Source organism: Sceloporus occidentalis, unplaced genomic scaffold (genome assembly GCF_023333645.1).
Source record: "Sceloporus occidentalis isolate IW3139 unplaced genomic scaffold, rSceOcc1.0.p SCAF_105, whole genome shotgun sequence".
Taxonomy (NCBI): Eukaryota; Metazoa; Chordata; class Lepidosauria; order Squamata; family Phrynosomatidae; genus Sceloporus; species Sceloporus occidentalis.
Genome location: NW_028317085.1, coordinates 3,353,638 through 3,425,726, shown reverse-complemented (window position 1 = coordinate 3,425,726; position 72,089 = coordinate 3,353,638). Strand labels below are relative to the sequence as shown.

The 72,089-nt window shown below is 40.4% G+C and overlaps 1 protein-coding gene across 1 annotated transcript; it reads right to left on the bottom strand.

Annotated features, from left to right (window-relative positions):
• Positions 1–59,494: 59,494 nt before the first annotated feature.
• LOC149283418 (unhealthy ribosome biogenesis protein 2 homolog) lies at positions 59,495–71,813 on the bottom strand. The gene is made up of 9 exons (XM_089497636.1): positions 71,688–71,813; positions 71,108–71,284; positions 66,572–69,866; positions 65,858–66,018; positions 63,303–63,413; positions 62,420–62,662; positions 62,069–62,159; positions 61,428–61,567; positions 59,495–59,692 (listed from the first exon to the last, which is right to left on the bottom strand). Exons 1-9 carry the CDS (start codon positions 71,811–71,813, stop codon positions 59,495–59,497), a joined length of 4,542 nt encoding a protein of 1,513 aa, XP_089353762.1.
• Positions 71,814–72,089: the final 276 nt, after the last annotated feature.

Genomic DNA, 72,089 nt, shown 5'->3' with positions numbered 1-72,089 from the left:
GGCACATATTTTTTAAAAACAAAAATGTTAGGATCAAACTCTACTTGATGGGAAAAAGTCAACTGTGTTAGAAAAATTGAATTGAAATGGTGTTGTTAGGAAAACACACTATAGGAGGGAAAGATCAATGATTTGCTTTACTGTTCTTAGTATTTATTGGATGGCACATGCCACCATGGGAAGGAAATATTTATAGGTAGTGTTTGCCATTAAGATTTTATCTCCTTCACTGAAAAGAGCAATTAATGACAAGGAAATAACTATTCACCATTTTTCCTGGTTATGGTTAATGGGGTGTTTAGGGTTAATTTAGGGGCAGTTATGGTTAATGGGGTGTTTAGGGTTATTTTAGGGGCCGTTATGGTTGATGGGGTATTACGGGTTAATTTAAGGGCAGTTATGGTTAATGGGGCGTTTAGGGTTAATTTAGGGGCAGTTATGGTTGATGGGGTGTTTTAAGGGCAGTTATGGTTAATGAGGTGTTTAGGGTTAATTTAGGTGCCGTTATGGTTGATGGGGTCTTTAATGTTTATGTAGGGGCAGCTATGGTAAATGGGGTATTTAGGGTTAATTTAGGGGCAGTTATGGTTAATGGGGTCGTTAGGGTTAATTTAAAGTTTATGGGTTTGATAGGGTTAATTTAGGGACAGTATTGGTTGATGGGATCTTTTGGGTTAATTTAGGGGTATTTATGGTTAATGGGGTCTTTAGGGTTAATTTAGGGACAGTTATTGTTAATGAGGTGTTTAGGGTTATTTTAGGGGCAGTTATGGTTGATGGGGCATTTAGTTTTAATTTAGGGGCAGTTATGGTTGATGGGGTCGTTGGGGTTAATTTAAGGTTTATGGGTTTTGTAGGGTTAATTTAGGGGCAGTTATGGTTGATGGGGTCTTTTGGTTTAATTTAGGGGCAGTTATGGTTAATGGGGTATTTTGGGTTAATTTAGGGGCAGTTATGGTTAAGGGGATGTTTAGGGTTAATTTAGGGGCAGTTATGGTTTATGGGATGTTTAGGGTTAATTTAGGTGCACTTATGGTTGATGGGGTCTTTTGGGTTAATTTAGGGGCAGTTATGGTCAATGGGGTATTTTGGGTTAATTTAGGGGCAGTTATGGTTAAGGGGATGTTTAGGGTTAATTTAGGGGCAGTTATGGTTGATGGGGTGTTTTAAGGGCAGTTATGGTTAATGAGGTGTTTAGGGTTATTTTAGGGGCAGTTATGGTTGATGGGGTATTAAGGGTTAATTTAGGGACAGTTATGGTAAATGGGGTATTTAGGGTTAATTTAGGGGCAGTTATGGTTAATGGGGTCGTTAGGGTTAATTTAAAGTTTATGGGTTTGATAGGGCTAATTTAGGGACAGTTATGGTTGATGGGATCTTTTGGGTTAATTTAGGGGTATTTATGGTTAATGGGGTCTTTAGGGTTAATTTAATGACAGTTATTGTTAATGAGGTGTTTAGGGTTATTTTAGGGGCAGTTATGGTTGATGGGGCATTTAGGGTTATTTAGGCGCAGTTATGGTTGATGGGGTCGTTAGGATTAATTTAGGGTCAGCTATGGTTAATGTGGTCTTTAGGGTTAATTTAGGTGCAGTTATGGTTGATGGGGTCTTTAAGGTTTATTTAGGGGCAGCTATGGTTGATGGGGTGTTTTAAGGGCAGTTATGGTTAATGAGGTGTTTAGGGTTATTTTAGGGGCAGTTATGGTTGATGGGGTATTAAGGGTTAATTTAGGGACAGTTATGGTAAATGGGGTATTTAGGGTTAATTTAGGGGCAGTTATGGTTAATGGGGTCGTTAGGGTTAATTTAAAGTTTATGGGTTTGATAGGGTTAATTTAGGGACAGTTATGGTTGATGGGATCTTTTGGGTTAATTTAAGGACAGTTATTGTTAATGAGGTGTTTTGGGTTATTTTAGGGGCAGTTATGGTTAATGGGGTCGTTAGGGTTAATTTAAAGTTTATGGGTTTGATAGGGTTAATTTAGGGACAGTTATGGTTGATGGGATCTTTTGGGTTAATTTAAGGACAGTTATTGTTAATGAGGTGTTTAGGGTTATTTTAGGGGCAGTTATGGTTGATGGGGCATTTAGGGTTAATTTAGGGGCAGTTATGGTTGATGAGGTCGTTAGGATTAATTTAGGGGCAGCTATGGTTAATGTGGTCTTTAGGGTTAATTTAGGTGCAGTTATGGTTGATGGGGTCTTTAAGGTTTATTTAGGGGCAGCTATGGTTGATGGGGTGTTTAGGATTAATTTGGGGCAGTTATGGTTAATGGGGTCTTTAGGGTTAATTTAGGGGCAGTTATGGTAAATGGGGTGTTTAGGGTTAATTTAGGGACAGTTATGGTTAATGGGGTATTTTGGGTTAATTTAGGGGCAGTTATGGTTTATGGGATGTTTAGGGTTAATTTAGGGGCAGTTATGGTTGATGGGGTGTTTAGGGTTAGTTTAGGGGCAGTTATGGTTGATGGGGTGTTTAGGGTTAATTTAAGGGCAGTTATGGTTAATGAGGTGTTTAGGGTTATTTTAGGGGCAGTTATGGTTGATGGGGTATTAAGGGTTAATTTAAGGACAGTTATGGTAAATGGGGTATTTAGGGTTAATTTAGGGGCAGTTATGGTTAATGGGGTCTTTGGGGTTAATTTAAGGTTTATGGGTTTGATAGGGTTAATTTAGGGGCAGTTATGGTTGATGGGGTCCTTAGGGTTAATTTAGGGACAGTTTTGGTTGATGGGATCTTTTGGGTTAATTTAGGGGTATTTATGGTTAATGGGGTCTTTAGGGTTAAGTTAGGGACAGTTATGGTTAATGAGGTGTTTATGGTTATTTTAGGGGCAGTTATGGTTGATGGGGCATTAAGGGTTAATTTAGGGGCAGTTATGGTTGATGGGGTCGTTAGGATTAATTTAGGGGCAGCTATGGTTGATGGGGTGTTTAGGATTAATTTGGGGCAGTTATGGTTAATGGGGTCTTTAGGGTTAATTTAGGGGCAGTTATGGTAAATGGGGTGTTTAGGGTTAATTTAGGGACAGTTATGGTTAATGTGGTATTTTGGGTTAATTTAGGGGCAGCTATGGTTTATGGGATGTTTAGGGTTAATTTAGGGGCAGTTATGGTTGATGGGGTGTTTAGGGTTAGTTTAGGGGCAGTTATGGTTGATGGGGTGTTTAGGGTTAATTTAAGGGCAGTTATGGTTAATGAGGTGTTTAGGGTTATTTTAGGGGCAGTTATGTTGATGGGGTATTAAGGGTTAACTTAAGGACAGTTATGGTAAATGGGGTATTTAGGGTTAATTTAGGGGCAGTTATGGTTGATGGGGTCTTTTGGGTTAATTTAGGGGTATTTATGGTTAATGGGGTCTTTAGGGTTAATTTAGGGACAGTTATGGTTAATGGGGTCTTTAGAGTTCATTTAATGCTGAGGACAGAGTTAATTAAATTAATTTAATCAGGTTAACGTAAGGTGCAGTTAGAGGTAAAGGGGGGCAAACTAAGGGGAGTCTAAATGCTGTGAACGAGTCTGTGAATCTATGAGGGCACTATGGCAAATCGGGGGATATAAGGCATATAGGGTATATAAGGCATATCTGGGAGGCATGTGGCATATCTGGGGGTATGTGGCATATCTGGATATCTGGGAGGCAGCGTGGCAAGCCTGGGCTCAAATGTGCATACCTGGGGGGGCAGGTTGGGTAATAAAAACAACAAATGCATTTTTATCAAAGTTTTTTTTATTCTGCTGTTTGTTTTTAACATTGCGTTTGTTTATTAAATTATTTTAAATAAAGGAAAAATTAACTTTTTTTTTATCCGATTAATCGGAAAAATAATCGGCCAACTAATCAATTATGAAATGATCGTTAGTTGCACCCCTAATTGTTTCATGTGTTCTTTTTTCATATTTAGAAAGGATGAAATAGAGCTGATTTGATAAATAAAGGATGTATATACTTATAATCCTTACTATTATATTGCAGAATATAGTTTTAAAACTAGCACTTTAAAAAATGACCTTTTTTCAGAATTAAAAGGTTTAGAAACATTTTAGATACAGTCAAAAAAATTTAAATATTGCATTAAAAACATATACATAGAAAAACCTTTAGTAGTAGGTACAAGAGTACAATATACAAATAATAATACACATGACATTAAAAAAATTCTCCGAGATTAGTGAGCAGAAAGACGACGATAAATATTGTTATATTAAATGATATTCAGCTAGGTGAAGAGATGCCTTTCTAAATCTTTGTTCAGTCTCATAATTCCATAACATCTCCTTTTTCCAAACTTCTTTCATGTGGTCGCCACCCCTCCAGTTCCTTTGGCCCTCATAAATTTGAAGGAAGTAAATATATTTTGGATCTTATTGATGTTTTCCTAAGAAAAATCTGTGTGTTTCATGCAGCCTCTCCTAATGTTGCCAATATGTTCACCTATTCTCACTTTAAGTTCGCGCGTGGTTCTTCCCGCGTATTGTGGGCAACATTTCTTTGTTTGAGAAGAACTGAACTTGGTCAGTTTATGTTTCTGTCACGTGGTAGATTTGCATGTCACACAATTTTCACACCAGCAGAACTCTTTGCTGAGTCCAAAAAGTATTTTTGACTATGATTGCTGCTGAATTTGTTCCATAGGGACAATACAATTGGCAGCATACAAATTTTAACTTGCATTTATGACAATAATACAATTGATGATAAAACTGAGAAATTATGTGAAACTAATAAAGTTCGAAGAACAGGACATTTGTTTATGGAACCGGCCTTATTTAATAGCTGATGTCATAGCTCAACAGTAAAAGATTCGCTCCAGGTCACATTTGGAGAGACCTAACATCACGTTAGCAATTCCTGCTTGCGCTGAGGAATATGCACTAAGTTCTCGCATTACATCGGTGTGACGGGTTGCGACCATGACTTCCTCGCGCATCCAGAATTCTTGTTGGCAAACTTGGCGACTTCGTTGTTGGACTGAGAGCCTTCTTTTCAAGTTGATTCCACCAATATGAAGTCACCCCCACACAAGCCACAGACGAATCTTACTGTGTCTAGAGACTTTGAATGACGGTCAAGCCTGAAAAGTATAAGGTTAATAAGTTATTTATTAAGTAAATAAAAGAGTGACTTTGGTGCTTCTCAAGATAATTCTGGGCAACGTCACTGCAATGGCTTCCCTTCTCAACAAATGATTTGTGTTTTTTTAAAAATATATTTTAAAATAAAATGGGTCGTCACTAACGTTTTCTTGAATTGTACGTAAACGATTTCCTACTTTAAAACATTTCATTTAATCAACAAAACTAAAGGTGAATATTTTGTACTATATCATAGATTTCTCGGAAAAATGTCAAAACTTCAATTAAAAACAGCTTTGAATGCTTCTGAATGGTTTTTCTGAGTAGAATAAACGATTGAATATAACTCACCTGTTCCCGCAGCGGTTGCACACGTATGCGTACCTATAATTGATCACAAATGAGTGATATACAGTGACCGGCGGCATTTCTCGGTGAATATACCTGGCTAATCTTGCATAAGCTCTCCATAAACTCCCATGGTTGTCAGCAACGCCATGTATCAACCATGCAGCCGCATGGCACATTTCGTGAATAAGAGTGGTACTAACACGATCTGAGGAGGATAATAAGAGTCGTGTGATCACTAAGTATATACATACGGGGTAACAGAATGACATCCTTTGCATTTTCTTATTTCTGAAACAAATGAGATGGGGTCATAACACACAAGGGTCCACATCTCAAACGCCCCTGAGCACAAACAGTAACCGTTACTCTATGTATTTCAGGCTAGCCCCAGAACTATTTCATATAGTTGGACAAACACATTTATCTATATTCATATCTATATATATATATATCTTGATATCATTATCTCTACCTATTGTTACAACTCTCTAATATTTTGATCGTATTCCATTTTGTTACTGTTTGGATTGTGTTTCCATGGCAGAAATAGCAACATACCTGCAGAATCACAGACTTTGTCAGACAGCTCAATAGTGGCGTACCGCTGGCTCGGAGGATTGCTATTCCCCCCATATTCGCACCTACCAGCAGTTTTCCGGAACCGTTTATTCCATTTTATATCCATGGTTGGAGGGAGCTGAAACAAAATTTCAATTTTTTTTTATTAGACCGGAGAACTCCATGCAGCTTCCAACAAGTGTTTTTAGATTAAAGACATTGGACAGTGTTTGACATATTAGACATATAGATCACTGGGCAGTCTGTATACATGCCCATCCATAAAGGTTTCTCTATACACCTCATAGACAGTAAATAGACTTATATTCTGCAGATCACACACTAATAACCAACTGTCACCAGCAACCAAATAACCAGCCATGCATAACGCTAAACATTTTTAAAAAGAGTCATACCCTATGGCTAAAAACGGTCCGGTTAAACAGCTCGTACAGCCGGGTTACCAGCTCATCCTTCTTCTCCTGGAAATTCCTCACATAAGCTGAATGTGGAGAACGCAGTTCATTGAGGAAACAGCCTGATATCCTGCACCGACCATTTCTGAAAAAGAAAAAGGCAGTTTTAATGTGGGGATCATTTAAAATTCTGCTGTTGGGGCGAGTCTAGTAAGCAGAGCAGCCTCTTAATGGCCCCTCCTAAAGGACAGCTGAAACTTTGGAGTAAATACGTTTAAGAACGTGGAGGATACTCTCAAGCATGATTTTGTTTTAGATTGCCTTGAGTCACACCACCCCACAACTATATATCTGTTCACCTCTTGTCTATGAGGTGAACCATTATAAGTCATCCACTTTATTAATGCTAATATATTTAAACACATTTATTATACAATTGTATCATTACTATGTTGTAATGTTCTTCAAAGTACTATTATTCTCTTTATAATAAATAACTGTTTTAGAAGAATAAATGGAAGTGATACTTACACATTGTAAGGTGGTAGCCCTCCACCATATTTGACATGATCATGGACACAAGAAGTGGATCTTGATGTTCTCGACCCAAAGTCCAAAACCTTTAATAGCAGTATTAAAAGCACAGCATGCAACACAATCACATAAGTGAATGGAGTTAACAGCAAATCTATGAAGAGTTCAAACATCGCGGTAAACGACATTGTCAGCTCCGAGTATAACACAATACTGAAGTTAGAATGTCAAGGCTTGTTCTATGTGAGGACCACACTGCTATGACTTAACAATCACTTGATGATGTCACAATTAAGAAAGTAAACAACTCGAGTTAACCACGCCCATTTCTACAGGTTCATTTTAAACATCATCAAAGCATATTTTATAAAATCTCTGCCTCATAAACATCTATACAAAAAAATAAACCTTGGAAAAGTCAAATTAGGCACATATTTTTTAAAAACAAAAATGTTAGGATCAAACTCTACTTGATGGGAAAAAGTCAACTGTGTTAGAAAAATTGAATTGAAATGGTGTTGTTAGGAAAACACACTATAGGAGGAAAAGATCAATGATTTGCTTTACTGTTCTTAGTATTTATTGGATGGCACATGCCACCATGGGAAGGAAATATTTATAGGTAGTGTTTGCCATTAAGATTTTATCTCCTTCACTGAAAAGAGCAATTAATGACAAGGAAATAACTATTCACCATTTTTCCTGGTTATGGTTAATGGGGTGTTTAGGGTTAATTTAGGGGCAGTTATGGTTAATGGGGTGTTTAGGGTTATTTTAGGGGCCGTTATGGTTGATGGGGTATTACGGGTTAATTTAAGGGCAGTTATGGTTAATGGGGCGTTTAGGGTTAATTTAGGGGCAGTTATGGTTGATGGGGTGTTTTAAGGGCAGTTATGGTTAATGAGGTGTTTAGGGTTAATTTAGGTGCCGTTATGGTTGATGGGGTCTTTAATGTTTATGTAGGGGCAGCTATGGTAAATGGGGTATTTAGGGTTAATTTAGGGGCAGTTATGGTTAATGGGGTCGTTAGGGTTAATTTAAAGTTTATGGGTTTGATAGGGTTAATTTAGGGACAGTATTGGTTGATGGGATCTTTTGGGTTAATTTAGGGGTATTTATGGTTAATGGGGTCTTTAGGGTTAATTTAGGGACAGTTATTGTTAATGAGGTGTTTAGGGTTATTTTAGGGGCAGTTATGGTTGATGGGGCATTTAGTTTTAATTTAGGGGCAGTTATGGTTGATGGGGTCGTTGGGGTTAATTTAAGGTTTATGGGTTTTGTAGGGTTAATTTAGGGGCAGTTATGGTTGATGGGGTCTTTCGGTTTAATTTAGGGGCAGTTATGGTTAATGGGGTATTTTGGGTTAATTTAGGGGCAGTTATGGTTAAGGGGATGTTTAGGGTTAATTTAGGGGCAGTTATGGTTTATGGGATGTTTAGGGTTAATTTAGGTGCAGTTATGGTTGATGGGGTCTTTTGGGTTAATTTAGGGGCAGTTATGGTCAATGGGGTATTTTGGGTTAATTTAGGGGCAGTTATGGTTAAGGGGATGTTTAGGGTTAATTTAGGGGCAGTTATGGTTTATGGGATGTTTAGGGTTAATTTAGGTGCAGTTATGGTTGATGGGGTGTTTTAAGGGCAGTTATGGTTAATGAGGTGTTTAGGGTTATTTTAGGGGCAGTTATGGTTGATGGGGTATTAAGGGTTAATTTAGGGACAGTTATGGTAAATGGGGTATTTAGGGTTAATTTAGGGGCAGTTATGGTTAATGGGGTCGTTAGGGTTAATTTAAAGTTTATGGGTTTGATAGGGCTAATTTAGGGACAGTTATGGTTGATGGGATCTTTTGGGTTAATTTAGGGGTATTTATGGTTAATGGGGTCTTTAGGGTTAATTTAAGGACAGTTATTGTTAATGAGGTGTTTAGGGTTATTTTAGGGGCAGTTATGGTTGATGGGGCATTTAGGGTTATTTAGGCGCAGTTATGGTTGATGGGGTCGTTAGGATTAATTTAGGGGCAGCTATGGTTAATGTGGTCTTTAGGGTTAATTTAGGTGCAGTTATGGTTGATGGGGTCTTTAAGGTTTATTTAGGGGCAGCTATGGTTGATGGGGTGTTTTAAGGGCAGTTATGGTTAATAAGGTGTTTAGGGTTATTTTAGGGGCAGTTATGGTTGATGGGGTATTAAGGGTTAATTTAGGGACAGTTATGGTAAATGGGGTATTTAGGGTTAATTTAGGGGCAGTTATGGTTAATGGGGTCGTTAGGGTTAATTTAAAGTTTATGGGTTTGATAGGGTTAATTTAGGGACAGTTATGGTTGATGGGATCTTTTGGGTTAATTTAAGGACAGTTATTGTTAATGAGGTGTTTTGGGTTATTTTAGGGGCAGTTATGGTTAATGGGGTCGTTAGGGTTAATTTAAAGTTTATGGGTTTGATAGGGTTAATTTAGGGACAGTTATGGTTGATGGGATCTTTTGGGTTAATTTAAGGACAGTTATTGTTAATGAGGTGTTTAGGGTTATTTTAGGGGCAGTTATGGTTGATGGGGCATTTAGGGTTAATTTAGGGGCAGTTATGGTTGATGAGGTCGTTAGGATTAATTTAGGGGCAGCTATGGTTAATGTGGTCTTTAGGGTTAATTTAGGTGCAGTTATGGTTGATGGGGTCTTTAAGGTTTATTTAGGGGCAGCTATGGTTGATGGGGTGTTTAGGATTAATTTGGGGCAGTTATGGTTAATGGGGTCTTTAGGGTTAATTTAGGGGCAGTTATGGTAAATGGGGTGTTTAGGGTTAATTTAGGGACAGTTATGGTTAATGGGGTATTTTGGGTTAATTTAGGGGCAGTTATGGTTTATGGGATGTTTAGGGTTAATTTAGGGGCAGTTACGGTTGATGGGGTGTTTAGGGTTAGTTTAGGGGCAGTTATGGTTGATGGGGTGTTTAGGGTTAATTTAAGGGCAGTTATGGTTAATGAGGTGTTTAGGGTTATTTTAGGGGCAGTTATGGTTGATGGGGTATTAAGGGTTAATTTAAGGACAGTTATGGTAAATGGGGTATTTAGGGTTAATTTAGGGGCAGTTATGGTTAATGGGGTCTTTGGGGTTAATTTAAGGTTTATGGGTTTGATAGGGTTAATTTAGGGGCAGTTATGGTTGATGGGGTCCTTAGGGTTAATTTAGGGACAGTTTTGGTTGATGGGATCTTTTGGGTTAATTTAGGGGTATTTATGGTTAATGGGGTCTTTAGGGTTAAGTTAGGGACAGTTATGGTTAATGAGGTGTTTATGGTTATTTTAGGGGCAGTTATGGTTGATGGGGCATTAAGGGTTAATTTAGGGGCAGTTATGGTTGATGGGGTCGTTAGGATTAATTTAGGGGCAGCTATGGTTGATGGGGTGTTTAGGATTAATTTGGGGCAGTTATGGTTAATGGGGTCTTTAGGGTTAATTTAGGGGCAGTTATGGTTAATGGGGTGTTTAGGGTTAATTTAGGGACAGTTATGGTTAATGTGGTATTTTGGGTTAATTTAGGGGCAGCTATGGTTTATGGGATGTTTAGGGTTAATTTAGGGGCAGTTATGGTTGATGGGGTGTTTAGGGTTAGTTTAGGGGCAGTTATGGTTGATGGGGTGTTTAGGGTTAATTTAAGGGCAGTTGTGGTTAATGAGGTGTTTAGGGTTATTTTAGGGGCAGTTATGGTTGATGGGGTATTAAGGGTTAACTTAAGGACAGTTATGGTAAATGGGGTATTTAGGGTTAATTTAGGGGCAGTTATGGTTGATGGGGTCTTTTGGGTTAATTTAGGGGTATTTATGGTTAATGGGGTCTTTAGGGTTAATTTAGGGACAGTTATGGTTAATGGGGTCTTTAGAGTTCATTTAATGCTGAGGACAGAGTTAATTAAATTAATTTAATTAGGTTAACGTAAGGTGCAGTTAGAGGTAAAGGGGGGCAAACTAAGGGGAGTCTAAATGCTGTGAACGAGTCTGTGAATCTATGAGGGCACTATGGCAAATCGGGGGATATAAGGCATATAGGGTATATAAGGCATATCTGGGAGGCATGTGGCATATCTGGGGGTATGTGGCATATCTGGATATCTGGGAGGCAGCGTGGCAAGCCTGGGCTCAAATGTGCATACCTGGGGGGGCAGGTTGGGTAATAAAAACAACAAATGCATTTTTATCAAAGTTTTTTTTATTCTGCTGTTTGTTTTTAACATTGCGTTTGTTTATTAAATTATTTTAAATAAAGGAAAAATTAACTTTTTTTTTATCCGATTAATCGGAAAAATAATCGGCCAACTAATCAATTATGAAATGATCGTTAGTTGCACCCCTAATTGTTTCATGTGTTCTTTTTTCATATTTAGAAAGGATGAAATAGAGCTGATTTGATAAATAAAGGATGTATATACTTATAATCCTTACTATTATATTGCAGAATATAGTTTTAAAACTAGCACTTTAAAAAATGACCTTTTTTCAGAATTAAAAGGTTTAGAAACATTTTAGATACAGTCAAAAAAATTTAAATATTGCATTAAAAACATATACATAGAAAAACCTTTAGTAGTAGGTACAAGAGTACAATATACAAATAATAATACACATGACATTAAAAAAATTCTCCGAGATTAGTGAGCAGAAAGACGACGATAAATATTGTTATATTAAATGATATTCAGCTAGGTGAAGAGATGCCTTTCTAAATCTTTGTTCAGTCTCATAATTCCATAACATCTCCTTTTTCCAAACTTCTTTCATGTGGTCGCCACCCCTCCAGTTCCTTTGGCCCTCATAAATTTGAAGGAAGTAAATATATTTTGGATCTTATTGATGTTTTCCTAAGAAAAATCTGTGTGTTTCATGCAGCCTCTCCTAATGTTGCCAATATGTTCACCTATTCTCACTTTAAGTTTGCGCGTGGTTCTTCCCGCGTATTGTGGGCATGTGGGAAGATAGATTACATTAAGAGCTCCTTGATAGGGTAACATTTCTTTGTTTGAGAAGAACTGAACTTGGTCAGTTTATGTTTCTGTCACGTGGTAGATTTGCATGTCACACAATTTTCACACCAGCAAAACCCTTTGCTGAGTCCAAAAAGTATTTTTGACTATGATTGCTGCTGAATTTGTTCCATAGGGACAATACAATTGGCAGCGTACAAATTTTAACTTGCATTTATGACAATAATACAATTGATGATAAAACTGAGAAATTATGTGAAACTAATAAAGTTCGAAGAACAGGACATTTGTTTATGGAACCGGCCTTATTTAATAGCTGATGTCATAGCTCAACAGTAAAAGATTCGCTCCAGGTCACATTTGGAGAGACCTAACATCACGTTAGCAATTCCTGCTTGCGCTGAGGAATCTGCACTAAGTTCTCGCATTTACATCGGTGTGACGGGTTGCGACCATGACTTCCTCGCGCATCCAGAATTCTTGTTGGCAAACTTGGCGACTTCGTTGTTGGACTGAGAGCCTTCTTTTCAAGTTGATTCCACCAATATGAAGTCACCCCCACACAAGCCACAGACGAATCTTACTGTGTCTAGAGACTTTGAATGACGGTCAAGCCTGAAAAGTATAAGGTTAATAAGTTATTTATTAAGTATATAAAAGAGTGACTTTGGTGCTTCTCAAGATAATTCTGGGCAACGTCACTGCAATTGCTTCCCTTCTCAACAAATGATTTGTGTTTTTTTTAAGATATATTTTAAAATAAAATGGGTCGTCACTAACGTTTTCTTGAATTGTACGTAAACGATTTCCTACTTTAAAACATTTCATTTAATCAACAAAACTAAAGGTGAATATTTTGTACTATATCATAGATTTCTCGGAAAAATGTCAAAACTTCAATTAAAAACAGCTTTGAATGCTTCTGAATGGTTTTTCTGAGTAGAATAAACGATTGAATATAACTCACCTGTTCCCGCAGCGGTTGCACACGTATGCGTACCTATAATTGATCACAAATGAGTGATATACAGTGACCGGCGGCATTTCTCGGTGAATATTCCTGGCTAATCTTCCATAAGCTCTCCATAAACTCCCATGGTTGTCAGCAACGCCATGTATCAACCATGCAGCCGCATGGCACATTTCGTGAATAAGAATGGTACTAACACGATCTGAGGAGGATAATAAGAGTCGTGTGATCACTAAGTACATACATATGGGGTAACAGAATGACATCCTTTGCATTTTCTTATTTCTGAAACAAATGAGATGGGGTCATAACACACAAGGGTCCACATCTCAAACGCCCCTGAGCACAAACAGTAACCGTTACTCTATGTATTTCAGGCTAGCCCCAGAACTATTTCATATAGTTGGACAAACACATTTATCTATATTCATATCTATATATATATATATCTTGATATCATTATCTCTACCTATTGTTACAACTCTCTAATATTTTGATCGTATTCCATTTTGTTACTGTTTGGATTGTGTTTCCATGGCAGAAATAGCAACATACCTGCAGAATCACAGACTTTGTCAGACAGCTCAATAGTGGCGTACCGCTGGCTCGGAGGATTGCTATTCCCCCCATATTCGCACCTACCAGCAGTTTTCCGGAACCGTTTATTCCATTTTATATCCATGGTTGGAGGGAGCTGAAACAAAATTTCAATTTTTTTTTATTAGACCGGAGAACTCCATGCAGCTTCCAACAAGTGTTTTTAGATTAAAGACATTGGACAGTGTTTGACATATTAGATATATAGATCACTGGGCAGTCTGTATACATGCCCATCCATAAAGGTTTCTCTATACACCTCTTAGACAGTAAATAGACTTATATTCTGCAGATCACACACTAATAACCAACTGTCACCAGCAACCAAATAACCAGCCATGCATAACGCTAAACATTTTTAAAAAGAGTCATACCCTATGCCTAAAAACGGTCCGGTTAAACAGCTCGTACAGCCGGGTTACCAGCTCATCCTTCTTCTCCTGGAAATTCCTCACATAAGCTGAATGTGGAGAACGCAGTTCATTGAGGAAACAGCCTGATATCCTGCACCGACCATTTCTGAAAAAGAAAAAGGCAGTTTTAATGTGGGGATCATTTAAAATTCTGCTGTTGGGGCGAGTCTAGTAAGCAGAGCAGCCTCTTAATGGCCCCTCCTAAAGGACAGCTGAAACTTTGGAGTAAATACGTTTAAGAACGTGGAGGATACTCTCAAGCATGATTTTGTTTTAGATTGCCTTGAGTCACACCACCCCACAACTATATATCTGTTCACCTCTTGTCTATGAGGTGAACCATTATAAGTCATCCACTTTATTAATACTAATATATTTAAACACATTAATTATACAATTTTAAACTGCTCATTACTATGTTGTAATGTTCTTCAAAGTACTATTACTCTCTTTATAATAAATAACTGTTTTAGAAGAATAAATGGAAGTGATACTTACACATTGTAAGGTGGTAGCCCTCCACCATATTTGGCATGATCATGGACACAAGAAGTGGATCTTGATGTTCTCGACCCAAAGCCCAAAACCTTTAATAGCAGTATTAAAAGCACAGCATGCAACACAATCACATAAGTGAATGGAGTTAACAGCAAATCTATGAAGAGTTCAAACATCGCGGTAAACGACATTGTCAGCTCCGAGTATAACACAATACTGAAGTTAGAATGTCAAGGCTTGTTCTATGTAAGGACCACACTGCTATGACTTAACAATCACTTGATGATGTCACAATTAAGAAAGTAAACAACTCGAGTTAACCACGCCCATTTCTACAGGTTCATTTTAAACATCATCAAAGCATATTTTATAAAATCTCTGCCTCATAAACATCTATACAAAAAAATAAACCTTGGAAAAGTCAAATTAGGCACACATTTTTTAAAAACAAAAATGTTAGGATCAAACTCTACTTGATGGGAAAAAGTCAACTGTGTTAGAAAAATTGAATTGAAATGGTGTTGTTAGGAATACACACTATAGGAGAAAAAGATCAATGATTTGCTTTACTGTTCTTAGTATTTATTGGATGGCACATGCCACCATGGGAAGGAAATATTTATAGGTAGTGTTTGCCATTAAGATTTTATCTCCTTCACTGAACAGAGCAATTAATGACAAGGAAATAACTATTCACCATTTTTCCTGGTTATGGTTAATGGGGTGTTTAGGGTTATTTTAGGGGCCGTTATGGTTGATGGGGTATTAAGGGTTAATTTAAGGGCAGTTATGGTTAATGGGGCGTTTAGGGTTAATTTAGGGGCAGTTATGGTTAATGGTGTGTTTAGGGTTAATTTAGGGGCAGTTATGGTTTACGGCTTTGTTAGGGTTAATTTAGCAGCAGTTATGGTTGATGGGGTCGTTAGGATTAATTTAGGGGCAGCTATGGATAATGTGGTCTTTAGGGTTAATTTAGGTGCCGTTATGGTTGATGGGGTCTTTAAGGTTTATTTAGGGGCAGCTATGGTTGATGGGGTGTTTAGGATTAATTTGGGGCAGTTATGGTTGATGGGGTCTTTAAGGTTTATTTAGGGGCAGTTATGGTTTATGGGATGTTTAGGGTTAATTTAGGGACAGTTATGGTTGATGGGGTGTTTTAAGGGCAGTTATGGTTACTGAGGTGTTTAGGGTTATTTTAGGGGCAGTAATGGTTGATGGGTATTAAGGGTTAATTTAGGGACAGTTATGGTAAATGGGGTATTTAGGGTTAATTTAGGGGCAGTTATGGTTGATGGGGTCATTAGGGTTAATTTAAAGTTTATGGGTTTGATAGGGTTAATTTAGGGACAGTTATGGTTGATGGGATCTTTTGGGTTAATTTAGGGGTATTTATGGTTAATGGGGTCTTTAGGGTTAATTTAGGGACAGTTATTGTTAATGAGGTGTTTAGGGTTATTTTAGGGGCAGTTATGCTTGATGGGGCATTTAGGGTTAATTTAGGGGCAGTTATGGTTGATGGGGTCGTTGGGGTTAATTTAAGGTTTATGGGTTTTATAGGGTTAATTTAGGGGCAGTTATGGTTGATGGGGTCTTTTGCGTTAATTTAGGGGCAGTTATGGTTAATGGGGTATTTTGGGTTAATTTAGGGGCAGTTATGGTTAAGGGGATGTTTAGGGTTAATTTAGGGGCAGTTATGGTTTATGGGATGTTTAGGGTTATTTTAGTGGCAGTTATGGTTGATGGGGTATTAAGGGTTAATTTAGGGACAGTTATGGTAAATGGGGTATTTAGGGTTAATTTAGGGGCAGTTATGGTTGATGGGGTCATTAGGGTTAATTTAAAGTTTATGGGTTTGATAGGGTTAATTTAGGGACAGTTATGGTTGATGGGATCTTTTGGGTTAATTTAGGGGTATTTATGGTTAATGGGGTCTTTAGGGTTAATTTAGGGACAGTTATTGTTAATGAGGTGTTTAGGGTTATTTTAGGGGCAGTTATGGTAAATGGGGTATTTAGGGTTAATTTAGGGGCAGCTATGGTTAATGTGGTCTTTAGGGTTAATTTAGGTGCAGTTATGGTTGATGGGGTCTTTAAGGTTTATTTAGGGGCAGCTATGGTTGATGGGGTGTTTTAAGGGCAGTTATGGTTAATGAGGTGTTTAGGGTTCTTTTAGGGGCAGTTATGGTAAATGGGGTATTTAGGGTTAATTTAGGGGCAGTTATGGTTAATGGGGTCGTTAGGGTTAATTTAAAGTTTATGGGTTTGATAGGGTTAATTTAGGGACAGTTATGGTTGATGGGATCTTTTGGGTTAATTTAAGGACAGTTATTGTTAATGAGGTGTTTAGGGTTATTTTAGGGGTAGTTATGGTTTATGGGGCATTTAGGGTTCATTTAGGGGCAGTTATGGTTGATGGGGTCGTTAGGATTAATTTAGGGGCAGCTATGGTTAATGTGGTCTTTAGGGTTAATTTAGGTGCAGTTATGGTTGATGGGGTCTTTAAGGATTATTTAGGGGCAGCTATGGTTGATGGGGTGTTTAGGATTAATTTGGGGCAGTTATGGTTAATGGGGTCTTTAGGGTTAATTTAGGGGCAGTTATGGTAAATGGGGTGTTTAGGGTTAATTTAGGGACAGTTATGGTTAACGGGGTATTTTGGGTTAATTTAGGGGCAGTTATGGTTTATGGGATGTTTAGGGTTAATTTAGGGGCAGTTTTCATTGATGGGGTGTTTAGGGTTAGTTTAGGGGCAGTTATGGTTGATGGGGTGTTTAGGGTTAATTTAAGGGCAGTTATGGTTAATGAGGTGTTTAGGGTTACTTTAGGGGCAGTTATGGTTGATGGGGTATTAAGGGTTAATTTAAGGACAGTTATGGTAAATGGGGTATTTAGGGTTAATTTAGGGGCAGTTATGGTTAATGGGGTCGTTGGGGTTAATTTAAGGTTTATGGGTTTGATAGGGTTAATTTAGGGGCAGTTATGGTTGATGGGGTCCTTAGGGTTAATTTAGGGACAGTTTTGGTTGATGGGATCTTTTGGGTTAATTTAGGGGTATTTATGGTTAATGGGGTCTTTAGGGTTAATTTAGGGGTATTTATGGTTAATGGGGTCTTTAGGGTTAATTTAGGGACAGTTATGGTTAATGGGGTCTTTAGAGTTCATTTAATGCTGAGGACAGAGTTAATTAAATTAATTTAATTAGGTTAACGTAAGGTGCAGTTAGAGGTAAAGGGGGGCAAACTAAGGGGAGTCTAAATGCTGTGAACGAGTCTGTGAATCTATGAGGGCTCTATGGCAAATCGGGGGATATAAGGCATATAGGGTATATAAGGCATATCTGGGGGTATGTGGCATATCTGGATATCTGGGAGGCAGCGTGGCAAGCCTGGGCTCAAATGTGCATACCTGGGGGGGCAGGTTGGGTAATAAAAACAACAAATGCATTTTTATCAAAGTTTTTTTTATTCTGCTGTTTGTTTTTAACATCGTGTTTGTTTATTAAATTATTTTAAATAAAGGAAAAATTAACATTTTTTTTATCCGATTAATCGGAAAAATAATCGGCCAACTAATCAATTATGAAATGATCATTAGTTGCACCCCTAATTGTTTCATGTGTTCTTTTTTTCATATTTAGAAATGATGAAATAGAGCTGATTTGATAAATAAAGGATGTATATACTTATAATCCTTACTATTATATTGCAGAATATAGTTTTAAAACTAGCACTTTAAAAAATGACCTTTTTCAGAATTAAAAGGTTTAGAAACATTTTAGATACAGTCAAAAAAATGTAAATATTGCATTAAAAACATATGCATAGAAAAACCTTTAGTAGTAGGTACAAGAGTACAATATACAAATAATAATACAAACGACATTAAAAAAATTCTCCGAGATTAGTGAGCAGAAAGACGACGATAAATATTGTTATATTAAATGATGTTCAGTTAGGTGAAGAGATGCCTTTCTAAATCTTTGTTCAGTCTTAAAGGGGCCAATATTTTAAGTTCATAAATCCATAACATCTCCTTTTTCCAAACTTCTTTCATGTGGTCGCCACCCCTCCAGTTCCTTTGGCCCTCATAAATTTGAAGGAAGTAAATATATTTTGGATCTTATTGATGTTTTCCTAAGAAAAATCTGTGTGTTTCATGCAGCCTCTCCTAATGTTGCCAATATGTTCACCTATTCTCACTTTAAGTTCGCGCGTGGTTCTTCCCGCGTATTGTGGGCATGTGGGAAGATAGATTACATTAAGAGCTCCTTGATAGGGTAACATTTCTTTGTTTGAGAAGAACTGAACTTGGTCAGTTTATGTTTCTGTCACGTGGTAGATTTGCATGTCACACAATTTTCACACCAGCAGAACCCTTTGCTGAGTCCAAAAAGTATTTTTGACTATGATTGCTGCTGAATTTGTTCCATAGGGACAATACAATTGGCAGCGTACAAATTTTAACTTGCATTTATGACAATAATACAATTGATGATAAAACTGAGAAATTATGTGAAACTAATAAAGTTCGAAGAACAGGACATTTGTTTATGGAACCGGCCTTATTTAATAGCTGATGTCATAGCTCAACAGTAAAAGATTCGCTCCAGGTCACATTTGGAGAGACCTAACATCACGTTAGCAATTCCTGCTTGCGCTGAGGAATCTGCACTAAGTTCTCGCATTTACATCGGTGTGACGGGTTGCGACCATGACTTCCTCGCGCATCCAGAATTCTTGTTGGCAAACTTGGCGACTTCGTTGTTGGACTGAGAGCCTTCTTTTCAAGTTGATTCCACCAATATGAAGTCACCCCCACACAAGCCACAGACGAATCTTACTGTGTCTAGAGACTTTGAATGACGGTCAAGCCTGAAAAGTATAAGGTTAATAAGTTATTTATTAAGTAAATAAAAGAGTGACTTTGGTGCTTCTCAAGATAATTCTGGGCAACGTCACTGCAATTGCTTCCCTTCTCAACAAATGATTTGTGTTTTTTTAAGATATATTTTAAAATAAAATGGGTCGTCACTAACGTTTTCTTGAATTGTACGTAAACGATTTCCTACTTTAAAACATTTCATTTAATCAACAAAACTAAAGGTGAATATTTTGTACTATATCATAGATTTCTCGGAAAAATGTCAAAACTTCAATTAAAAACAGCTTTGAATGCTTCTGAATTTCTGAGTAGAATAAACGATTGAATATAACTCACCTGTTCCCGCAGCGGTTGCACACGTATGCGTACCTATAATTGATCACAAATGAGTGATATACAGTGACCGGCGGCATTTCTCGGTGAATATTCCTGGCTAATCTTCCATAAGCTCTCCATAAACTCCCATGGTTGTCAGCAACGCCATGTATCAACCATGCAGCCGCATGGCACATTTCGTGAATAAGAATGGTACTAACACGATCTGAGGAGGATAATAAGAGTCGTGTGATCACTAAGTACATACATATGGGGTAACAGAATGACATCCTTTGCATTTTCTTATTTCTGAAACAAATGAGATGGGGTCATAACACACAAGGGTCCACATCTCAAACGCCCCTGAGCACAAACAGTAACCGTTACTCTATGTATTCCAGGCTAGCCCCAGAACTATTTCATATAGTTGGACAAACACATTTATCTATATTCATATCTATATATATATATATCTTGATATCATTATCTCTACCTATTGTTACAACTCTCTAATATTTTGATCGTATTCCATTTTGTTACTGTTTGGATTGTGTTTCCATGGCAGAAATAGCAACATACCTGCAGAATCACAGACTTTGTCAGACAGCTCAATAGTGGCGTACCGCTGGCTCGGAGGATTGCTATTCCCCCCATATTCGCACCTACCAGCAGTTTTCCGGAACCGTTTATTCCATTTTATATCCATGGTTGGAGGGAGCTGAAACAAAATTTCAATTTTTTTTTATTAGACCGGAGAACTCCATGCAGCTTCCAACAAGTGTTTTTAGATTAAAGACATTGGACAGTGTTTGACATATTAGATATATAGATCACTGGGCAGTCTGTATACATGCCCATCCATAAAGGTTTCTCTATACACCTCATAGACAGTAAATAGACTTATATTCTGCAGATCACACACTAATAACCAACTGTCACCAGCAACCAAATAACCAGCCATGCATAACGCTAAACATTTTTAAAAAGAGTCATACCCTATGCCTAAAAACGGTCCGGTTAAACAGCTCGTACAGCCGGGTTACCAGCTCATCCTTCTTCTCCTGGAAATTCCTCACATAAGCTGAATGTGGAGAATGCAGTTCATTGAGGAAACAGCCTGATATCCTGCACCGACCATTTCTGAAAAAGAAAAAGGCAGTTTTAATGTGGGGATCATTTAAAATTCTGCTGTTGGGGCGAGTCTAGTAAGCAGAGCAGCCTCTTAATGGCCCCTCCTAAAGGACAGCTGAAACTTTGGAGTAAATACGTTTAAGAACGTGGAGGATACTCTCAAGCATGATTTTGTTTTAGATTGCCTTGAGTCACACCACCCCACAACTATATATCTGTTCACCTCTTGTCTATGAGGTGAACCATTATAAGTCATCCACTTTATTAATACTAATATATTTAAACACATTAATTATACAATTTTAAACTGCTCATTACTATGTTGTAATGTTCTTCAAAGTACTATTACTCTCTTTATAATAAATAACTGTTTTAGAAGAATACATGGAAGTGATACTTACACATTGTAAGGTGGTAGCCCTCCACCATATTTGGCATGATCATGGACACAAGAAGTGGATCTTGATGTTCTCGACCCAAAGCCCAAAACCTTTAATAGCAGTATTAAAAGCACAGCATGCAACACAATCACATAAGTGAATGGAGTTAACAGCAAATCTATGAAGAGTTCAAACATCGCGGTAAACGACATTGTCAGCTCCGAGTATAACACAATACTGAAGTTAGAATGTCAAGGCTTGTTCTATGTAAGGACCACACTGCTATGACTTAACAATCACTTGATGATGTCACAATTAAGAAAGTAAACAACTCGAGTTAACCACGCCCATTTCTACAGGTTCATTTTAAACATCATCAAAGCATATTTTATAAAATCTCTGCCTCATAAACATCTATACAAAAAAATAAACCTTGGAAAAGTCAAATTAGGCACACATTTTTTAAAAACAAAAATGTTAGGATCAAACGCTACTTGATGGGAAAAAGTCAACTGTGTTAGAAAAATTGAATTGAAATGGTGTTGTTAGGAATACACACTATAGGAGGAAAAGATCAATGATTTGCTTTACTGTTCTTAGTATTTATTGGATGGCACATGCCACCATGGGAAGGAAATATTTATAGGTAGTGTTTGCCAGTAAGATTTTATCTCCTTCACTGAACAGAGCAATTAATGACAAGGAAATAACTATTCACCATTTTTCCTGGTTATGGTTAATGGGGTGTTTAGGGTTATTTTAGGGGCCGTTATGGTTGATGGGGTATTAAGGGTTAATTTAAGGGCAGTTATGGTTAATGGGGCGTTTAGGGTTAATTTAGGGGCAGTTATGGTTAATGGTGTGTTTAGGGTTAATTTAGGGGCAGTTATGGTTTACGGCTTTGTTGGGGTTAATTTAGCAGCAGTTATGGTTGATGGGGTCGTTAGGATTAATTTAGGGGCAGCTATGGATAATGTGGTCTTTAGGGTTAATTTAGGTGCCGTTATGGTTGATGGGGTCTTTAAGGTTTATTTAGGGGCAGCTATGGTTGATGGGGTGTTTAGGATTAATTTGGGACAGTTATGGTTGATGGGGTCTTTAAGGTTTATTTAGGGGCAGTTATGGTTTATGGGATGTTTAGGGTTAATTTAGGGACAGTTATGGTTGATGGGGTGTTTTAAGGGCAGTTATGGTTACTGAGGTGTTTAGGGTTATTTTAGGGGCAGTTATGGTTGATGGGGTATTAAGGGTTAATTTAGGGACAGTTATGGTAAATGGGGTATTTAGGGTTATGGTAAATGGGGTATTTAGGGTTAATTTAGGGGCAGTTATGGTTGATGGGGTCGTTAGGGTTAATTTAAAGTTTATGGGTTTGATAGGGTTAATTTAGGGACAGTTATGGTTGATGGGATCTTGTGGGTTAATTTAGGGGTATTTATGGTTAATGGGGTCTTTAGGGTTAATTTAGGGACAGTTATTGTTAATGAGGTGTTTAGGGTTATTTTAGGGGCAGTTATGGTTGATGGGGCATTTAGGGTTAATTTAGGGGCAGTTATGGTTGATGGGGTCGTTGTTGTTAATTTAAGGTTTATGGGTTTTATAGGGTTAATTTAGGGGCAGTTATGGTTGATGGGGTCTTTTGGGTTAATTTAGGGGCAGTTATGGTTAATGGGGTATTTTGGGTTAATTTAGGGGCAGTTATGGTTAAGGGGATGTTTAGGGTTAATTTAGGGGCAGTTATGGTTTATGGGATGTTTAGGGTTAATTTAGGTGCAGTTATGGTTGATGGGGTGTTTTAAGGGCAGTTATGGTTAATGAGGTGTTTAGGGTTATTTTAGTGGCAGTTATGGTTGATGGGGTATTAAGGGTTAATTTAGGGACAGTTATGGTAAATGGGGTATTTAGGGTTAATTTAGGGGCAGTTACGGTTAATGGGGTCATTAGGGTTAATTTAAAGTTTATGGGTTTGATAGGGTTAATTTAGGGACAGTTATGGTTGATGGGATCTTTTGGGTTAATTTAGGGGTATTTATGGTTAATGGATTCTTTAGGGTTAATTTAAGGACAGTTATTGTTAATGAGGTGTTTAGGGTTATTTTAGGGGCAGTTATGGTTGATGGGGTCGTTAGGATTAATTTAGGGGCAGCTATGGTTAATGTGGTCTTTAGGGTTAATTTAGGTGCAGTTATGGTTGATGGGGTCTTTAAGGTTTATTTAGGGGCAGCTATGGTTGATGGGGTGTTTTAAGGGCAGTTATGGTTAATGAGGTGTTTAGGGTTATTTTAGGGGCAGTTATGGTAAATGGGGTATTTAGGGTTAATTTAGGGGCAGTTATGGTTAATGGGGTCGTTAGGGTTAATTTAAAGTTTATGGGTTTGATAGGGTTAATTTAGGGACAGTTATGGTTGATGGGATCTTTTGGGTTAATTTACGGACAGTTATTGTTAATGAGGTGTTTAGGGTTATTTTAGGGGTAGTTATGGTTTATGGGGCATTTAGGGTTAATTTAGGGGCAGTTATGGTTGATGGGGTCGTTAGGATTAATTTAGGGGCAGCTATGGTTAATGTGGTCTTTAGGGTTAATTTAGGTGCAGTTATGGTTGATGGGGTCTTTACGGATTATTTAGGGGCAGCTATGGTTGATGGGGTGTTTAGGATTAATTTGGGGCAGTTATGGTTAGTGGGGTCTTTAGGGTTAATTTAGGGGCAGTTATGGTAAATGGGGTGTTTAGGGTTAATTTAGGGACAGTTATGGTTAATGGGGTATTTTGGGTTAATTTAGGGGCAGTTATGGTTTATGGGATGTTTAGGGTTAGTTTAGGGGCAGTTTTCATTGATGGGGTGTTTAGGGTTAGTTTAGGGGCAGTTATGGTTGATGGGGTGTTTAGGGTTAATTTAAGGGCAGTTATGGTTAATGAGGTGTTTAGGGTTATTTTAGGGGCAGTTATGGTTGATGGGGTATTAAGGGTTAACTTAAGGACAGTTATGGTAAATGGAGTATTTAGGGTTAATTTAGGGGCAGTTATGGTTAATGGGGTCGTTGGGGTTAATTTAAGGTTTATGGGTTTTATAGGGTTAATTTAAGGGCAGTTATGGTTGATGGGGTCTTTTGGGTTAATTTAGGGGTATTTATGGTTAATGGGGTCTTTAGGGTTAATTTAGTGACAGTTATGGTTAATGGGGTCTTTAGAGTTCATTTAATGCTGAGGACAGAGTTAATTAAATTAATTTAATTAGGTTAACGTAAGGTGCAGTTAGAGGTAAAGGGGGGCAAACTATGGGGAGTCTAAATGCTGTGAACGAGTCTGTGAATCTATGAGGGCTCTATGGCAAATCGGGGGATATAAGGCATATAGGGTATATAAGGCATATCTGGGGGTATGTGGCATATCTGGATATCTGGGAGGCAGCGTGGCAAGCCTGGGCTCAAATGTGCATACCTGGGGGGGCAGGTTGGGTAATAAAAACAACAAATGCATTTTTATCAAAGTTTTTTTTATTCTGCTGTTTGTTTTTAACAACGTGTTTGTTTATTAAATTATTTTAAATAAAGGAAAAATTAACATTTTTTTTATCCGATTAATCGGAAAAATAATCGGCCAACTAATCAATTATGAAATGATCGTTAGTTGCACCCCTAATTGTTTCATGTGTTCTTTTTTTCATATTTAGAAATGATGAAATAGAGCTGATTTGATAAATAAAGGATGTATATACTTATAATCCTTACTATTATATTGCAGAATATAGTTTTAAAACTAGCACTTTAAAAAATGACCTTTTTCAGAATTAAAAGGTTTAGAAACATTTTAGATACAGTCAAAAAAATGTAAATATTGCATTAAAAACATATGCATAGAAAAACCTTTAGTAGTAGGTACAAGAGTACAATATACAAATAATAATACAAACGACATTAAAAAAATTCTCCGAGATTAGTGAGCAGAAAGACGACGATAAATATTGTTATATTAAATGATGTTCAGTTAGGTGAAGAGATGCCTTTCTAAATCTTTGTTCAGTCTTAAAGGGGCCAATATTTTAAGTTCATAAATCCATAACATCTCCTTTTTCCAAACTTCTTTCATGTGGTCGCCACCCCTCCAGTTCCTTTGGCCCTCATAAATTTGAAGGAAGTAAATATATTTTGGATCTTATTGATGTTTTCCTAAGAAAAATCTGTGTGTTTCATGCAGCCTCTCCTAATGTTGCCAATATGTTCACCTATTCTCACTTTAAGTTCGCGCGTGGTTCTTCCCGCGTATTGTAGGCATGTGGGAAGATTTGCATGTCACACAATTTTCACACCAGCAGAACCCTTTGCTGAGTCCAAAAAGTATTTTTGACTATGATTGCTGCTGAATTTGTTCCATAGGGACAATACAATTGGCAGCGTACAAATTTTAACTTGCATTTATGACAATAATACAATTGATGATAAAACTGAGAAATTATGTGAAACTAATAAAGTTCGAAGAACAGGACATTTGTTTATGGAACCGGCCTTATTTAATAGCTGATGTCATAGCTCAACAGTAAAAGATTCGCTCCAGGTCACATTTGGAGAGACCTAACATCACGTTAGCAATTCCTGCTTGCGCTGAGGAATCTGCACTAAGTTCTCGCATTTACATCGGTGTGACGGGTTGCGACCATGACTTCCTCGCGCATCCAGAATTCTTGTTGGCAAACTTGGCGACTTCGTTGTTGGACTGAGAGCCTTCTTTTCAAGTTGATTCCACCAATATGAAGTCACCCCCACACAAGCCACAGACGAATCTTACTGTGTCTAGAGACTTTGAATGACGGTCAAGCCTGAAAAGTATAAGGTTAATAAGTTATTTATTAAGTAAATAAAAGAGTGACTTTGGTGCTTCTCAAGATAATTCTGGGCAACGTCACTGCAATTGCTTCCCTTCTCAACAAATGATTTGTGTTTTTTTTAAGATATATTTTAAAATAAAATGGGTCGTCACTAACGTTTTCTTGAATTGTACGTAAACGATTTCCTACTTTAAAACATTTCATTTAATCAACAAAACTAAAGGTGAATATTTTGTACTATATCATAGATTTCTCGGAAAAATTTCAAAACTTCAATTAAAAACAGCTTTGAATGCTTCTGAATGGTTTTTCTGAGTAGAATAAACGATTGAATATAACTCACCTGTTCCCGCAGCGGTTGCACACGTATGCGTACCTATAATTGATCACAAATGAGTGATATACAGTGACCGGCGGCATTTCTCGGTGAATATTCCTGGCTAATCTTCCATAAGCTCTCCATAAACTCCCATGGTTGTCAGCAACGCCATGTATCAACCATGCAGCCGCATGGCACATTTCGTGAATAAGAATGGTACTAACACGATCTGAGGAGGATAATAAGAGTCGTGTGATCACTAAGTACATACATATGGGGTAACAGAATGACATCCTTTGCATTTTCTTATTTCTGAAACAAATGAGATGGGGTCATAACACACAAGGGTCCACATCTCAAACGCCCCTGAGCACAAACAGTAACCGTTACTCTATGTATTTCAGGCTAGCCCCAGAACTATTTCATATAGTTGGACAAACACATTTATCTATATTCATATCTATATATATATATATCTTGATATCATTATCTCTACCTGTTGTTACAACTCTCTAATATTTTGATCGTATTCCATTTTGTTACTGTTTGGATTGTGTTTCCATGGCAGAAATAGCAACATACCTGCAGAATCACAGACTTTGTCAGACAGCTCAATAGTGGCGTACCGCTGGCTCGGAGGATTGCTATTCCCCCCATATTCGCACCTACCAGCAGTTTTCCGGAACCGTTTATTCCATTTTATATCCATGGTTGGAGGGAGCTGAAACAAAATTTCAAATTTTTTTTATTAGACCGGAGAACTCCATGCAGCTTCCAACAAGTGTTTTTAGATTAAAGACATTGGACAGTGTTTGACATATTAGATATATAGATCACTGGGCAGTCTGTATACATGCCCATCCATAAAGGTTTCTCTATACACCTCATAGACAGTAAATAGACTTATATTCTGCAGATCACACACTAATAACCAACTGTCACCAGCAACCAAATAACCAGCCATGCATAACGCTAAACATTTTTAAAAAGAGTCATACCCTATGCCTAAAAACGGTCCGGTTAAACAGCTCGTACAGCCGGGTTACCAGCTCATCCTTCTTCTCCTGGAAATTCCTCACATAAGCTGAATGTGGAGAACGCAGTTCATTGAGGAAACAGCCTGATATCCTGCACCGACCATTTCTGAAAAAGAAAAAGGCAGTTTTAATGTGGGGATCATTTAAAATTCTGCTGTTGGGGCGAGTCTAGTAAGCAGAGCAGCCTCTTAATGGCCCCTCCTAAAGGACAGCTGAAACTTTGGAGTAAATACGTTTAAGAACGTGGAGGATACTCTCAAGCATGATTTTGTTTTAGATTGCCTTGAGTCACACCACCCCACAACTATATATCTGTTCACCTCTTGTCTATGAGGTGAACCATTATAAGTCATCCACTTTATTAATACTAATATATTTAAACACATTAATTATACAATTTTAAACTGCTCATTACTATGTTGTAATGTTCTTCAAAGTACTATTACTCTCTTTATAATAAATAACTGTTTTAGAAGAATACATGGAAGTGATACTTACACATTGTAAGGTGGTAGCCCTCCACCATATTTGGCATGATCATGGACACAAGAAGTGGATCTTGATGTTCTCGACCCAAAGCCCAAAACCTTTAATAGCAGTATTAAAAGCACAGCATGCAACACAATCACATAAGTGAATGGAGTTAACAGCAAATCTATGAAGAGTTCAAACATCGCGGTAAACGACATTGTCAGCTCCGAGTATAACACAATACTGAAGTTAGAATGTCAAGGCTTGTTCTATGTAAGGACCACACTGCTATGACTTAACAATCACTTGATGATGTCACAATTAAGAAAGTAAACAACTCAAGTTAACCACGCCAATTTCTACAGGCTTTAACCCCTTAACGACAATGCCCGTACATCTACGGGGGTTGCCGTGCAACGTGATAACGACAATGCCCGTACATGTAGGCTGACCGTGAGCCATGAAAAATGGCTAAAACAGCTTAGGAAGCGATCAGAATGGTTCGCTAACCATTCGTTACCTTCTCCTTACTTCTTATAACACTGATCTTTCATCTATGTAAAATCTGATACATTGGACACAACCTTTCATGTAACATTTCAAAAAGGTATATTAAATAAATCCCAAACCTTAGAAGGACACTCCAGCCATCATGTGCCCTTTACTGCATATGATAGTTTAGAAGTCCCTTTTCATTTTGGCCCTTTTGCATGGAGGAATTGTGCAGACTGCCCACATATTGATTTGCCCCTTTGCCTGTCCCCATCTATATTGCATGTGGAGGATATGTTTATCAGAACCCATTCCCTTAACGTGATATACTTACCGCCAGTCAGCTGGCTTGGCAATTGGCTTGGTTTTATGTCAATTATAAGAAATATTTTCATAATGAATAGCAATGTTTTTTTCATCTGCACTTCCAGTAGGTCAAAATAAGAAGCTATTCATTAAATAACGGCATGAAACAGGTTACACTGGCAATACATTTTATTATTTTAGCATCCCAATATATATATATTTATTCTGATACTACTAATAACAATGCAATCCAGTAAACGTCAGTTAGCCAATAAGGATATCATCCTTACCTAATTTGTTTCATATTTTTTATGGAATTGTTATGGTCATTGATTCCTTTGTAACTGCCTTGTAGCCATATGTTAATTATGTAAAACAAAGGGTTCACTAAATAATATTATATATATATATATATATATATATATATATATATATATATAAATATATACAGCGCTAAAGAATATGATGGCACTATATAAAACAAATAATAATTATATATATATATAATATATATATAATATATATATAATCTAAAAGTAGTGAAGCCAGAACTCACGGTCTTCAATAAAGCTTCAGTTTTATTTGCAAGATGCTAAATATATATATATATATATAAACTAATCAGCCATAACATTATGACCACTGAATAACACTGATAATCTTGTTATCATGGCACCTGTCAGTGGGTGGGATATATTAGGCAGCAAGTGAACATTTTGTTCTCAAAGTTGATGTGTTAGAGTGGTCAGGGCCTGATGCAGGATGACTGCACCCTCCAGGGCACTGAGCACCCAGGGTTGTGTAGCCACATACCAGCGGATGTTGTCCAGTACAAAACAAAGTAATAACCTGCAGGCACCCTGGAGCTGGTATGAGACATAACAGAACATAGAAATGGGCAGGATGCTGCAGCCTCAGAGTAGGGAAGCTAAGTAGAGTACAGGAGCAAGGGACAGGGAAGCTGTAGTAAGAACTAGGGAAGCTGTAGCAAGAACTAGGGAAACTAAAGAGATGCAGCTCCGCAGCCCGGATGGGGCCTGACAATAAGGATCTGAGCTACTTTGACAAGGGCCAAATTGTGATGACTAGATGACTGGGCCAGAGCATCTCCAAAACTGCAGCTCTTGTAGGGTGTTCCCAGTCTGCAGTGGTCAGTACCTGTCAAAAGTGGTTCAAGGAAAGAAGAGCGATGAACCGGCGACAGGGTCTTGGCCGCCAAGGCTCATTGATGCAAGTGGGAGTCGAAGTCTGGCCTATGTGTTCAAATCCAACAGACGAGCTACTGTAGCTCAAATTGCTGAAAAAGGTAATGCTAGCTCTGATAGAAAGGTCTCACAACACACAGTGCATTGCAGTTTGTTGCGTATGGCAGGCCAGTAAAGGCGCCTATGCTGACTCCTGAAAATCCCAGTAGATCAGCAGTTTCTGAAATACTCAGACCAGCCCATCTGGCACCAACAACCATGCCACGTTCAAAGTCCCTTAAATCCCTTTTCTTCCCCATTCTGATGCTCGGTTTGAACTTCAGCAGGTTGTCTTGACCACATCTACATGCTTAAATGCATTGAGTAGCTGGAATGTGATTGACTGATTAGCTATTTGTGTTAGCAAGCAATTGAACAGGTGTACCTAATAAAGTGGCTAGTGAGTGTGTATATATATATATATATTTTTTCCATCTTTGCCAACTTAATCTGAAATGGGTTTTGTCTTCATAAAGTCTGAACAATTTAACCTAAATTTTGACTTTCATACAGTGAAATTAAGAAAATTAGCCAGCATTCCAGTGATGCAAGGATTTCTGTGCCAATAGTGCAGACTGTGTATTGCAGTCTGCATAATTACTCAATTGATTTCCCAGTACTTGTACAGAAAATATTATTTTTAATAATAATTGATTGAGTGCCTAAAATGTGGCCATCCTCTGTGCAGTTGTGCAATTTGCTTCACTGCCTGTTCTCATAATTCAGGAAAAGCTGCTTAGTTTTGGTCAACAGAGAGCAATATTTTCATGATTTGTACTAGGGAGGTATGCCAAGGCATTGAAAGGAGAACAATTTCTTCTTTTTTTTCAAAATGAATGTTCACTGCTGGAACTTTTTCACTATTATGTTTTTCTTGCTGAATTGCTCAGTATTAGTGATTGGAGTTAATAATCGGAGCTGATACTTCCCAGCACAGGTGGAGCCTCAGGTCTGAGTGGCCAACTGACTTGATCCAGTAATCGAAAATAACTAATATCCTTTTGCTACTCCCCTCGGAAGCAAAGCAGAATATGTTCTCAGAAGCTGCTCAAGGTCAAACACTGGAGAAGGGATTTCATAGGCAAATGAACAGGGTAGCTAACAAGGTCAAAGACAATCCAGGTGATATTTACAGTAACATAGCAACACAACTCATACAATAAAAGAAGAACACAATAGAAACGGAAAATCATTGTAGGCATTTTCACTTATACTTGGTGCAATCAGCTATACTTAAGCCAGCAGACCAATACTCTGCATGAATTTTTTTTTAGGGAAGTTATTTGACATGAGTACTTAAGAATGAACATTAGATTGATAGATATAACAGGAATCAAATGTTTCCTTTTCCACGGCAAACATGTGAATACTATACTGAGCTACAATTAAGTGTAACCATAACATAGCCTTCAGAAATCAGAGCTAATTACCAACCACTAGGTCAGACTATTTAATCTCCAGGCAGGGTAACACAGTTTAGCGCCATTTTCCTGCCCCTTTAGGGTTGGATCCACTCCTATATGAAGCAGAAAAGGGAGATTTCTGGAAGGCCAGTTCGCTGAAGAGTACCTGAAGTACCTTATGAGTACCTGAAAACTTATATAACATACTAACACAATGTATATTTTAGATAAATTTAGAATTATTTTTTATTCACCTAACTACATTCTCATTTATAATTTATGTCATTGTGTGAATGAGTTATACCTGTTACCACGAGTATTTTTCCAGAAAATAAAAAATAAGGAGGATGTGCACAAGCTAAAATACGATATTTATTACAAAAATAAAGCAACACGCTACAAAAAAAGCTAAAACCTGATAAATAGAGTCTAATATTGCCATTTCAAAACCATTTTTTTTCAAATCTGGTCATACTTTCCTATTTGGGACATCTTTGAAGCCGGTCAGTTCAAATTAACCCCATCAACCCCATTTTAACTCTTTCCATGCTCTAATTCTAATACAGCCTGTGGCCATGCCCAATTTTGGACATCTTTGAACCAAGCCAATTCAATTTACCCTATCAAATCATACATTTTGAGCATTCAGACAGGCCCCTGCAGGAGATTTCGGATTTGATGAATGCCTCGACGTTGAGGCATTACAGCAACACCATTGTGGAGAAGAAAGTGATTTCAGATTGCTTTCTACAACCGTTTAAACTTAAGATGTCCCAAGCACGTCAATTGGCATCATGGGGTTAACTAAAATCTGACAGGTGCTATATGATCAAAAAATGGTTCACGGTCTGGGGATGAAACTGACGGCATTCAAGAGCAAACAATGTTACACCCCATATACAATGGTCTGGAGACTATAGACTCAATAGTCAAGACTGTAAGGTTCGTCTTACCAGGAGGAATCCGATATGCAGGACTGGAACACACTTGCTCAAAAACAGAACACACGCAAGGAGCCTGGTGAGGGTAACAGGGCACTTGATAGTGTAAATGTAAGCACGAGTGGTCAGAGAGAAGCCGTTAAGCAGACCAGGGTCGGGACGCCAGAGGTACACGTAGTCGGTATGGATAGCCAAGGTCAGGATGCCAGAGGTACACGTAGTCGGTTGGATAGCCGGGGTCAGGATGCCAGAAGAACACAACGTAGCAGGGAGAGCCAGAGTCAGGATACCAGAGAAAACACGGGAAGCCGTTTAGCAGACCAGGGTCGGATACCGGTAGAACAAGGATAAGGTAAATATAATGAAATACAGGAGGAGCTCACGATATACGGAGAGAATCAGTATAACTGAGCACTGAGGACACTGTGTGAGAGGTTTAAATAGCCCGGGGGGGCGTTCCCCGACGTCCGGGACGTGAACGCGTCCTACGTCGCCATAGCGACGCAGCGGAATCCAGCCGGCGGTCAGCCTCATAAATATTCATGAAGCGGCCGCGTGCGCGATTGGCCGCTTCGTATTCCAGTCTGCGGTGCCAGTGTTTCTGCCGGGGGAGAGAAGAGGACGGTCGGGAGCTGTTTAAGGTAGGTGCCTTACAAAGACACACCTTGCAACAGTCCAAGTTTTCACAGGACAGTACTGATTTCGGGGGACTGTTCGCTGTCCAAAGTAGCTGGCTCACTGTCCCAGAGAACAGTAATATCAATGGAGGTGTGAATTGTGGTAACACAGACCTCTGTTGAAGCTCCCACATGGTCATCTGAGACCCTCTGACTATATGACTTTCATTCCGATCATCAAAGAAAACCAAGATGATATAAAAATCATTTGGAACAACCTGAAGTGCACCGCATTCTTTACTGTAGTTATGGAGTTTATTTTGAACTACGAAATGTAATGATTTACGGTGTTTGTTACTGCCAGCATCCAACATGGTCAAATCATTTGTCTTCTTCTGTTTTACCAAATGTCATTTAGTAAAAATATTACATAATCCTAATTTTAAGTCAAGACACGGAGGCTCATATTGTGCTTAACCCTTTCTTTACTCCCACACAGCAGCAAAGAAAAATCACAACAGTGAATAGAAAAAACAAGTAGGAGTGAACATATAACAACCCCTCCCACGTAACATGCATCCCATAAAAGGTGACACACATCCCAAAATCCTCCTCTTTCTTTGCTGCTCCCAGACAGCAGATAAGTATACTTGGTTTTTCTTATACTAAATTTGCCTTTGCTTGCTGTGGTTTGGGCTGCGGTTTTCCCCTTGTGGGATTCCGTGTGGTCTAACCGCTTTTTTGTAAAATCTTTATTATTATTGTGTGGTACCTTGTGCAGTGTTTTGCCTTTTTGTTTTATTCTGTTCCCTTCGTTGTCCCGGCCTGTTCAGCCGGTAGAGGGTCCTTCTGGGTGGCCTCGGCCCCCTTCCCTTTCCTCCCCCCCCTTCCCTTATCGTGCAGTTTTGTCTTTGCGGTTTTCCCCGGCTCTCTCTCTCTTCTTCTTTCCCCTTCAGCGGTCGCGTGTGCGTCCGTTCGTTCGGGTTTTTCTTTCCCGGCATTGTGCTTGAGTCACGGACATCCTCCTGCTCGTCCGTCCTCGCCTGCCCCTGGCTCCTCCCACGCTGCTTCGCGGGCTTTTTCTTCAGCCCTCAGACGTGTGCTGGATAGGAGCCTCGGGTTGAGAGTCTGGTAGCTGCCGTATCTTTTCGCGGTGTTGCCTTTCAGTTTTTCCTACTGAAGGTTTTCTGTTTGCCCTACCGATTGCCTTATCCGTTTTTCTCTTAAAGGGGCATATCCCTGTTTTTGCCTTTCAGTGTGAACTTGCTTGCTATTGATTCTCATAGTCTGTTTGCTATGGCTGGTCACCATTCCCCATCAAAAGATTTGTCTGACATTGATTCCTCTCCCAGAGAGGATCATATTGCTGACTTACCTGCTATTGACCCTTTACAGGAATTAAATTCCTCTGTCTCCATGGCCATTGCTTCTGCAATGTCCTCTATGACCTCAGCCTTGTCAGCTTCTCTGACTCAAGCCATTAAAAAATCATTACCTGTATCTGTTCAAAATCCAGATCCCCCCTCTGATTCTTCCCATAAAACATCTGGGGGCAAAAAGGTGTCCTTCAAGTCTCACCATACAAATATATGTGCCTCCAGAACCTCTAAGACAGATGATGATTTTGCCATCCATGATAGCGTTCCACCTAAGCGCAAAAGAGCCCCTACCCGCCGGGCAGAACAGGCGAGGAAGTGGAGGAGTGCCAGGGCACTTTCCTCTAGCTCTTCTGACTCTGATTCAGAAGCTGTTGAGGAGGCTTGGGATTTATCTGACTCCAGTATAGAGGAGCAGTTAACCAATGATTCTACACCACCATCTGAGGTTGCTGCGCAGGCTAGCGCCTCGCAGACGGGTCCCCTTACGAAAACTCAGGACACGGCAGTCCTTGATCAATTTGGTGAGCCATATTTTGACCCTGAGGAACTCCACCATCCCCGTTCCGCTGAGTGGGTCCCCTCTGACCATGTGGCCCGCTATTTGCAATCCAGGGTACGTAAGCCCTTAAGCAAAAGCTCGAGCAGTAAGCTTCGCGCGGAATGTCCACGGCCTATTATTCCGGGCAAGGTCTGTGATACCCCGGTAGTTGACCCTAAGATGGTCCAATTCTTAGCCAAGTCGGGGTGGAACCCCCGTAAGGGCCTGGAATCAGCCCTTAGGGCCACGCAGGATAAGCTGCTGGATATCTTCGGTCCTCTTACCAAGATGTTCCAAATCATTGAAGAATGGGTGGCCTCCGGTTCCCCTCCAGACCCTGTGGTTCTCCGTGGCTGGATGCAGCGAGCAATCTGCATTGCCGGCAACACGAATTCTTCCCTCTCTATTGAGCGGCGTAAAGCCATTCTGTTTAAAATCGAACCAAAACTTTCCAATTTGGCCCTCACGGAGATGGGTAGCGAGGCCCAGGGCCTCTTGTTCGGGGACTCCTTCATTAAGGACCTCGGGCGCTATGTCGGGGCCTTCACGGCTCTGGATAAAGCTCAATCCTCTATGAGGAAAGTCTTTAACCCTCGGGTTTCCCCCAGGGCCGGCAGGGGTAGGAGCCGCCTGTCCGGCCGCTCCTTCACGGGCTCGGTTCGCTCGAGTCGAGGCTCCTATTCTGCATTCCACTCTCAAAGACCTCAGTTTCAAGATGCATATTCCGGCAGGCAGCCGTTCTTCCCGCAACGTGGACGCTCGTGGCGATCCAGAGGTCACCGTGGATCCCAGTTTACTCGCCGTCCATCCGGTAAGTCCCTCTCTATCTCACCGTTTTTCCCGTTATCCTGTCGGGGGCAGACTCACCCATTTTTTGCAGGTCTGGCAAGCGGTCACTTCCGACGCGTGGGTGCTGCAGACGGTCAGGGGTTACGTCATCGAATTGGTCGGTTATCCCCAGATGTCTTCCCTCCCGCGACCTTTTCAATTCTCCCAACTCGATGCAGGGCTGGTAGATGCCGAGATACTCTCCCTGGCCGAGAAGAACGCCATAGAACGGGTTCCCCCGGACACCCCAGGTTTCCTCAGCAATATCTTCCTCGTGTGCAAAAAAGGAGGAGGCCTTCGTCCGGTGATCAACCTCCGACACCTCAACGGTTATGTTCGCTACCGCCACTTCAAGATGGAGGGCATCCATCTACTTCGAGACCTCCTGTTGTCGCACGACTGGATGGTGAAAATAGATCTCAAGGACGCGTATCTCACGGTTCCGGTGGCAGAACACTCCAGGAATCTCCTCCATTTTCATTGGCGCAACGTCTCCTGGCGTTTCACTTGTCTCCCTTTTGGGCTGTCGTCAGCTCCTTGGTGCTTCACCAAGCTACTCAAGCCTGTGGTGGCGCTTCTATGGTCTTGGGGCGTTCGTCTGATTATTTACCTCGACGATATGCTTCTCATGGCTCAGGACAAAGAGGTCCTCCACCTGCACACCCAGTGGACATTGGAGTTGGTCCAACAGTTGGGTTTCCTCATCAACGAGGACAAGTCTCACCTCATCCCGTCCAGGCGATTGGAGTTCCTGGGTTTCGTCGTGGACTCCGTGGACAGTGTTCTTCGTCTTCCTGTCTCCAAGATCCACTCCATCAAAAAAGAAATCCGGAGGGTTCTACGTTTGCAGACGGTCTCGCTGCGCCACTTAGCCCGCATCATCAGCCTCCTGGCAGCCTCTATCCAGGCTATCTTTCCGGCTCCTCTACATTACAGGGCTCTTCAACGCCTCAAGATCCACCATCTCCGCGCGGGGGCGTCCTACGCGGATCTCGTCACCTTGGATGCTTCTACCATAGCGGAGCTACGCTGGTGGTTGGCCAACATGTCCGCCTGGAACGGCAGGGCAATTTTCGGCACTGCTCCGGATCTGTCTATCGATTCGGACGCCAGCCTTCACGGTTGGGGCGCGAGATGTGGCGAGATTTCCACGGGCGGTCCGTGGTCCCAGGTGGAGACGGGTCTCCACATCAACTGCCTGGAGCTCCTGGCGGGCTCGTTTGCCATTCGGAGTTTTTCCAAGGATCGCATCAATTCTTGCATCCGCCTGCGCATGGACAACGTCTCGGCAGTGCGCTATATCAATTGTCTGGGGGGCACCCAGTCGGCCATCCTGGCGGATTTGGCCAAGGATCTCTGGTCCTTTTGCTTGGAGCGCAACCTCACGGTGCAGGCGGAGTATATTCCGGGCCTTTCCAATGTAGTGGCGGATTGGAATTCGCGCTACCTCTCAGACGCCAGCGACTGGACCCTGGAGTGGGGGGTGTTCTCCTCTATTATGGAGCTGTGGGGTCCGCTCCGCATCGATCTTTTCGCTTCCCGGTTGAATTCACGTCTCCCTCTCTTTTACAGCTGGCGGCCGGATCCGGACGCGTTGGCCGTGGACGCTTTTCTTCAGGATTGGTCCGGAGGCAGGCATTACGCTTTTCCTCCGTTCGCAATGATCCCCAGGACGCTCCTTCAAGTCCGCCGGCAACAGGTCACTCTGGTTCTCGTGGTTCCCTTTTGGCCCTCCCAGGCTTGGTTCCCCAGTCTCCTGGACCTTCTGGTGGAGGTGCCGCGGTTGCTTCATTCCCGCGGGCCTCTTCTTCTGGACCCTGCAGGGGCCCCTCACCCGTTGATCCAGGACGGCAGTCTTTCTCTCCTGGCTTGTTTGGTCTCCGGGTATCCGGGCAGTCCGCCAGCCTTTCGGTCTCGGCTCAGCGACTCCTGGCCGGAGCGTGGGCTCCAGGTACCCACAAGTCTTATGGTTCAGCCTGGCAGGCTTGGTCTGCTTGGTGCTTGGAACGGGGTCTGGATCCCTTTTCAGCCCCTCTAACTTCCGTTATCCTTTTCCTTACCTCTTTGTTTGATTTGGGGCGCGCTTACAGGACAGTCAACCTGTATCGTTCTGCGATTTCGGCGGCTCATATTGGGTTTGACGGGGTCCCTCTGGGCAAACACCCGTTGATTTGCCGTCTCCTTAAGGGTATCCGGTTTGCGCGGTCGCCTCGTCCCAGGTATTCGTCTACTTGGGATGTGTCTCTGGTTCTGCGCTTCTTTCTCGCTTGGCCCCCAAATTCTGAATTGTCCTTGCGGCAACTGTCAGCTAAGTTGGCTATGTTGTTCTGCCTCATTTCGTGTAAACGCGTCTCTGATGTTAGGGCTCTTGACTGGGATGCTCGCTCCTTTGTGCCGGAGGGGGTGCGTTTCGATATCTCTCGTCGCACTAAGACCTCTATCAAGTCTGTCACTTATCCGGCCTTCCCGGCTAACGCTGCTTTGTGTCCCGTGGGTTGTCTCCATGAGTATGAAGCGCGCACTTTGGCTTTTCGTTCTGCTCGGGTGCCTCAGCTTTTTCTCTCCTTTCGTTCCCCTCATTCTCCTGTGACGTCGGCTACTTTGTCTCGCTGGATCAGGTGGGTGATGTCCCTCGCTGGTGTCGATGTCTCCAAGTTTGGGGCGCATTCTACTAGGAGTGCGGCGGCGTCCAAATCCCTGGTTCTGGGTGGCCGCCTGGAGGATATTTTGCGGGCGGCGGATTGGTCCAGAGAATCCACCTTTCGGGATTTTTATTTCAAGCCTATTGATCATGTTTTTTCCTCCGTGGTGTCTTAGCTTTAAACTTGCACAATATGAGCCTCCGTGTCTTGACTTAAAATTATTGGATTTTACTAAAATATGACGTAAAGTCATGATTTTATGAAAGACACGGAGGCGAATATTGTTCCCTGCCCGTTTTTCTTTCCCCCCCCCGAGTTTTTTGGTTTTCATGTGTCTTCTGTTCTTTAGGGATTGGTGGTTTCCCTGGTCTGGTAGGTGTCTTCTTTTTATCCACCGTTCTGCGGTTGGGATGTTTATTACTTGTATTGTGTATATTGATATTTGTTTATATGCCTGCCGCTGTGTAGTTTTTCTGTGCCTATTTTTCATAGTTGTTCTGCATGTGTGGCCTTTACGCTTGTTTGCTGACTGGATCACTAACTCGTGTCCACTTTTGTTTTTCCTCGTCTTCTATTTCAGGTTCATCTTTCTAGTCCTCGCTTACCTGCTGGTGGTTGAATTTCGGCGTGGCTGGTCTCCTTTTACTTCGCCGTTCTGTGGATGGTTTTGGTGATGGAGTCGGTTCCTGTGTGGCTCATGTTGCTTTGTTTGTTGGTTACGGTTTGGACTGTCCGGTCTTCGTCGCAGCCTTGAAAGAGGAGGATTTTGGGATGTGTGTCACCTTTTATGGGATGCATGTTACGTGGGAGGGGTTGTTATATGTTCACTCCTACTTGTTTTTTCTATTCACTGTTGTGATTTTTCTTTGCTGCTGTGTGGGAGTAAAGAAAGGGTTAAGCACAATATTCGCCTCCGTGTCTTTCATAAAATCATGACTTTACGTCATATTTTAGTAAAATCCAATAATTATTCTTACTCTACCTTGCCATCTCTCTTGCAATTGCTGTTTGGCAATCTATGACTTTTTTTTTTATACAAAAGAAAGAAGCAAATAGAACATAGAGGTCACCAAAAATTAAAAAAGGACAAATGTATAGACACAGTAAATGCTCAAGCTATAAATTATTTCTGCTTCAAATAGCACTTATTAAATAAAGGGGAAAAAAACCCATTAATTGCCAACATAATGTTCCCTGACCTTGTTTTTGATTTTATTGTAAATGTGGACATTATTTAAAGGTTACTTGGTTGCTTGAAAAGATCTATTGTATTTAAGAACAAATGCATGGTTTATTTACAAAGTAATAGCAAAATAGCTAAAACTTGTAGCATGATGCCTCTACACAGTACTGGATGGGCCACTACCTACAAATATTAGCAAGCAGTCAGTGTCTGTATATAATTGATGCAGGCTACATACTGATGTGATGCTGCAAGTAACAGACTATACTACATAAAATAATGTTTAAAAAGTTAAAAATGAAAAAAAATATTTTCAAAAGTATATTTTCTATAGTGGTGGGATCTAGTGTCCTAGGTAAACTGTGTCTGGTAGCCCTCTTACTGCATGGATGTTTATTTTGTCCTTACCAGCTCAGGATGCCCAACATTCAGCAAGTACAAACTTGCTAAGAAACTTTTCCCTAAAGGGTTCTCTGTGCTTTTGTTTAGAAATAAAATACTTAATATTTTTAATTTAGTATAATTTATTAAAATAATAACATTGGCCAGATTTCTTCTGTTGTATTGGTAATACATTACAATAGGAATATTTTAAATATTGCATTTTATTGACTACATGTTTTAATGCCCCATCATAGTTATATTTTGTTTTGAAACCTTATCTTATTTTAGCTCCATTTAGCCTGTTTAGACCTTTTCCGTCATGCACTACCAAGTAAGCTGTGGTGTGATGGCTGTTCTAGCAAGGCACAGTCCTCCATCATGCACATGGACAGGTTACAAGGGACATTAGATCTCCCCAACAGGCACCTGCAGTAACGGGGAGCCTGATCGCTTAATAGGGCAATCCGCCACTAGATATGTGAGAGAAGGTCTGCTGTCCCCTGAAACTGCCCCCCTAATCCTAGACAACAATACAACACAGACTATAATGTGCATTTCTCTTGATTTAAGATTACAGTTACTAAATGTTTGCTATTGACAACATTCAATAGTTAAATTGCAAATAGGCAGCACTTCAAAAACAAGGATATCATCCAATTGAGATTTGTGCCTATCAGGGGCGGACTGGGCCGGGGGGCAGGGGGGCAATTGCCCCCCAGGCCGCCCTAAATCCGGGCCGGTGGGCCGGACGGACGAGCATTCAATGCGGCTGCGGCCGCAAAGTTAAAAACTAAGCGGCCGCGAGCAGGATTGAATGCGGCCGTCATGCGTACCTGGCGTGGGGGGGAGGAGGGCGGTCCGCCCCGGCTGCCGCTCATCTGAGGGGTGCCACCATGCCGGCACGCCTTCAGAAACGATGCGCGCGGCACAACATTGAAGCCACGCCCACCGTCTTCCGCGCTCAGTGCACCGGAAGGACAGGAAGAAGAAGAAGAGGAGTAGGAGGAAAAGTGAGAGTGAAAGAAGAAAAGGTAGGAAAGAGTGGATTAGTAAGTGTGTGAGGGTGATGGGTGTTATGCTGAATGTAAGTGTGTGTGAGAGTGATGGGTGTTATGCTGAATGTAAGTGTGTGAGAGTTATGGGTGTTATGCTGAATGTAAGTGTGTGAGAGTGATGGGTGTTATGCTGAATGTAAGTGTGTGAGAGTGATGGGTGTTATGCTGAATGTAAGTGTGTGAGAGTGATGGGTGTTATGCTGAATGTTTGTGAATGAGGGTTTCAGATAGCATGGATGTGTAAGTGTTGGGGGATAGCTTGGCATAGGGAGTCCGTAATCACATTCCTTTCATGCCCAGATTCCAGCATGTAGTGGCTGCCTAGGCATGATAGGAGTGTGATTGCTGTTATAAATAATTTTTTGGTCCAACTTCGGTGTGTTAACACTTTTATTGGACAGAATAATTCAATGACAGTATTAATATATATATATATAATTGCAAACAGCAATCACACTCCTATCATGCTAAGTCAGCCAGCACATGCTAGAACCTGGGCATGATAGGATTGTGATTGTTGTTATATATATGTGTGTTTGTGTGTATATATATGTTAATATTGTTGTTGATTTTTTTGTCTAATTTTGGTGTTACTTTTAATAAAGTATTTTAAAGTTTTTTTTTGTTTTTTTTTTCAGTTTTGGCCAAGTGAATGCTGAATTTTTAGTTTCAGTCCAGAATTTTCATTTCGGTGCATCCCTACTATATACTATGCCAGTCACTAAAGTGGTAAGCCTACACCACATCAATGTTTGGCTTAGTATATAGTGATAGGGGTTGTCAGTGTCTGGCTCAATGTATAGGCACACATTGACGGTGGTACCGCATAATCCCTAAGCATATAATTATAACAAATATGCTGTACCCCTGTCAATGTTTGCCTAACCATAGAAACTATGCAGTTTTAAAGTGTGTGTGGGGGGGGGGGGGTGCCACATACAGGGTCTGCCACAGGTGCCAAATACTCTCGGTACCCCCCTGCATCATGCGGCTGTCAGACCCAATGGCCATGCCTCAGCTCCTCTTCCCACGTCTTAAAAGTGGTGGGATGAAGAGCTGAGGCATGCGGTGCGTGCACGCCGGCCACTTTAATTTCATTAGGCGCTGGTGGAGTGACTGCCGCACGACGGCCGCTTTCAATGTCGCTCGCAGCCGCTTTGATGGTGCAACGGGCCAGTTGACTAGACTTGCCCCCCAGGCCTTAGGCTGCCAGCCCTCCCCTGGTGCCTATTGCCCTAATAAAATGTTATCAGGCTCAGGTAATGATACTAGGAATAGTAGAGTTTGACTTTGTCTTTATTTCCATCATTGTATCTTAAAAAGAATGATGAGCTTAGCTTATTTGCTTGAGAGATCACGCTCAGAATTGTGCACGCTGCAGAAATTTTGCAGTGAAGCAAATTAGCATCTGATGCGGCCAAAAGGTAATATCTTTTTATTTTTTCTCTGGCCTTACTGATGTTTGCTACATAAAAAATAATGCATTGTGAATTGTTTATATATTCCTGTTAAATAAATTGTTAGTTACTTAAATACAAAATGCATTATACATTTAAATGTTAATGGATGGTGATATTTTAGATCAATATGTAATTTTCACAATGTTTTGTGCCATTGGATCAATGAAAATGTTTTTTCACCTTTATGAAAAAAATAATCAGCAATCATTAGGCTTTTATTTGATATATCTCATAGACAATATTAAAAACTAATTGTTTAATAAAGAAGACAACACCACACATAAACACAAGTGCTTTTGGTAATCTTCCATTTATCAGTTTTGTTCTGTTCTAGTAATTGCATTATTTTTTCTAAGATATTGTAGTTCTTGTAGCAGAATGCTATTGGTAGATTTTCTTTCACCTTTGACCCATACAAACATATGACCATATTTGGGAACGTCACAGGGCTACCTCATCCCCACTCCGTTGAGTAGAAAGGGGTGGGGATAGCCACAGCAGACATTAGAAGGAGGGCTGTCAGAACATTGGCAGGAATGTGTGGAACCTAATACCACTTTCCACACCTGAAGGTTAAACACTGAACCGGGGGTCAGATAACGGACAGATATCAGACAGTTTAACTCCTTAACAGAGGAGGATGTACTAGTACATCAGTTAATGCCAGGGGACGTACTGTTATATCCTGGCACTTTAAGCATTGGCAAAGCTAAACCTTGATCTGGTTCTGCTAGCTGAACCCAACCTGTGTGATCAAATGTGACAGCACTCAGAGTGAGCACTGTCACATTTAGCTGATTTAAATGCCTGATCTTCCATTCAATTCCATTAAATTCCATTGAAATTAAAAAAAAGAATATAAACATAAAAAATGTAAGTTTAAAAATGTATAAAGTAAAAAAATAATAATCACCCATACCTGCACCCTAAAAAAATACTACTCTCACTATAAAAGTTTGAAAAAATGCATTTGTTCCAGCTTTTCCATCATTCCTTCCCTATGCTATGTTATGCTCAAGGAAAAAACTTTTGTTAATGGGACTACTTTAGGGCTATTTTATGGCATTAGGACATCTATTTCTTGGCATTTTAATGGCATGCAATTTTGCAAATAGACAATTACGCTAAAGTCGTTTTTACTTTACGATAAGCATATGTCACGCTCATCATACAGGAGGAGGTGCTGGTGGCAAAGTAGGACAGTGTGTCCCCGTGAGAGAAAGCCTGTCGCTCTCAGTAAAGTTCTTCGCCCTCCAACCTGCTCCCCCTCGGGTTGAGCCTTTTGGGTGTGATGATCTCCCAATGGACTTCACAATATTCAGGGTCAAGTTGTCTTAGGACAACATGTGGGTTAATAGTGAGGACTTATTGTCATGACTGCGGATACCGGGTCTGGTAGGAGTCTCTGTGCAGGGACAGGTTCAGGCTTAGAACCCTGCGTGGGACAGGTCAGTATAGACGTGCCGGATTGCAAAAGGTAGTCTGCAACAGCTTTAGGCTTCTTTCTAGGGGAACAGGGTGGCAGACTGCAGTGGGCCGGGGAACCGGCAGTGGAGTCACGCAGACGGTAGCAGAGGCAGTGTGTGTGTAGGGCAAGGGCATGTGTATATGTGTGTAAAAAAGGTAGTGTATGTGTGCAGTCATGTGTAATGGCAGTGTATGTGTGTGTTTATGGGCAGGTGTTTGTAAAAGGCAGTGTATGTCTTCACCCTTGCACTGCCCATACCCAGGAGGTTCCCTATTTCCCAAACCCGAAATAAAAGACAGACACCTGCAGGATTGGATTTATTTAACAAATGTCTTGACATAACTTTATTTAACATCTTATAACTTATTGTAAAAAACACTTTAATAATAACTTCTGTATAAATACTATGCCAGGGGCGTCCAACATGCGGCCCGCCAAATGCAGCCCACGTGACCTCGAGGTGCGGCCCGCGTGAGATCGGCAGCCAGGATCACAAGCCCTGCCGCTTACTTGTGGGAGGGTCTATTCTCTGCTCCAGTCCTGCCTCCTCTGTGTGGAGAACGAGGGAGGCCGCGCCCCCTGCTGAAGTCTGTGAGCGGCATCGAGAGCTGTAGTAGGTAAGGGGGTGGGGGAGGTTGTTTGAATGAGTATGCCTGTGAGGGAATGAATGTGTGAATGAATGAGTATATGAATGAATTAGTGTGTGTGTGATAGCATGGATGTGTAAGTGCTGGAAGCTAGGCATGATGGGACTGTGATTGCTGTTAGCAATCACACTCCTATCATGCTAAGTCAGCCAGTACATGCTGAAACCTGGCTAGCTGCCCCCCTTGTGTATTGATGCTGCCAGCAGTATGGGGTCTGCACTTACAGCCACCCTGTACCAGCATGTACTGGCTGACTTGGCATGATAGGAGTGTGATTGCTAACAGCTAACAGCAATCTGTTAACAGCAATCACAGTCCTATCATCAGGTTCCAGCATTTACTGGTTGCCTGGGTATAAAAAGAGTGTGTTTGCTGTTAGTAATCACACTCTTATCATGCCAAGTCAGCCAGTACATGCTGAAACTGCCAGCAGTATGGGGTCTGCACTTACGGCCACCGTGTACCAGCATGTACTGGCTGACTTGGCATGATAGGAGTGTGATTGCTAACAGCAATCTGCTAACAGCAATCACAGTCCCATCATGCCTAGGTTCCAGCATTTACTGTTTGCCTGGGTATGGAAAGAGTGTGTTTGCTGTTAGCAATCACACTCCTATCATGCCAAGTCATATTGTTGATTTTTTTGTCCAATTGTGGTGTATTACTTTTAATAAAAGTGTGGTTACACACTAAAATTGGACAAAAATTACTGGTACAATGCCCAGCCAACCAGTACATGCTGGAATCTGGGTATGCGTGAGATTGCTGTTAAAAATCATAATATATAATTTTGTACAATTTTGGTGTGCAACTTACTTTTATTAAAAGTATGTGGGGGGGGGTCATTTTCGGTTTTGGCTAAGCGAACCCTGAATTTTCGGTTTTGGTCCAGAATTTTCATTTCGGTGTATCCCTAAAATAAATAGAACTATTTCATTTTAACTTATCCAGAATCCTGAATTTGTAGTCACAAAACTTTCTAGGCCCAGAAATCAGTGAGAGGAAAAGTAAAGGTTTTGTGTTAAAGGCCATATTTTCACACAGTGAAAAATGAGTGCGGCCCTCGCACGTATACAATTCTGATGAAGTGGCCCACTGCAGAAAAAACTTGGACACCCCTGTACTATGCAGTCTTCTGTACATCTGTGTACAAACAATCAGCTGAGGGTTCCCAACCTAAACACAGACAATGGCATACTACCCCTTCCGCCGGATACCACAATCGTCCAAACAACCGTGGGTCGAATAGGGGAGCTTCACCTTAAGTTTTTGCTTAATCCTGTACAGGGAGGGCATTAACTCTAACCTCTAACCAAAACAATCAACTCGCCACTCCCATTATCCTTCAAACTTCTCCAGGGAACTCCTCCGCCATCAGCCAAGAACGTATCCTGCAAAAGAAGCAGAAAAAGAGGGAAAGGGAGAAAGAAAACACCAGCCAACATGGACACACATAGCCAAAGGGAAGGGCGGGTGGGAAACTTCTCCTGTGGTGTTTAGCAATTGCCCCCTGCACGTGTGCTTTATAGTCCTGTCCCCTTCTCCCTACAGTCACGTTCCTTGTGACTTCCTCCCTCGTTCACTGTGCATCCTGTCCTTGTGCTGACCCTTGCTGGGTTAACCCTTTCCTGCCCTAATACCATGTGCACCGTCCTGTAGTGCTGGCAGGGTCATGTTCCCTTTACGCCTATGACTCCAGGGTTTCTTTATGTGTGTTTATGGGCAGCTGTGTGTAAAGACATTGTGTAAGGGCAGTGTGTGTGTATATGTGTGTTTATGGGCAGGTGTGTGTAAAGGCAGTGTGTAAGGGCTGTCACAATCCCGGCTCCGGACGCCGCCGGGAGGAGGACTGGCCGCGGTTCCCGTACGCCGGCTGTTCGGGACAGCGGGCGGTCCTCCGCTCGCGGCACAGGGACACGGGTACTTACCTGTCCTCCGGTCGTCGGTCCGCCTCCCGGGCACGCTGCACGTTGCAGGAGAAGTGATGGACGGCTGGGGGGCGTGGTTTTGGTTCTGGTCCGGGAGGGGCTTGTGGAATGGCGCCAGTTTTAAAAGCCGGCTGTGCCTTTCACAAGCACCCTGTTGTGGTCTTACAGTTTGTGTATACAGCTCGTGCAATCTAGTTTCCTGTTTTTGACCTTTGGCTTGCCTGACTCTCCCTTGCACTACGATTTGGTACCTTTGCTTGTGATCTCTGGTTTTGACCCCTGGCTCGTCCGACTATCCGCTCCGTGCATCTGACCTCTGGCTTGGCTGACTACCTGCTCCGTGTATCAGACCCCTGGCTCGTCCGACTATCCGCTCCGTGCATCTGACCACTGGCTTGGCTGACTACCTGCTCCGTGTATCTGACCCCTGGCTCTGCTGACTACCCGCATTGTGCTCCTGTCTCGTGCTGCGCCTTGCCGTGGCTGCTGCCGCTCAGAACCTATCTCCTGCTGGTGGGAGGTTGTCCACTGTTGGGATCGTCTAAGTCCTGGACTGCTGCTGCCGGGAACTCCCCTCTCAGTAGCGGTAGTTTGGGCAGAAGAACTTCTGCGGGGACGGCCTTCCTTAATAGTCCAGCGAAACAGTGACAAGGGCAGCAGGGCCGGCCCAAGACATAATGCCGCCTGGGGTGAAGTTTAAAATGCCCCCCCCCATTATCTACCCTTCCTCTCCCTCCCTATTATCTACCCTATCCACCCCCCCCCCCCCCTTTGTACTTACCTTTCAGCAGTCCTGCAGCGAGTCTCCCTGCTCGGTCTCGGTTCCGGCTTGTAATGCTGAGCGCCAGAAAAGACGTCATCAGCATTACAAGCCGGCACCGAGACCGAGCTAGAGGGCTCGCAGAGGAGAGAGAGAGGGGCGCAGAGCGGGTACTGACAACTTGGTAAGCGAAAACCACTCGGCGACCTCTCTTTCATCCGCTTCAAAAGTGCCGCCTGGGGCGGTTACCCCACTCGGCTCCATGGTAGGGCCGGCCCTGAAGGGCAGTGTCAATAAAATAAACTCTGTAAAAAAATAGCTTGGGGGCACAAAATTCCATTCTTGCCTCGGACACAAAAGGAGCTAGCTACAGCTCTGCTCACAACCACCAGGCAATGCGAGCGCCTGACGCTCTGTACTAAACTATCAAGAAAAGCTATCGATAGTTTTCTTTTCTTTCTCAGGTCCGAAGCAATAGCTGAGGAAGAGAGAAAAACTTTTGAAAGCTTGTCTTTTAACTATTATGTTAATCCAATAGAAAAGGTATCATTGCATAATGCAATACTCTGGTATTTTGGCATCTTATTTATATATATTAGTACCTTATTAGTGCCCCCCCTGTTTGACTGTGTTATTTTATGTGCTCCTATATATATTGTTCCTAGAGTCACCACTGCAGCCCGCTCAATAATTTTCAATGTCAAGTGACACCCGAGAGCTCTCATTCAGGCTGCCCAGGACATGGAACATGAAGTCACATTTCAAGACTGTCCTGAGCAATCCGGGACATTTGGTCACCCTACCCCGTGGCGGTAGGTGCCTAGTCTGCCATGTTTAAGTTCCTGACACTTACATAGAAACAGGAAGGAGGAAAAAAAATGCCAATTTGAAACTCAACATGGAGTGATGTCCAGGTAGGCGCCAGCATAATCTTACTGAGAATTTCACATCTATGCATATCTTCTTTCACATTAATTATATTCTATTTGAAACTCTAAAGACCATTCATGCAGGGATGATTGGAACCATGTCAAAGATATAAAGAGAAAATGTTTATTTCAAGTGTCTTTTTGAAAAATTGTGTGAACATTGATCTGACTAGATTAAGCCTTTTTGTTCACTATAGTTAAACATGTACTGTAATAAAAATCTTCCCAGTAAATTGAAATAGATATTATCTTTCTAAATTTAAACTACTTTATTTTATCTGTATCTTAGACTTTGTTTCTTTGTATTTTTTGTGTTATATTTGTGTTATCAACATAAATGAATTCTGTATGTGGCAACAGTAGCATTATATGTGACCTAAACAACAACCTACAAAAAAGGGATGATAGATTAAGATGTATTGTTTATTGGGCATTGTATTCTTATGTTATTAAATAAAAGATGTAATCCTAAAATCATTTTAACTAGTCATATAATGTAATGTAGTCCTGTAATTATTATGGTGTGTAAGCAGGCATTTGATTACAAAAAATCACGTAAGAGGTTCTGGAGACCATAGGATTGACCAGGTATTCAGAGAATTTTTTTTCCACAATCTGGAGTACTTTTTAAATTGCTTCTGCCCTTCTGAATGGTTTCTAGTTGAATGTTTATGACTTGGTATATGATGGTTCTGTTGGATAATTCTGACATATTCGGTTCAATTCTTGGAATAATAAAAAAATATGTTTAAGTCGTATCACCTGACTTTACACTATAGCCTCAGGGAAAATTTGGAAATTAAATCATAAAAAATAAATCAAAATGCACCGGAAAATGAATGAAAGAAGGGAAGTATAAAGTTGAGGTTGGATGATTCTAATCCATGATGAACTAGAACTGTAAAGCCCCTCCGATTATGTCGAAAGCCTTCTGTAAAGCTAGGCACCAGGGGCAGCTTTCAAGGGCCTAAGAGTTTAACAGGGGTAATAGCAGATTCCCCTTCTGCCTAAATCTCCATTAAGATGAAGAGGGGTTATGTTGAGACAATATGTTTCAGGATATAATAAAACTATAATGTCACTAGAACTTTCATCACTTACTAAAATATGGGGCTAGATAACCACTTCCCCCTTTCTGCCACTAATGCCCCTTGTTGTGAAGCTGCTTTGTAATTTTGGCACCTTTTTACAGTGAAGCACAGCAGAAGTTTAACAGTGATCCTTCTAGCATCCATGTCCAAATGTTTATTTGTAAGTCACATAATTTAAGTTTTAGAGTGCCAACCAAATATGAGATGCTTAGTAGGCAAAGTGTGCTAAGAAGGCTACCTTTGTATATAAATGGGGAAGGGGTAAATTTTCCAGCATGATTGACAACTAAAGGTACATATATACACATAAAACACAAAAATGTGCAATCATGGAAACTGTTAACTGCCTCTTCCATACATAAATTCCTGCACATAAGCATTGACCGAATCAGAAGGATACTTCTTTCTATCATAGGAGGCTCACGTAACCAAACACTGGGGGATCAAGAGTAAATGATTGATGACCTGTTGGCAGTAGTGTTTGGGTAACATTGTTTAAATGATGTGTATTTGGGTTAAGCACCACTTTTCCAACCATATATCTAGTAGGCACTCAAATGGTTAACATATTACATTTAAAGGAATAATCCAGCTATCATATTGACTTTAAATGGGGGGCACCATATGCATTTGCCCCTTTTCCCTGCACCCCAGCTAGTTGCCATGCAGCAGATGTGTTTGGTTGAACACATCTCCTGACACATCGTTTTATCACCGCTTGTACACTCTAGTGTTGGCTTGGCAAGCTTTCCATCTGGGTCTATTCATCAATTTCAAAGGGAGGGCTTTCTTGACACAGATTGGCTGCTTGAAATATTCAGTGGCACAAAACTTCTGAACACAGGGGAGGCATTCTGTTTCTGCTCTGGAGCTGCAGCTTACACTAATAATATGGTATAAGGTATAAGTATTATTTTTGCAGGGTAAAGAATACAAATAAAAGACCAGAAATTGGGATAGAAAAGACCACAGACAATTTATTGCCCTGCAGACTAGAACCAAACCTAGGTGCATTAACAGGGCAGTGACTACTAAAATTAAACCAATAAATAACATAAATAATTAACATAAAAATAAACATACCCCATTACCTAACCAAGCTTACCAAGTTATCCAGCTACCATACCAACACTGGGTGCCCAATCCAGATGGCCAATCCAGTCCTGGGTAAGATGCAGCTCCAGCCCTTTTTTGTGGTCTGATTTTTCATGCAGTTGTGGCTGCTTAAAGCAAAACATCAATGGCAGGAGAGTTTATAGGAGTGCTTTGTGTGCATGCTCTTGGGGTGGGGGCTCTTATTAGACCCCAGGGACTCTTGTGTGAGCCAACTGGCTGGCAGTGAGCCAGTTCCCAAACGAGCACAGCCGTAAACAGAGGTGTGTTGAGCAGAATACTAGACCAAAAAAGATCCCTTTTACCCCTAGGCAGATAAGGAATGTAAAGGAATACAGCAAATTTCTTGACAAAACAGCAGTCAGCCAGTTAATCTGTGCTTTGTTTTTAGTTAGAAATTAGCTGAATTTAAATATAATTTATAATAGCACAAGGCAATTACTGTATTTGACCCTTCACAAAATGTTCTCCAACTTGTATAATCATTGTGAGTCAAAACAAGTGTTCCCATGAGGACACAGCCTCACATATACAATAGCTTGTTACATCATTCATTTCATAGAAATACATATAAAGCTATGAAGGACACACGATAATATCAACAGACTTTTAATTCCGAAATGTATGGGTTGACAGAAAGGGTTCTGATGTACAAATCCCATCTTCAGTGAAATCTTCATAAGCTATTTTTGACTGGACAACTGATGAACAACATGTGTATTCATATATATATGCATCTTTTTTTTCCTTTTGTCTCTTTTTTCCATGACCATGGGTTTAAATGGTTGTTGGGGGTTGGGAGGGCGGGGTGGGGGGACTTGCTTTCATTTTTGTTTTGTTTTTTATGTTATTGTGTCACTTGTCTCCCTTATCTGGGATTGTGTACTGCTCCTTAACGTCTCTGAGACAGTAGCTGTGACGTTCTGTTACGATGTTTTTGTTCTTTGTTCAAAAATTAATAAAAATACTTTGAGTCACATCTGTGAATTTATGATGTTGTGTGAGGTAACAAAAATATAAAAAGTCAAACATAAGTCAGTTATTTAAAATAACAAATACAAAGCCTGTTGCTTCCCAAGGACTTTAGAAATGGTACCCTAAAATACCCTTTCTTTTAATATTTTCTTCCCCACAGTCAATAATGCTTTGTGAAAAACATGTCTATGCTCCTTTCATGGTACATGCCTTTTATGTTAAAACCTTAGTAAGTCACTCTCTATGGGAAAAAACCCATGGTCTTTCAGAGAAACAGTCAATAGACATTAATGGCAAACATACTGATCTGAGTCCATCTACTTTTCAGATAAAAGGTGGAACAAAAATACATCTTCAATGTAAGCAATATACACATCCTAAAAGATGATATAATCAATCATCTAAGTTACAATGATGAACAAACACAATGTATTTTAACTAACATCTATTGTATTGCACTTGTCTATATTGAATACATCATTCAAACATTCACAATGTAGGATGAAAAAAGTCTGTGAAGCCCTAGGCTCATCACTTCAACAAAAGCTAATTGGAGTCAGAAGTTAGCAAACCTGTAGTCCATTCTTTGAAGTGGGGTTGGTGGTGTGTTTTATGAGCTACTTTGACATAAAAAAACACTGAAGCATTTTGACTTTACTATTCTCAAACCACAAAAAGGAAATGTCAGAAGAGCTACAATGAAGAATTGTTGCTTTGCATACAGCCAGAAATGGTTACAAAGTAATCTTCAGCAGCAGCTACTGGAAGCGCTTGTTAGAAGTTACTGCTGCCAAAAGACATTCAACCAAGGTTCTCTTACTTTTTCCACCAGCGCTGTAAATGTTTAATGGGTGTGTTCAATAAAGACAGGAAAGATTATTATTGTGTGTGTGTAATTAGTAGAATTAGTATTCGTGTTCGTCTTTGCGGGGGGGGGGGGGGATCTTCAACTCCTGACGGGGAACTTGGCCTGTCTCCCCGCTCCAAGAGTTAAAGGTCTTTAACTCCTAAAATCCGTAGGTTCGCTATCAGGAGTTAAAGGGCCATAAGAACGACTTTATTGGTCGTTTTCCTGTTCGCTAGAATACGAATGCACAAGTCTAGTTATTAGCTAAAGCACATTGTGTGTGTCTATACATGTGACATAGATGTAAATCAGATCATGTTATGAACAATGCAAGAAAACCATGCAATTCCAAAGTGTTCATTTGCTTTTTATTGCCAATGTATAACAGTTTATTTTAGGAAGGATAGACAGATCTGGTATAACACTCACTTCTATTATATGCATATGTATTGTGTGACGGGAACGACCTGTAGCCTTTCTGGGTACACCCGGACACACATGTCCACCACAAGGTGAACCAAACAGAACACACATTAGAAAGAAACAAAATTATTCCACGAAAAAAAGTGATGCCCTCAAAAAGTGTAATTACTGAAATTAATTCTAATCTTATTAAATATACTCAAATAGCACATTGGTGTATCATATGAGTTTTGGGAGGAAATTCACATTTTAAGAGTGATGACAAAGAAATGTCAACCCTCATTAGTATTGCACTCATGTAGCCAGGCGCATTAGGAGGATGAAAATGAAGACACTAGAGGTTGACATCTAGTGCTTTATGTACATACCCAGCAAATACACCGACAGTACCTGCTGTGTTTTGCATAATATGTTGATTTGTGGTGATGGATGAATATCCTGCAGCAGCAATCACTTAACATGGCAGAATCTAAATGTACACGACTGCAGTCTATTTAGCAATAAAAACACGTCAGACACTATTAATATTACTGTTGATCTTAATATAACTGCAGTTTATTTTTGTGAAAGAGAAAATGAAGAGCTTTTTTAATGGTATATATTGATCATTATCTTGATGACATCTTTACAAGCGTTTTCATTTAAAAAAAAAGAAAAGTTATATACTATGTAAGATTACATTATCAATGCAAATGCATCTTTAAAAAAGAAGCATTAAAAGGACATAAAATGTTTTCACTGTTCAAAAACCATCTTAGGAAAGCATATCAAGCATTGCAACAAAGGGATTAAAATGTAGATATTTGAGCAAGCTCCTGTCATCAGCACATTGCCCCACTGTTTTAATTAAATATAATATCTACTGGAGCACATAATGATGTTTATAATACTAATCGTCAAGGAATTTTATGACTAAAAATGTTACCCATGTAGAATTTGAAGTTTTATTTTGATCAAGGGTATGCCATAAGATGCATCTCATATCATTCCTGTAAATATATACATTTCCTAGAAGATTCATAAATAAGATTTAGGCAATGGGTTACTGTTTGAATGTGTACACATTTGCCACTGTAGGTTAATTGTAACTGTAGTCATTCAGATATGAACTGTGAATAGAGTGGAGGTTATGTATAAAGCATTTCCACAAAATAGGGAAAATATTGCAAAAGGGAGTAAACAGCATTATGTGCACTATTTTTTCCTCTTTACTCTCTCATCATCACCATCTCTTAATTTTGTTTCTCCTCCACACTCTCTCCCAATCTCCTGTCTCTCCTTTTTTCTTCTGTTTTTCCTTTTTCTCCCGCTCTCTTCACTCCCCACAGTTCCTTCCTGTGCCCTTTCATCTCTCTTTCTTCACTTCTCTCTCTTTCTTTCAACCTTTCTTCTTTCTCCTCACTCTTTCTACAGTCTCTTTCACCCCCCTTTTGCATAGCCCGTTGCATCAATCTCTACAGAGTTCCACACTGCCTCTGAAAACATCAGCACTAGCACTGTGCAACGGGGGCCTCATAAAATGGGTTTCCACGGCCAAGCAGCTGCACACAAGCCACCGATCACTATGCACAAGTGGTGTAAGTGGAGCAGTAGAAATGTGTTCTCTGGAGTGATGAATTATGCTTCACCATATAGAAGTCTGATGGATGATTGTATCCCTTACGAAAAATTACTGCAGTTTTTTCTGAAGTAATACTGCAGTTTTTTGGACATGAACAAACGGCAATACTGCACTTTTACTGCATTTGTACTTCACTGTACTGCACTTTTACTGCAGTTGTTTTTGTACGGAAGTACAAATGCAATAAAGCTGCAGTACATTGAAGTACAACCAGGGCCGGCCCAAGGCAAAATGCCGCCTGGGGCGAATTTTAAAATGCCGCCCCCCCCTTATGTACCCTTCCTCTCCCTCTGCCCCCCCCCCCTTGTACTTACCTTTCAGCAGTCCTGCCGCGGGTCTCCCTGTTCGGTCTCGGTGCCGGCTTGTAATGCTGAGCGCCGGAAATCTTCCGGCACTCAGCATTACAAGCCAGCACCGAGACCGAACAGGGAGACTCGCCGCAGAGGAGAGAGCGAGGGGCGCCGAGCGGTACTGACACCGGCGCCCCTTTCTCTCTCTTTCGCTTTAAAAAAAAAAAAAAAAAGGCTTGGGGCGGCGAAGTGCCGCCCCTTCAAGAGTGCCGCCTGGAGCGGTTGCCCCACTCGGCTCCATTGTCGGGCCGGCCCTGAGTACAACTGTAGGTTTGCAATATAAAAAAAAAAAGTGCAGTAAATGTGCAGTAAAACTGCAGTAAATGTGCAGTAATACTGCAGTAAAAGTGCAGTATTGCAGTTTTTTCATGTCCAAAAAACTGCAGTATTACTTCAGAAAAAACTGCAGTAATTTTTCGTAAGGGTAGGTTTGGCGGATGCCACTAGAACGCTACCTATCCAAATGCATAGTACCTACTGTAAAGTTTGTGGAGGAGAGATAAGAGTCTGGGGCTCTTTGTGGTTTGGGCCAGTTTTTGGTTCCTTTTGTTCTAGCATACAGCATACAAAAACATTTTAGACAATGTTACAACTTTATGACACCGGTTATGGGAAGGCCCTTTCCTGTTCCAGCATGGCTGTACCCCTGTGCACAAAGCAAGGTCCATAAAGACATGGTTTCTCAAGTTTTGCGTAGAGGAACTGGCGGGGGCCAGGACAGAGCCCTATTCCTAACCTGAACACATTTAGGATGAATTGGAACGCTGACTGCAAGCCAAGCCTTCTCATCCAATATCAGTGCCTGATCAGTGGAGGTCAGAGTTCCAGAACGCACCAAATTTTTAGAAGTTTATCATCTTCTAGATTGTAAACTCGTTTGAGAATAGCCTGTCTTACTTTTTGTTTCTGTAAGTCCAATTTGTTTTGTTACGCGCTACTTGAATATGAGAGCACTATATGAATCAATAAATACCGTATTTGCTCGATTATAAGACGACCCTGATTATAAGACGACCCCCCAAAATCTGAATATTAACTTAGGAAAAAAAGAAAAAGCCTGAATATAAGACGACCCTAAAGGAAAAAAGTTTTACCAGTAAATGTTAATTCATGTAAACTATTTTTTTTAATAAAAGCTATGATTGAGAAAAATATTTTTTTTGTTTTTATTTCTTGTATTTTCCAACCTGTCCCCCAGTTACGCACATCTGCCCCCAGGCTTGCCACTCCAATATGGCACTGTGGCCCATGATATGCTTTTTAACCCTCTATATGCCACTGTGCCCCATGGTATGCCTTTTGACCCCCTATGTGCCACTCTGCCTCCAGAAATGCCTTATACCCCTATATGCCACTCTGCCTCCAGAAATGCCTTATACCCCTATATCCCATTCTGGCATTTAGGGGGTTAAAATGCATATTATGGGGCAGAGTGGCATATAGGGAGGTATAAGGCATTTCAGGAGGCAGAGTGGCATTAAGGGAGTTAAAAGGCATTGTATAGAGCACTCTGCCTCCAGAAATGCCTTATACCCCTATATGCCACTCTGGCATTTAGGGGGTTAAAATGCATATTATGGGGCAGAGTGGCATATAGGTGTATAAGGCATTTCAGGAGGCAGAGTGCTCTATTAAATGCCCCCTTAACGCCACTCCAGAAATGCCCTATGCCCCCATTTAACACACACACACACACCCTATACCCCCATTTAACTAACACACACACACACACACACACACACTCTCCCCTCCCCTCTCTTACCGGTGCTTCCAGCCGGGGCAGCGGGTTGACGTCGCCTTCTGCTGCAGCCGGAAGGAGGTGGAGTTGGCAGCGGGGGTTTGTATCCGTCCGTCGCGTATACTTTCCCCGGCTGTCAGAGATCAGAGTTCCCCGCACCGGTGCGGGGAACTCTGATCTCTGACAGTCGGGGAAGGTTTGCGCGACGGACGCAGACAACCCCCGCTGCTAGCCACACCTCCTTCCGGCTGCAGCGGACGTTGTCTACGCGGATCGCGTAGACGTCAACCCGCTGCCCCGGCAATACAGCAGGAAGCACCGGTAAGTGTGTGTATGATGGGGGGGGGGGGGTGAGACAGGAGGATCCAGGTCCCCTGCAGCGGTGCGGGGGATCTGGATCTTAGTCTCCTAATCAGACTCTATTTGAGGTCTGATTAGAAGACGACCCCGATTAGAAGACGAGGGGTATTTTTCAGAGCATTTGCTCTGAAAAAAACCTCGTCTTATAATCGAGCAAATACGGTAATAATGATAATATCTTTAAACAAATGTCACTTGATTTTGACAGTGAAGCTGTGCATTTTTTTTACTAGTTGACTTTGTGTAATATTCATACAAAATACAGCAGAATAGTCACACTGGCAGTAAAATGTATTTGGCTTTTAACAAAGAATTAAAATAGAGGAATGACTCAGCACACAGCATTATCTAAGGATGACTAAATTCTCACAATCCCCTGTGTCGCTATGTTGAATAGAGTGACGTATGACAAAGGAAGCCATTCTCTGCCTCTGGCATGATATAAACTATAACAATGAATCGAAAATTGGAAAAAAAAAAACTTTTTTCAAAAGTGGTTTTTCATATAAAAATAGGAACTGGAGATCCTAAAGTGAGAAATGTTACATTTAATACTGTATCACCGGACCGAAGCAAATGGCTTGCTATTTGTTTACATGTTCTTATATAGATTATATCCATTAGGAATGTCCAACGAGCCAAACTGCAAAAGTGGGAATGGCTGCCCCTAGGCATTGACCTGATTTACACTCATAAAGGAATATGTCTGCCAAAAAGAACATTTGTATCTAACTTTTGTGATAGGATCGATGCACACTGGGCAGTCTAACATGGAACATGCAAACATAAAGGGACACTGTCACGGAGGCGGATAGTCCGACCGACTACCTCCGCTGACTTCTGTAGCCTGGGACAATACATTCTTTCCCCGGTTTCTGCTACTAATGCCTCTCCCTGTGCAACCCAGCATACTGCTTGCTTTTGAGATGATTCATTGCATTGTCTGCTCACCTTTAAGCCTTCAGAAATAAGACTGCCCTTCATTGGGTGATGCTAGAGGAGGCCCCTGCCGGCGACCAATAGAGTCGCTTGTACGGACCTTTAACTCCCGAACCGCGAAGGAGTGCGAGCACCTGTAGGGGCCTCCTCTAGCATCAACCAATGAAGGGCAGTCTTATTTCTGAAGGCTTAAATAGAGTTTCTCGTACTGACCTGTAACTCCTGACGCCAAAACTTCCTGGCGGGGGGAATATGAGTTAAAGGTCCATAAGAACTTCACCTAACATTGACTTTGCCATCAGTACCAACATGGACTATGAAGACTAGATCACCAGCCTCTCCCAACAATCTGTCCACTCGGTCCACAACATGCCAAACCCGAACAACTGGGAGACTGCATACTGATCGGCATTCTGGGTCTTGGCGGTGGATTACTTCCCTAGCATTTTCTTTCCCATCTGCACTAGAGGTCATTCACCTGGCTGCTTGGTGAATCTGCCTGCTCCAGTAGTGCCAGATGTAAACTGATCTCCCCAACATCCGCACATAAACAGGCAAACATATTGGGTTGAGCAAGTCCAGAACTAGTCTCCCTTATTTCCCCTACTCCACCTATTGCAACTGACCAAGCTCTGTGCACTATTAAATTATAGTTACTTGATGAAATCTTTTGCAGATGTCAGATGTTGGGATGTTGACTGTGTGTTAATAAGGAGCAGCCTTAACCGTAAGGAGCAGTTGGCTGCGATCTACACAAATACACACGGTCCTTTGATAAAGGTCCATTTACCACTGGATGTTGATAGACTGATACTACCCTACATGAGACCATTATCTAAAAATAAGGATCTATTTCCCAACCACTTAACACGAACTTTTAAAAAAAAGAAAAAAGGGGAAAAAAAAAAAAAAGACCATAACAATGCAAAATGCTTATTTATGGTTTTAAATAAGCAAATGAGAAGAGATCGAATTGTGCCGATTGTTACACAGAGATAGCTCCTGAAGATCATTTGTCATTTTTTATTTCAAAACAAAAAAACACTTAGAGGGTCCTTGGGGACACACGTACATTTGTATTATTCCATGCCATTAAGTGAGCACATTTTCTGCAACAAGAAAATGCATTAGCACATTACAAATAATGGCTGTTCTTCATGTGATCACGTTTTTGTAAAGGTACACAAAATATGTACGTTTAAATGGTTAGTAACTTCATTTGGAAAGAGGCAACTTGTTTTCAGTCATGGAACATCAGCATAAAAAGGGTCACTTGTAAAATTGTGTTTTCACATACAGACATACTTAGAAATAATTATTATTATTATTAACGCTGAACATGCGGCGGCCTTAGATCTCTCTCTGTTATCGTCTTGTAATAACAAGGAGAAACTTATGAACCCAAGTAGATCAGTCATTGTCTTTCAGAGCCATGCCATTATTAGTCGGCTGTGCTTGTATGAGAGTATCCTAAAATTATACACTGTTGCTGGTGTTTGATGGTAGACATAGACACACTTTGGCATAAAGGCCAAGGTTCATATCCTACTTGTATCAAGGCATAAATATTACAGGCCTCCCCAAAATCCTTATATAAAATTTAACAACCTGCAGTAGCGGTAAAAAAAATAAACTTTACATTGTAAATCGGCAGAATCCCAGGTCTCAAGGAGAGATAGAGCCTTAAGTGTTTATCTTGTCAATATGGAATCTGCATGAGAGTTCCAGGATCAACTCGTTATTTTCCATTACCTAGGGCCAACCCTCTACCACACATTTGGGGTATATAAAGTAAAAAAAATTAATGAAATAAAATCAAATGCTTTTCAATAAACAATACTACTCAAACAGTAAATGGCACATTTATTTTTGCAGAACAATGCTCCTTGTTCACCTCTCCCTCCATGTATACCTAATAGCGGTATATATCGTCTGGTATTACAAAAAAAAATTAAACTGTGCAATTGCTAGTGTTCCATTAAGGTAACGACCATGGTTGTACCCTGGAAAAATATTTTAAGCAATGCAATTCATGCTTAAAATATGTTTTTACCATTTAATATACATAAATATTTTAACATAAAATGCAAATCAAGCGGTGTATTTTTCTTCTCCTTGGTTCTTTGTTTTGTGGTAATGGATGTACTCATTGTACAGCTCTTTGAATACTTCTCTCACCCCCATTTGTAAGGATGCATTTAAGAACTTGATATCACGGTCAATACATAGGTCCAAAATGTGGAAGATTCCTTCAGTTAAATGCTTCTTCACGGCAGGCTGCAGAGTCACCTAAATCAGAAAAATATAGCCAACATTTAGCGATAATACCAAATATGAGAGGAAAAAAAAGTTTTTTTTCTCTATGAGGCCATGGCAGGTCCTGCATGGCTGTATGAGAAGCACCAGATGTGATCTTCTCACACGCGGCGTTTTTCCATACAACCGCACAGGTCCTGTTGGGGCTTCTACAGCAGACCACCACAGAACACTGCCGCTCTCACAAAAAAAAAGGTAGGCAAGTTGAAGGGGTGTTATAGGGGCTGATGGGGACATGGCAGGTTCTGGTAGGGAGAATACAGAGATTAGTGCAAGGTGATCTGGTGGAAAAGAGATAATATGGAGGTTGGTGTTGGTTATATGGTAGAAAGGGACATGATATGAAAGCTGGAGCATGTGACTTGGTGAAAGGAAAGAAGATATGGAGGTTGATGTAGATCAGGCCTACACAGCTCCAGTCCTTGAGGGCAAACAGGGCACAATTCAATCTTAGCTTAAAAGTACAGACATCAACAAAAATTTACTAAACTAGATATATCTTGTATACATGAAAGAATTCAAATAATTCCTGGCCTGTCTCTTGCATATCTTAAAGTATTGACTTTTTTTTATTATTATTATTAATTTTTGGTCATGTATTCATTTATCGGCAAGCCTTGGTGGTTGATCATACTCTGTGGGTCATATGTATTGTGTATATATAACTATTATTTTGTTGCAGAGGATAGCTGTGTTAGTTCAGTACCATTGTCACGTTAGTACAGAAACTAGATTAGACAAAGATTTAGGATTTCCGGCTACAGTGTCATAAGGCACTTTTGTGTCTTGATGTCTAGTGTTTCCTTTTTGAATTTTGAACGCTTGTGTGGGATTCTGATTATCTTCCTTGATTAAGACATTGATTCCGCAACACATTCTTCTCATATGGACCTAATGAGTTATTGCACCCCCCTTAGGTTACATTACCTTATCAGTCTGTTTTGCTTTTTTCACCCAGACAGTGACTCTTACAATGCTACTAAAGTGTGAATTGTCCTGTTTTGGGCCTATAAAACCCAGGCACCCCTATACTGGAGGACCTTAGCTGGGTCACCTACCCAACGCTAAGTGACTCTGTAATTAGTAGAGAGTATAGAATGTGGTGAGTTAGCATATGGTGTAAGGTGATGTTAGATTATGCGAGCTTGTGTGTTCATGTATGAGAGTGTGTGTTAAAACAAGTTTGCATGGTTAAATGCACAGAAATCCTGCACCCAGGTGCCAGTAACCACAGGCTCACCTCTGTACTTGAGTACGCTTTTATTTTTAAAATCACAGTAATCACAGCAAGGTTTTTTGCTGGCAGCAGCCCTTAAAGATGTATTCGCTAACTTGGTTATTAAACACACAATTTAACTTTCCAGCTTCTTTGGAAATCTTTGTATAAGGCTGCTTGTTTCTCACGGGTGGGGAGAGGTAGAAAAGTCATTTGGTCTATTTTCCCGATATAGACTCAGACCTTAATCAGTCTCATCTCATCTTTAAATTTATACCTATCCCATGCACGTTTAAATTGCCTTACTGTGTTAACCTCTACCAATTCTGCTGGTAGACTGTAACATATCTCTAAGCAAAGTAAACACTTGCAGCAAAGTAAAGCTTTCTTACATTACAACTAAGCCTCTGGCCCTTCATCTGAAATAAATTCTCATGTCATTTGTTATAATACTTAAGGATACAAAGTAATCTATCTTCCATTTCTGCTTACCTTCTGGAGTTCATTTACATACTGCGAGACTATAAAAGCAGAGAACACAGTGAATTCCTCGGTCTTTGCTGCTATGTGGGTATACATGCGCTCCGCCAGCCGTGCACACTGCATTATAACTTCACATTCAGGAGCGGCAACTGCAAAGCCATCAAGCAAAACAGTAAGACCGCAAGTATGTCGTGTTTAAATTGCCATCATATAAAAAAAAAAAAAATCACTTTCTAACGCCAAGTGCCAATGGTTGGTTTATTAAGAAAACTTGTGAGTGTCAAATGCTCGCTAGTAATCGCTGTTATCTCCCGGTATCCTTCCGATTATCACTGGTTATGTCTAACGTTATCAGCCTCTTAAACTATATTAACAGACTTGTGGCAAAAAGTACTAAACTTAGACCAATCATTATTTTTCCTTGAGAAAGTGGTTTCTTTTTACATACTCGCTCAGTCAAGCACCATTTTTCTTTGCCGCCTAAATTATTTAGCCTTCCATGGTTTCTCTTGTAGCACTTTATGCTAGCCGACAGTGTCATCCTCACATGCATTTCCAATACTTCTAGTAGAAAAAAATAGGGCTGCTCTCGGACATAATATTCTTCTAAATAGAGTACGGCTGACAATGAATCACAATGATATAATTACCTTTATCTCCTCTCTGCCTTCCCTCGTGCATCACAGATAACAGTAGTCTATGAAAACTACTCAGAAATGATGGAACTGCTTTCAGCATAGCCTAGAGGAGGAGGAAAAAAAAACACATTAAAAGAATAAAGAACACAAAATTATTGAACTAGTCATAGAGTGAGAAAAAGCAGCTTCTTGCTGGTTTGGCCCAGGAAAAATACTTGATATATGAATATATAAGTAAAGACGAAATGAACCCGTCTGTTCAGTATCTTTTTTTTAGGATCTATGAATTTTGACTTTTCCAAACAGGGTCATAATATGATATTTAAATGTTTAGTTTTTTTTACATAGAACATACATAGCTACCTTTGAATGACACTGCAGTATGGAAAAAAGTACTTCATGTGCTCCCAGGAACATGCTGTAGTAATCGTCTGCCTTCAGGTGATCCAGCGGCACTGTTAAAAGAACGCTGAATGATAGGGTAATGTGGTGCGGGTTTGTCAGGAAAGATTCACCCCGTCTTAACAACAAGGCTAACGACTCCAACACGGGTACTACTATAGTGGGAAGCAGCGAGCGGTCTTTACATGCTTCTTTGCACAGAGTCTGCAAAAAGTGAAAAACAAAAGCAAGGTTAGAAAGATACTATTTTTTTTGGGGGGGGGGGAAATCAGACCACTCTTTGGGACCCCAAATCCCTCTGTGCCTCTTTCACTCCCTAAAGTCATTGTTTAATAAAACCTTATAATATTTGCTGGGTGTTCCTCTACAGCCCTAAAGGCCGCAGTAAGGAAATATGTAGAGATAAAGCAAAAAATGTTTATGCATTAAATTGTGGAAATAAAATACACTAATCCTCTTCTACGCAATCTACCACATCACTACTAATAGATTGTAGAGTCTCACAAACGTTCTGCCCATTAGTCACAAGCAAAATGATTCCTCTCTGTGTTTAGTAGGTGCTAGGAGGTACAACGATTTATTCAAAGTTTGGCAGAGCAAAACGGGTAGATCCACTAAAGCTTTTAAGTCATCAGATCTGGATTTTCATGAACTGTTAACATGGACGGTGGTTTCGCTACTATTGTTAAATAGCCTCAGGTGAATATAAACATTACTGGTTAGTGGTAATAAAAACAGTTCACATTCACCCCTCATATGTAGACAAAGTTAGTAGGCTGGGTTCCCTCGTCAAATACTCACTTCCATACTTTCCACAACAATCCCAGCTGATTTTAGGACTTACCACTAGAGCTGTAATGATCTGGGGAGCAGTAAACCAGAATAATTTCCCACAGTCTCCATGTAACGGGCAACTGAGCAGCAGCTTAATCAGAGTGATGCTAGCAAACGGCTCCTGCAAGGCAGACACATACAAAAATCACATTGATGAAGGAAAGTGACGAATAAGAAGGAAAACCCAAAACGGCTGGGTCAGCCAGGAGTAGAGGACATCTTAATTCCAGGGCTGCAACAACTAATCGATACAATCGATAATGAAAATCGTTGCCAACAAATTTCATTATCGATTAGTTGAATGGATTTTTATCGATTATAAAATGAGGGGTTTTTCAGAGCAAAAATACTCCTCGTTTTATAATCCGTTTCAGTGTGACTCACAGCAGCGGGTACTACTTACCAGTCCCTCCCTGCAATCACTGCCGATTGGCCCCGCCCACTTCTTCCAGTCCCTCCCTGCAGTCACTGCCGATTGGCTGTAAGGAAGGACAGGGAGAAAGGGGCGGGGCCAATTGGCAGTGACTGCAGGGAGGGACAGGGAGAAAGAATGGGGCGGGGCCAACGTGCCGATGGCTCAAGAACTCATCTAACTGGTGACTATAAAATTAATATTTGGGCTGCTGAAAGTTAGGGGCAGTTATAGTTAGTGGGGTGTTTACGGTTAATTGTGGTTGATGGTTGATGGGGTGAAGTTCAGGGTTAATTTAGGAGCAGTTATGGTTAAAGAGGTCTTCTCTTCAGGGTTAATTTAATGCTGAGAACTGAGGGTTAATTTAATTAGGTTAACTTAAGGTGCAGTTAGAGGTAAAGGGGGGCAAACTGAGGGGAATCTAAATCCTGGGGGCAGTGAAGATTAACCGTGTATTTATTTATAAAAGTATTGTGTCTGTGAATGAGTCTGCAAATCTACGAGGGCACTAGGGCATATCAGGGGGTATACGGTATACAGAGTGACATATCTGGAGGTATAAGGCTTATAGGGTATATAAGGCATATGTGGGGACGGTGGAGTGGCATGTCTGGGGGTATGTGGCATATCTGGGAGGCGGTGTGGCAAGCCTGGGCTCAAATGTGCATAACTGGGGGGGCAGGTTGGGAAATAAAAACAAGAAATGCATTTTTATCAAAGTTTTTATTCTGCTGTTTGTTTTTTACATCCTACGCTACTTTATTAAATTATTTTAAATAAATGAAAAATGTAAAAAAAAATTATCGGATTAATCGAAAAAGTTAATCGGCCAACTAATCGAGTATGAAAATAATCGTTAGTTGCAGCCCTACTTAATTCTTTACAAGGATCGTGTCTTGCAATTGGTAGAGGAGCCAACAAGGAAGGAGGCTGTACAAGATTTAGTATTTACACATGGAGACTTGATTGGGCGTCAGTCATCATCAGTGTGGAGAACATAAAGGACCGAGATTGTGCTGCAACACACTAAAACTAAGGTTTTAGAAAGACTGATTTTTCTAAAACAAACAGATTTTATGGTGAGTCTATGATGGTCTTTAGATGGAGGCCAGGAGAGGTGCAACTATTTCAGAGATATTCGGTTTAAGACAACAAAAAAACTTTGCATTAAACTTGATAGTTAGACTAAAATAAAAAAGAAGCAACTGTGGTACCTCGCAGACAAGGGAAATATATTGAATGAGAAGAAGGTAGCTTTTTAAGAACTATAAAAGACTCAAAATGAGGAAGATGGGAGCAAATATAAAGCTAAGCTTAGCGAGGCAAAACGCATTATTAGATGCACCAAAAGAAACACTGGGAATAAGTTTGCCGGATTAACAAAAAGTGTGATAAATCCTTTAGATATATAAAAAGGAATACAGTGGGATGTGAAGGTGTGGATACCTAGCTAGCACAGAGAAATAGGGAACATGCAAACCAGGTGTGTTCACAGAGGATAAAGACCCGACTGCATACACCTAAAGTTATTGAAAGAGCTCTGGAACATCCTGGCAAAACCATATAGCAGACTTATTTAACTAGTCACTATTGGCAGGAATAGTTCCAGGAGACCGAAGTTTGCAACTGTAGTATCCCCGTACGAAATGTAGCAGGGAAGACAATTACAGGAGCAATAAGGCTTAAGCGAGTAGTTGGAAAATGAATGGAAATCATGCTAAATGACAAGATATCTGGAATTTGCATGATCAAAAACAGCATGGCTTTACTACAGGGAGACCCCGTCAAACTAACAATTTATTTTTATGACTGGTTAACTAAGATAACAGACCAAGGAGGAGCTGTTGATATCGCCTAGATTTCCGTAAACCATTCAACATTGTCCCCATATAGTCTCTGGATTAAAATGTCAAAAGAGTTGAGTGACAGACGGTAGGATTTCCAGGTGAAACAAATGAATGGCAAGCGATTTAGGTAAATTGGAGGGATGGCTGAGAGTGTGGTAGTAGTTTAAGGTTAATAAATGTAAAACGACACACTTTGGACATTTCCTGACAGTGTCATTTCTTCAGTGTTATCACGAGAAAAGATATAATAAAATAGTGCAGACTAATCATACTAATACATGAACACAGAATAGAAAGTTCACCTACCTTATAATCTTGTTTCCACAAGTTAGTGACTTCGAGCCATTGGAGAACAAGCTTCATCATTACGTAGAATTCTTCATCGCTGCAGCTCTGTACCATGCGGGAAAATAACTCCGTTAACTCGCTCTCTACGCGTTGAATTATATGGATGCCCACCCAAGGGCCTGAAAACACAAAATGTACATTTAACAAGACATGTAACGTATTCCCAAGCCTTCTAAAGCATGCCAATCAACGTTTCTATGAAAATAGGGTCTTGGCAACCGTATAGTGAGTGGGAGTTATTTCAAACAGAGATAACAGCATCTATTGTCATTAACTAAACATTTACTGAGAAACTAGAGAAAACTTAAATTAAGATATTTTGAGATATAAACATAAGAGTCACTATGGATTACATCAACATTAAAGGATAAGTGAAGCGCGAAAAAGTTTCTTTAAAATTACTTTAAACACTAATAAGACAGGGACATGCCTTTTTGGTCATATCTGAACAATATTTTATGCAATATGGATGCTATACTACAGTTGTCCTTTAATGCAAGAAAACTATTTGGGAGTCACGCACACAAAGACTGAATCTTTACCATAACTTTTTACAGTTAAAATTTTTTTTCGAAACAAAGATTCTATAAGTTTGGTTTCAACAGAGATTTTCCGTTGAATGAGAGTTTTAACAGCAGTATCATAAATCACTGTAGACCTGAAAACGCTTACCTTTCAAAAGGTTTTTCAGCGCACTGAATATTGAGATGATTAGGCTTTCTTGGGAATCACGAATTTCTTTCACACCTATACAGATTGTCAAGTAATGCAAAGCAGCTCTCAAAAAGGTAATCTGGTCCTCCGCGCAGCAAAGCTCTCTCAAAATCTGCGAGCAGAAACTTTTGTACAGTTCAACGTTCTGAAGTTCCACTTTGTCCCTAACATCTGTGTGCGTCGTGTCCATCAGCGACAAGCGGCTTAGCTCAGCTTCAAGTAGGGTTGTAACACAGGACACCAGGAAGGATGGCAACATCTGAGTAGGCTCACTGACCTTCAGGCATTGATGGAGAACCATGCCCATTTTCACCACAGCCTCTTGTAGCAGAGATGACAGACTCTGAGTCCTGTGTTTATTTAAATGCTGTTCCTGTAGGCAAGGTTTTATGAGCTTACATAAGGTGTTGAGTGCTATTAGAAGCAGATGACCTATGCGGATGTTCCACTTTGGGTCTTCTGAACCCGGTATAGAATGTACCACAAAGTCTAAAAATTTCTCCAGGTTCAGGAGGACACTTTGTTTCCTTTCTACAACCATGCCAAGGAAGCTCTCCAGAAAAGACTGCGCAGTCTGGATGAAATCGGGCCACTGCGGATTCATTTCAGCGCCGTTGGCAAATTCCCAGCTAGCCTTCAAAAGCGAACCAACGGCAATTTCTAGAATGTCACTGGCATACAGCAGTTTGAACACTCCATTAGAATACCTTCCGCTAACGAGGCATGTCAGGAGCTTACAACAAGTGGACGTTAGACAAAGATTCCCAAGCGCACAGCCTGCTCGAGTTAAAGAGAGTAGTAAGAGAAAACAGCGACTTTGATCCGAGGGGGACAGACTATCAGGTTTCAATGCAACAATAAATTTAATAACCCTAACAAGGTGAGCGATATCTGATTCAGACAAACTTGGAGAGGTGCCTGACCGGCTCATTGACAATACAGTCTGCGCTGCAGTTTCCATGTTATCCCAACACTGGGAAGAGTTATCGCTTTTCCCTCCTTTTCGGTTAGAAGAAAAGAAATCCTCATGCCACAGAAGGCTTTTCACAGAAAGAAGATCAAATGTATGTCTCAGATCTTTTCGTGTGCTTACGGTACACTTTTTGATTACGGCTGTTACAAAAGCACATTGCAAGATACGCATTTCCGGAAAAAAATCACTACTCAGAAGGCTATCAGATACGGTTTTGAGTGTAATCATTGTATCGTGGTCTTCCTGGTCTTCTTTATCAGATAAAAGTAATAAATCCAACAACATTGCTGCAACCTGATGAGTGTCCTCTGGAGAGATATATGGATGGATGATCAAGAGGTTTGATATTACAAGATACCAGTGAGCAGCAGGAAAACAGTTGGCATCGACAGCACTTGCACTACCACACCAAGGTTCACACTCTTTGGATAAAAAGTCATTTTCAACATGTAGTATGAAAGAAGAAGTGGAACGAAGAGCTAAGAAGTCTGTTTCCGTCATGGATCTATTTTGCATTAATATGTATTTAATTTTCTGAATACACAAGAGTCCTAAACAGTACTTGCTCACAGGACCTTTGGCGAGTGTCACCATTGTCTCCCAACACTCTTTGTCTTCAAGGAGTAATGACAAGTCCCAGCCTTCACCAGGATACTCAACAGCAGTGCTAAATTTATCTAGCTGTGACGTGTATTTGGTACAATTCAACTTGGTCATAGTATCCACTTCTAGCCAAGTGTAAATAAGCAGAAGAGTGACATCACAGAGTTTCTGGAGCCAAACGGAGGATACTGCATCTACTGAATGATTTTTAATGAGATTAAGCGAGGGCTTTATAAATTCATCCATCATTTTCTTCATAAGATTTTGGAAGCGTGCAATAACAGGTACTGGACTGTTGTTATCCATGCTCTTCATATTAAATATCAAACAGTGCAATATAGAACCGAGTGAAAATAGTTTCAGCGACATGTCTGCATCATCTTTAATACCTGGTAGGATAACAGTATAGCATTTTTCCATTACCATGGACCAGATGTCCAAAAGTTGGTTTGGGGGCAGCTCAAGAAGGAGCTCTGAAAGTTTTTTAGTTAGTCCAGGAGAGAAAACAGGCTGTCGTAATTCATCGGTTGCTGGACGATATATAACTATCAAAACTTCTTCAAAGAGTTTGGGGAACTGGCGAAGCTTAGCATATGTTTGCAGGAGGCTTACTATTAGGGTTTCTTGGGCTTTCCTTACTCGCGAATCTAAAATGTCAGCATCAATCCACGCACACGACACAAGGTCATCAAGATCTGGTTCAACAATCAAGTGATTTAACAAGATTAATGTTTTCAGACAGCGGAACCAGGCAGACACAGAGGTGCAAGGGTTGCACACAAGCATCTCTGACAACTTTCTGAAGAAATTGTACTGAATTCCTCTGTGCCTAATGCGATCCACTGCAACGTTGTATATGTCATGACTCAGGACAAGATTCAGGATCTGTTCTAAGGCAAAAAGACCCATGCTCCAACTTGGTTGCTCTGATGAACTCTCTGCTTGCTTCAAAACTGATGACTGGAGACACTCAAAAAGTCTGACCAGCATATGGAAACAGACCAGCTGGTTTCCATCTTTGCAGTAGGAGTCTAGAAAAAGCTTGTATAAGAGAGGAACAGAATTAGCTAAAACTGAAAAATAGTTTTGTTTATCACAAAAACTAGAATCTTCCAGCTTTGACATCATGGAACCAACAGGTTTTAAGAGTGTTTTCACGGATCCTTTTTTCTTTTCCACTTGGTCCACTTCCGAAAGCAGCTCTTCCTTGTATGAAGACAAGAGTTCTGATTGGAAGAGTCCCATCTGAAGAACTGTCTCTAATTTACTTCGAATATCCTTGCTCAACTGATGGCGTACGCGGCTATCATCTTCTTTGCCCCAAGAACGAGTGTTCAGGGAATGTCTTAGTAATAAGCAGGGCTGAAATAACTGTGACAGCACATGGGTAAACACTCTGTTTGGGTTACTCTGCTGCCTTTGTATTTGCAGGTACTGCGTAAAAGACATCTGAAGGACATCAAATAACGGAGCTGTGATCGATTCTGCCGAAGCCAAATAATGGCAAGCCAACATAGACACGTTTCTGAGCAGCTCTACCATAAGCTCACATTTAGCTGTATAGACAAAGGAGAGAGCCGGAGTGGAAAGAATGCCTTGACAGCAACTAAGCACTGTGCCAAGGCCTGCACGGGATCCTTCTGTAGCACAGGATGAAGCAATACATTCATTTATGACCTAAAATACAGAAATAAAGCACACATTAAAAAGGTTATCCTCCATAAAAACAACATATACCCTCAAATAAATGAAAACATCTATAGACTATGAGGAAATCATTTTTGTTTTCCATATTTAACATTAAATGCCACGGAAGCCATGCAGCTTCAATGTAATAGAAATATATAGCAAGATAGGCACGTCATCCTGTATAAGTGAAGACCAAAAGTGGAAAAAAAGCTCTTGAGTTTTTACTGCAGAATAAAAAAAGGACTAGATGGGCCGAATGGTTCTTATCTGCCGTTATGTTTAAGTTAGTTTTGGTCAACGTGACGAATGCAAAAGTGAATAGGCTGCTGCATGGATGGTTCCTTATATTTCCATTGCTTTGTTCTGCGTTAAACTAAGGTTAGAAAAGTTCCTGTTTTAGGAACATAGAAATTAAGAAAGGTACTTTAGACTCTGCTCTAGACTGCCATGATTAATATTCCTCTACATCATTGAGCTAATAATGTCTACTTATTATTGCCTATATTTGGCAAGTCTTTTATGAACGAGTATCCTTTCAGCCTATTGTTACAACAGTCATGGGAAAGAAAAAAACACTGTATAGTATTGCATGGAAGAATTATTTTTCTATGAATACCCGCATGACTACTGGATCCTATTCATAAACCATGTCGGCTTTGTGTCAGAGCTTACAAGTTCTTGAAAAGGATTTTATAATAATACTTAACACTTTATTAAAATAAATCCTTAATGTGTTAAGTACGTTGTTGTGAATCTCCGCATGAAGTATATACACAGGTGTCAAAAACATTGATTATATTAGTTCTGATGTAATACAAACACATATCTATGTAACAGTGTTAAATGTTTTTTTTTTTTTTTTTTTATTAAGAGATGCAAAAAGAGAGTGGAGTTATTTCACTAAAGGAGGAGATAGCAGGAGAGTTCTGGTTTAAACTTCCAGAACATTCTATGTATTATAAAGAGCCATGCCTCGCTAATTCATCTATATGAACGAGCTCAGCATTTACAAAAGGACAGCTAAACCAATCTGGGAAACCTCACATATTTAACTATCTTTTATAGCAGCCATCCAAGCTTTTTCTGGAGCAGAAGTTTCCTGGAGTTGACCATTCATAGTGTAGTAAAGTGAAGTCAGGGAGATAAAACTAACTTTTTACATTTTAGTGAAACGCATCCAACTCTTTAGTAAATACACCCCTACATGGTATAAGTTAACATTGAATCACCTGTGCAATAGTGAATCCAAGTTTTACAGACTTCCCCTCCTTCCCTAGGCTCTGCAGCTTCTTGCTATGCAAAATGTTGTGTAAGAAGCTCCAAAGCTTTTGCTCAAGATCCTCCTCCAGAGCAATTTTCTTCGTGTGACACCCAACCAAAGCATGACTCACCCAGTCAAGTAAAACCTGCGCAAAAAACCCCCCAAGAAAACAGATAAATTTGATTAAAAAAAAGATGACTTTTCCAACAGAACGATCATAATCACTATACAGGTACAAATAATTCTGGTTCAAATAATATATGCAAATCCATACCCAAGTCTACTTCCAACATCTCTATGTAATCCAACACATCTCTATAAATCTATAGAAAATATAAAATGCTGCTTGCATAATATGTAATCAGCCACAAACGAACATACCTGCACATGGAGTTTATTTAAAAGAAAAGATCTTTAGGTTTGATCTCCTATCTGCCTTAAACATAAAAACGTATTGAATGGAGAGGGTAGTAGCAGATTGTCCTTCACCAAGGGAAACTTTTAATAAATGTGTTCCAATGGGCGCTGCAGACTATATTCGTGTTTACCTGTTCTTTGTTAGGAAGGATGCACTGGTTAGAGATCCATGCAAAGTGGGCCAACTTTATTTTATCTTCCCACGGTGTCTTGGAATTCTTTAGCTTCAAGTGGATCCCAGAGTAAACTGCAGCCATGATCAGTTTTCTGTAATGAACACGTAATAAAAACAAAACGGTAAGTCTTGATACCCAGACTCAAACTAAAATAAAGGAACAACAAATAATACTTAATATGAATAAATATCATTCATAAAATCTCAAAAAGTAAACAAACATAGCTTTATAAGTAAGTAAGCCTAAAACAAATGACACCGGTAAAGAACGGTGTCATTTGTGGTTTACGTTTTTTTGTTTTTTAATGAAGCCTTTTATTATTTGTAATACTTCACAAGCAGGATACATTTAATGCCC

Excerpts from the sequence above, each read along its gene's own strand:
- LOC149283418 (XM_089497636.1), bottom strand. The coding sequence starts at position 71,813 with ATGGCTGCAGTTTACTCTGGGATCCACTTGAAGCTAAAGAATTCCAAG. Across the intron at positions 69,867-71,107 it reads TTGGATTCACTATTGCACAG|GTCATAAATGAATGTATTGC; the intron begins GTGATTCAATGT and ends TCTGTATTTTAG. Across the intron at positions 63,414-65,857 it reads TGTGGAAACAAGATTATAAG|GAGCCGTTTGCTAGCATCAC; the intron begins GTAGGTGAACTT and ends TCTGCCTTGCAG.